This window comes from Sorex fumeus, unplaced genomic scaffold, assembly GCF_029834395.1.
Source record: "Sorex fumeus unplaced genomic scaffold, SorFum_2.1 ptg000044l, whole genome shotgun sequence".
NCBI classification, from domain to species: Eukaryota; Metazoa; Chordata; class Mammalia; order Eulipotyphla; family Soricidae; genus Sorex; species Sorex fumeus.
This window is the reverse complement of record NW_026606101.1, coordinates 49,879,808-49,950,002: the sequence shown is the minus strand read 5'-3', so window position 1 is coordinate 49,950,002 and position 70,195 is coordinate 49,879,808. Positions and strand designations below refer to the sequence as shown.

The window sequence follows — 70,195 nt, the reverse complement described above, 5'->3', positions numbered from 1 at the left end:
GCGCGCGTGCGCTTCAATTTCCTGGCCATCTGCATAATTTTTGTAATGAAAAAAATTTTTTTTGTTTTTGGGTCACACCCAGGAGTGCTCTGCGCTCAGGGATCACTCCTGGTAGGGCTCAGGGGACCATATGAGGTTCCAGAGATAGGACACGGGACAACTGTGTGCAAGGCAAGTGCCCTATCTGCTATACTATCACTCTGGCTCTGTAAGAAAATTCCAAACAGACCCTTGACTTTTGAAAATGATCAGTTATAAGCTAACTTCAGACATTTCAAATCATTTGTCATTTACAGACAAAAATGTTGATTTCTGGTATTATATTTGTTAATTCTCTAACGTCTATTTGATCCTTTTTATTTATTTGGGGTGTGGGTCACAGCTGATTGTGCTCAGGGCTTACTCCTCACTCTGAGCTTACACTCTTGGTGGGTTCAAGGGACCATATGGGGTGCCAGGAATTGAAACCTGGGTGGGCCACTTTCAAGGCAAGCACCTTTCCTGCCCCACAAGGCAGGTCTTCGAGGTCAGTGTCTTTTTCTGACTATGGCCCTTCTACCTTTATTCTTTCCTGTGCCTCCCCTTACTCTACTGGCTGACCCCCTGCCTCATACAATGGTCCCCCTTGTGTTATTTTTACTGGTGGCCTTCTTGGAATATTCTGGGGGCCTTGGAATATACTGTGAGGTAGGGGTGTGGCAGATGGCCCCTGGTTGAGAAGTGCTGCTCTAAACCTCTGTGTCCCTCCTTTGGCCCCTGCCTCGGACTTTCCCCCCTGGGTCTCTCACACAGTGCTCAGTGGGGTCCTGGGATGACTCCTGGTGACATCTAAATTGGTAGCTTGGGACCAGCAGTGCTGGGAGCCACAAGGGCCAATCCAGGGGTGCTTGGGAGCTCATGCGGCATCAGAAACTAAAGCCAGGGCTCCTGCACGCAAAGCAAGCCCTCCATGTCAACCATCTCCTTGGCCTTGTCTTAGACTTTTTTTTTTTCCATAGGGAGAAACAGATAGCTGGAGTTGTTTTGAGTTGAGATTATTTTGTTGTCAGAAGTATCAGATAATGAGCATAAAATGTTTATCTCTGGACTGGAGCTATAGTTCCAGGGTAGGGTGATTGCCTTGCACATGGCTGACCTGAGTTCGATCCTCGGCATCCCATATGGTCCCCCGAGCACCGCCAGGAGTAATTCCTGAGTACAGTCAGGAGTAACCCCTGTGCAACGCCAGGTGTGACCCAAAAAAGAAAAAAAATGTTTACCTCTGTATCTCCAGTAGCTTCTGCTCCAGCATGTTGGGGGATAAGGAATTTAAATCTCAGTTAATCAGAGAGTTGGGTGAACTCTGTCTGGCCTTGTCTACTAAAGGGACTAAAGCCAGGGCTCCAGGTCCAGGCAAAAGGGGGAAACATTTAGGGCCAGAGAGACAGCACAGCCTGTTATGCTCTTGCCTTGTATGTGCCTGACCTGGGTTTGATCTCCGGAATCCCATATGGTCCCCTGAGCCCAGAGCCAGGAGTAATCCCTGAGCATCGCTGGGAATGCATTCCCCCCACCCCCAGCCTGCAAACCCTAAAGTAAGGTGAGTGGAACATCTGTGTTTAATTCTGTCATCAATAAGTGGGAGCTGTCCTTCCTTATCCTGTGGTCGATGACATGTGTGAGGTTCTCTGTCTTGTCCCTAGGGCAGGGGAGAAGAAGGAAGAGTGAGTCTTTAAAAAAAGTTACTTTTTTTTTTTTTTTGCTTTTTGGGTCACACCCAGCGATGCACAGGGGTTACTCCTGGCTCTGCACTCAGGAATTACCCCTGGCAGTGTTCAGGGGACCATATGGGTTGCTGGGAATTGAACCCGGGTCAGCCACGTGCATGGCAAATGCCCTCCCCGCTGTGCTATCTCTCCAGCCTCAATGTTGCTGTCTCTGAGGGGGGAGTCCCACCCAGCCATGCTCAGGGTTGGCTCCTGGTTCTGTGCTCAGGGATCACTTCTAGCAGGGCTTGGGGAGCCATCTGCGGTGGGGGAGGACTGAGCCTGGGTGGGCTGCATGCAAGGCTAATGCCCTACCCACTCTTCTGTCACTCTCGCACCATTTTTATTTCCCTCTTCCCTTCGATGCTGTTGGTGTTGCCGTGATTAGGTGTTGGCTCTGCCAGGTGGTGATGCCCACACACCCAGAAGGTGGTACTGGAACCACAAACGGGGGAGCCTCTCGGCAGAGAGATGACGCTGGAGATCAGCTTGAGGCTGATCCTACCGCAGGGCCTTTGCTCTACCATTGGGCGATGTCCTGAGGCCTGGATTAGTCTTATCCAAGTCATGCAGGAAAGTGCTCAGGCTTACTCTTGGCTCTGTGCTCAGGGTTCACTCCTGTAGTGAGCAGAGGACCATATGGAGTGATGGGGATGGACTAGGGTCAGCTCTGTGCTAAGCAAGTGCCTACCCACTGTGCTATCTCTCCAGTTCCTACACCTGCCTTTTATTATTTGTTTCTGATTCCTGGTGGTGCTCAGCACTTACTCGTGGCTCTGCTCTCAGGGATCACTCCTGGCAGGGGGACCACATGGGATGCGGGGGATCGAACCTGGGCCAGCCATGTGGAAGGCTAATGCTTGACCTGCTGTACTATTTCTCTGGCCTCCTATGCGGACTTTTAAATAATGAATTTCGTTGTCTCCTCCTCAGCGTGGCTTAATTCTCCCCACAGGGGGCTGGGGTGCAGCTTGGCTTTCTGCCTCTGGTACCTGCAGCATGCTGTTAGAGTGAATGCATACAAAGGCCTCTCAAATCTACTCGTGTGGTGAGAAATTTTCAGAGAGTATAAACTAGTTAAATAGCTGGCGATTTAATATGAAGACAAGTGTGATAAAAATAATGTCTATCCTTGCTAAGTGAAATGAGTCAGAAAGAGATGGCTAGAATGACTGCACTTATTTGTGGAATATAAAATAACATAATGTCAGACTGACACCCAAGGACAGTAGAGACAGGGCTAGGAATATTGCCCCATACCTGGAAACCTGCCTCATGAGCTGGGGGAGAAGGCAGCTGGGATAGAGAAGGGATCACTAAGTCAAGGATGGTTGGAGGGATTGGTCCGGATGGGAGATGTGTGCTGAAAGTAGATAAAGGATCAATCGTGATGGCCTCTCAGTATCTGTATTGCAAACCATAATGCCCAAAAGTAGAAAGACAGTATGGGGGAAATTGTCTGTCATAGAGGCAGTGGGCGGACTGGGAAGGGGGGACGGATACTGGGGATATTGGTGGTGGAAAATGTGCACTGCTGGAGGGATGGGTATTCGATCATTGTATGACTGAAACTCAAACATGAAAGCTTTGTAACTGCTGTATCTCACGGTGATTCAATACCAAAAAAATAATGTCTATCCTAAAGCTTTAGGGCATTGTTTCATAACTAAAGACACATGTAAACTCGCACTCTTAAGAGCAGCAAAGTGCTCGCTTCGGCAGCATATATACTAAAATTGGAACTATACAGAGAAGATTAGCATGGCCCCTGTGCAAGGATGACATGGAAATTCATGAAGCGTTCCATAGTTTTCTGTACCTGGAGTGATAGCACAGCGGGTAGGGCGTTTGCCTTGCACGCAGCCAACATGGCCGACCCGAGTTCGATTCCTCCGCCCCTCTCGGAGAGCCCGGCAAGCTACCGAGAGTATTCGATATGCCAGACACAGTAACAACAAAGTCTCCAATGGAGACGTTACTGGGCCCGCTCGAGCAAATCGACGATCAACGGGAGGGCCTTCACTAATAAAAATAAAAAAAAAAACTTACCTCTTATCACAGCAGAAAAGAGCAGCAAATTAATCTGTAATACCAGCTGTCATTTTACTGCAACTTTTAATTTTCTTCCTTCTCAACTCTACATTATTACTATTATTATTATTATTATTATTAGTAGTAGTAGTAGTAGCAGCAGTAGAGAGATGAGACAGCAGTGCAGGTGCTTCTCCCAGTCCCGTGGTGGTCCCTGGTTCTTCCTGGTGGTCCGAGGGGGAACCATGTGGGGCTGGAGATTGATACAAAGTCAACGGGGTGCAAGGCAAGCACTGTAACCCCTGCACCATCTCTCTGACCCCACTTGTTCTATTTTTTGGGAGATGGGCTGGCCGTAACTGGGGTGTTCAGAACTTTACTCCTGGTTCTGTGCTCCAGGGTCACTCCTGGTGGTGCTCAGGGGACTGTATGCAATGCCAAGAATAGAACCTGGCTCAGCAGCATGCAAGGCAGTCCCTTAGCCTCTGCACTCTCTCCAGCCTCCACTTTTTTTTATCTTTTTGGGTCACACCTGGTGATGCACAGGGGTTACTCCTGGCTTTGTACTCAGGAATTACTCTTGGGGATGTTCAGGGGAACATATGGGATGCTGGGAATTGAACCCGGGTCGCCCGCGTGCAAGGCAAACGCCCTACCTGCTGTGCTATCCCTCCAGCCCCTCCACTTGTTCGTTCTTAAATGAGGTAGGATTCACAGATGAGTAAAATAGATTTTGTGATCAAAACCACTTTAAAGACACCATTCTAAGCCATTTGTGTGCATTGTAAATGTCTCAGAATCCTTAAATGTAGTCTATTTTTATGTTTCATCCATGCCTCCCCATTTGAAAACAACAGAATGATATCCCAGGGCACAACTCATCGTCTCATTTATCTCTCAGCAGGAACACATGTCCCTTTCTCTGAACTTCCTGGAACATCCTGTCAATCTGAGACTCATTCTCTATCCCATGATCCTGTTTCATTTCCTTTGCAACCATTATCAGTGTACGAGTTCATCTCATTTAGTTTGTTACCTTAGAAAATCAGTCTCTCCATGTCTGTCTCATTCACTTCCATCTCCCTACACTTAGAAAAAATAATCTAGTACATTAGTAAGCACAGTAGCATTGTGCTGTAGCACTGTCCTCCCATTGTTCATTGGTTTTCTCGAGAGGGTACCAGTAATGTCTCACAACAAATTGTGAGGCTTGTTACTGTGTTTGGCATATCGAATACGTCACGGGGAGCTTGCCAGGCTTTGCCATGCAGGAGAGATACTCTCGGTAGCTTGCTGGGCTCTCCAAGACGGGCAGAGGAATCAAACTCGGGTGAGCCAGGTTGGCCGTGTGCAAGGCAAATGCCCTACCCACTGTGCTATCGCTCCAGCCCAAGCACAATAAAAATTGGATAAATAAATGATACTTTGTCCCTCCCTTCTTTCTTCCTTTCTTCCCTTCCTTGCTTCTTTCTCCCCTCCCTCCCTTCTTCCACCTTCCCCTTTCTTCCCTTCCTGCTTTCCCTTCCTTTTTTCCCCTCTCCTTTGCACTCTCCATCCATCCTCCCTCCCTCCGCTCCCTTCCTTCTTTCCTTCTTCCATTATGTCCTTCTCCCTCCCTCCCTCCCTGCCTCCCTGCCTCCCTCCCTCCTCCCTCCCTCTCTCTTCCCTTCCTTCCTTCCTTCCTTCCTTCTTTCCTCCCTCCCTCCCTCCCTCCCTCCCTCCCTCCCTCCCTCCCTCCCTCCTTCCTTCCTTCCTTCCTTCCTTCCTTCCTTCCTTCCTTCCTCTCTCCTTCCCTCCCCCATTCTTGGTGGGGTTCAGGGGACCATATACAGTGCTAGGGATCAAACCTGAGTCAAGCAATGTGCAAGGCAAGTGTCTTACCTCTTTCCCTGTTTCTCTGGCCCTACTAATTTAATAATCTAATTCTACAACCTTTTTTTTTTGCCACATCTGTTGATGCTCAGGGGTTCCTCCTGGGTCTGCACTCTGCACTCTGCACTCAGGAATTACTTCTGGCAATGATCAGGGGACCATAGGGGTACCTGGGATTGAATCTGGGTTGCTGTATGCAGGGCAAGTGCCCTCCCTGTGTGTTGTACTATCTCTATGGTCACCACAATTTTAGAACACTTTTATCATTTCTCCATTCCCAGTTTACTTATCTGCTCCCCCCACTAAGTCCTAGACAATCACTAATTGGCTTTATGTTTCTACAGACTAGCATAGTTCTGGGTGCTTCATCTGAATGGGATTCTACCAAACATGGTCATTCATGACCGATCTTCTGCTTAGTATATATTTTGTTACCAAACCCAAGTTGTGCAGGTGCTTGCTTGTTGAAAGCCAGTTACTCAAAAGACAAGGATTGGCGTGAAAAATGATTTTTTGTCAGCAACTTGAGAAGGTGGTAGACTTCTTAGTTCCTCAAAAGCCTATCCTCCCTTCATGCTGAAGTTCACATAGGACTATTGTGGAGAAAGTAAGTTAGAATAAATTTGTGTCATGGGTTGGGGGATAAAAGGCATCCAACTGACATCAGTGGTTAGCGAATCCTGGGGGAACTATGTTCCATCCTTTATAAAACTGAGATACTGTAGTTGAAACAACATCTGCCTCTGGGATCTGCACAATAACCAAGAATCTTTCCATTGGGCCTGACTTTCCCTTCACCCATAGCTGGGCCTGTTTTAGAATGAAGCACATGGTACATGAGAACAACGTTTAGGTTTGGGAGACCAGGCGAAGGTCAAGAGGGAGTGAGAGGTTATAAGTATCAGGTGAGAGGAAGTAAAAAGATTTCTGGGAACAAATGAGGAGGAAGATATAAGGTACCAGAACATATGGGACATAACCAAAGTGTGTTAAGTGTGTTCACAGCAATGCAAGTGTTCATCAGGAATAAAGGGCCCACGAAAACAAGCTAATTGAACAGGTTAAGCAGCTAGAAAAGCAACAAAACAAACTAAACCAAGCAGAAGAAGGAAATGAAATTAGAACAGGAATCAATGAAATAAAAACTAAAAAAAGAACTCAAAGGGTCAACAAAACCAAGAGTTGATTCTTTATTTTTTCTATTTTTTTGCTTTTTGGGTCACACCTGGCGATGCACAGGGGTTACTCCTGGCTCTGCATTCAGGAATCACCCCTGGCGATGCTCAGGGGACCATATGGCATTCTGGGAATCCAACCCAGGTTGGCCGCGTACAAGGCAAATGCCCTACCCACTGTGCTATTGCTCCAGCCCCAAGAGTTGATTCTTTTAAAAAAAAAAGAAAGAAAAATAAACAAGATTGAGTCTCCTGCCTCCGTGCCTGGCACCTGGATGTCCTCACCAGGGTCCCTTGGAGGAGGGCGGGTTGAGTTTCCCTCCCCACCCCAAGCAGAGCCCCAACAGCTGAAGACCTCTGGTTCCAGCCACAGCCATGCTTAAGACCACTCTCCACAAGTTCGAATGAGCCTCATGCATGAAGGAGCTGGCAGAGGAACCCAGGTGTGTGGGACCCGGGGCGTAGATCTCCAAGCCTGCTCCTATTGGGACTGGGCCTCCTCTACCCAGATCCCCCATCTTCCAGTATGTAGGTATTACACCCACCAACTGCCCTACCCCCCGCCCTGCCCCGCGCCGTGTAATCCCATCAACAGCCAAGACTCAGAGACTATAAAATCCAGCCCCATTTGCGGCTGCGCGATATCTTATTTTCTAGTTCTTACTCTGGAGAACCTGGCAGGCTACCAAAAGTATCCTGCCCACACGGCAGAGTCTGGCAAACTCTCCGTGGTGTGTTTAATATGCCAAAACCCAGCAACAATGATGGGTCTCATTCTCCTGACCCTGAAAGAGCCTCGAATGTGGCACTCTCTAAAATCTCAGGGCTAGGACGAAGGAGACATTACTGGTGCCTGCTCGAGGAAATCGATGAACAACAGGATGACAGTGATACAGTGAAACAAGATTGACAAATCATTAGTAACACTCACAAAGAAAGAGAGAAAACACTAGTCATGCAAATCAGAAGCAAGAGGGGAGATATTACAACAGATACCACAGAAATTCAAGGGATCATCAGCGATTACTTTGAAAAACTGCAGAACTTAGGCGAAATGGATAAATTTTTGGTTTCCTGTAAACTTCCACAGTTGAATCAAGAAGAAACAGAGCACCTGAACAGTGCACCCATTCTCTCTCTATTCACATTTCTCTAAATAAAATATTTTTTCTTAAAAAAATGATCACGATCACGATCATGATCATCCTGTTGTTCATCAATTGCCTCGAGCAGGCACCAGTAACGTCTCCTTCGTCCTAGCCCTGAGAAATGCTCTTTCGGGGTTAGTAGAATGAGACCCATCATTGTTACTGGTATTTGGCATATTGAGTACGCCACGGGGAGTTTGCCAGACTCTGCTGTGTGGGCAGGATGCATTCATAGCCTGCCGGGTTGTACAAAGTAAGAATGGGATAATAAGATGTCACGGAGCTGGGTTTTATAGTCTCTGGTCTTGGCTGTTGATGGGATTACCTGGCACCAGAGGCAGTTGGTGGGTGTGACGCCTGCCTACTGGAATTCGGAGGATCTCAGGGTGGAGGATGCTCAGCCCCGATCCAAGCAGGCTTGGAGATCTCAGCCCCCTATACCCGCATGCCTGGGTTCCTCTGCCGGTTCCTTCATGCATGAAGCTTGTCCAGACGTGTGGAAAGTGGTCTCAGCATGGCTGTGGCTGGTTCTGGAGATCTTCAGCTGCCGGGGCTCTGCTTGAGGCTGGGAGGGAAATCAACCCGCCCCCTCCAAGGGGCCCCAGTAGGACAGCCAGGTGTGGAGGCAGGAGACTCTGTGCTGTTCTCTTTCGGGAGCTGGGTTTTATAGTCTCTGATCTTGGCCGTTGATGGGATTACCTGGTGCTGGGGGCAGTTGGTGGGTGTGACGCCTGCCTACCGGAAGATGGGGGATCTGGGTGGAGGATGCTCAGCCCCGATCCAAGCAGGCTTGGAGATCTCAGCCCCGGGACCCGCAAAAAAAGTATGTATGTGAGAAACTATGTATGGAGCCTCTAATACTTGCTTATTTACATTTTCAAGGTTCATTCATTCTGTTGCATTTACCAGTGATGGTTCATTCCTTTTTATTATATATATATATGTCACTGTCACTATCCTCCCATTGTTCATCGATTTGCTCGAGCGGGTCAAGCAACATTGTGAGACCTGTTACTGTGTTTGGCATATCGAATACATCACATCACGGGTAGCTTGCCAGGCTTTGCCGTGAGGACACACAGCCAAGTCTACTCTCGGTAGCTAGCCAGACTCTCCGAGAGGGGCAAAGGAATCGAACTTGGGTCGGCGTGTCGGCTGTGTGCAAGGCAAACGCCCTACTTGCTGTGCTATCGCTCCGGTCCATATATATGTATATATATGTATACATATATGTATTTCACTTATCAGCGTAACAGATGATAGACATGTAGATTATCTCACTTTTTAACTATTATGGATAACGTTGCTATAACATTTGAGTGCAAGTTTTTGTATGTCTCTTTGGGGGGGGGGCGCACACTCAATGGTGCTCAGGAATTACTTCTGGCTCTGAGATCAGAGATTATTCCTGGTGGTGCTCAGGGAACCCTAAGCAGTGCTGAGGATCAAACTGGGGTCAGCCATATGCAATACAAATGTGGTTTGAGTTATCTCTCTGGCCCTGACGTATTTAAAACATTTCCGGTGGGTATATATGGAAATAAAATTGCCTGGTCTGTATGATGACTGTAGGATGAGCATTTGAAGAGCTGTCAAAATGGTTTCCAAAGTGCCTGCACCAGTTTGCTTTCTTTTATGGGCCTATTTCTTGCAGAGGATTTTATGAGTTTATTATGAACACTTGAGTCATCAGAGTACCATATGAATGAGAGTGTAATGATTCTGCCTGGACCCACCACGGGTTAAATACAGCTTCACAAATATCTTCCCCATGGCGCCCATTTTGCTGTGATTCTGCTTAAACATAACCCCTGAGATGCATTGTGACGAGTCAGTCCCAGCAAGCCTCATGTCCCTCTGTCTATTTATGGATTAGTCATCCAAGGCATTGAAATCGAACACTGCCTTCTTACACAAAGGTTTCCTGGCATCCAGCTCAAGACTTTCCATTCTGACTGTATATTAGAATCCATACACTAAACATACCAAAACTTGGGTCTATGCCAAAGGATCTGATTTAATTGATCTGTTTTTTTTTCTGTCTTTTTTGGGGGTCACAACCAGCAACGCTCAGGAGTTACTCCTGGCTCTGCACTCAGGAATTACTCCTCGTGGGGCTTCAGGGACCGTATGGGATGCCAGGGATCGAACCCGGGTGAGCCGCATGCAAGGCAAACGCCCTACTTGCTGTGCTATCATTCTGGCCCCATGATTTAATTGATTTGGGATGAGGTCTAAACATCAGATGAGGGCTGGCAGGAACGGGGAAATTTCCTAAGTAGGGCCCAGAGGGTTCTGGGGACCCTCCCGGTGATTTTCTGCCAAGCATGCCAATGATTGAATGTGAGAACCCAAGGATGTAGTGCTTCTCTAGCCCTGTGTTGCTGGCAAATAAACTGAGTCACCCCAGTGGTAGTTGGAATTTTCCAGTGATATTCAGGGGACCATATGCAGTGCCAGGTTTTGAAAAGATTTAGCTCCAGCAAGGCATGCATCCTACTCCTGCACTATCTCTCTGGCCCTGGCAGAGATTAAAAAAAATTCCAGAAATTTTTCAGGTGGTGTGTGTGTGTGTGTGTGTGTGTGTGTGTGTGTGTGGTGGTAGTGGGGACTGGCCTGACATGTTAGGGCGTGCACTTACGCATGTACCACTGAACCACATCCCTGGCCCACCTCAGATTTTTGCTTCTGTTTTGGAGCCACGCCCAGCTGTGCTCAGCATTTATTTCTGGCTCCTCACTCAGGCATCACCCTGAAAGTGCTGGGGGGATCATATGTGGTGCTGGGAATTGAATCTGGGTCACCCCTGTGCAAGGCAAGCAGCTTACCTATTGTGCTCTCTCCCCAGCCCTCCCCAGATGATTTTAGTGTATAGAACTTCCCCCCCACCCCTCAGGAGTTCCTCTTGGCCTTGCATTGAGGAGTCACTCCTGGCAGCGCTCAGGAGGCCATATGTGATGCTGGGGATTGAGCCTGGGTTGGCTGTGTGCCAGGCCAGTGGCTTACCCACTATACTATCTCTCTAGCACCCCTAATGTTTTTCTTTAATGTCATGCAACAAAACTTAAAAACATGTTTAATTAAAATTATTTTACTCGTATATCTATTTCTCTAGCTAGGCCCCAGCTCTTTGAGGAAACTGCTTATGGTTGGTTCATTCTCAAATTTTTCATATACTGTTTGCATATACTATCATCATCTGTGCTTAAGAAACTCTTGCTAGGGACTGGAGAGGGGGCTTGGGGGTTGGAGCACACACTTTTTATGCATGAGGCTCAGGATTGAACCCTGGCCCCACTTGGTCCCCCCAAAACCTCTAGGAGAGGTCCAGGAGTAGTGACCAGCTCTGCTGGGTGTGGCCTAAAAAGCCAAAAAAAGACCTGTTCAATGCATGCTTGAAGCCATCCCTAAAAAGAAAAAACAAACTGAAATTGCTATATATCTCACTAGAATTTCATGACCGTTGGTAGTTGCATTGCTTTTAAACGTGCTCTCCGTCTCCACCTGGGTGATATGGGGAAAACCCATCGGAGGATCCTGGCCGCAGTTACCAAGAGGCTGCTCCTGGCAACTCGCCTAAACACCCAGTGCCTTCCCCCAGGCCCCGGGTGTCGTAGCAACACTGTTTCTCTTATCTTCTTCAGTGTCAGTCTCCAAGCTTTGGGGACAGAGCTGCTTGTCGGCTTGGGTACCTGCCGTGTCCTCACAAAGCAATGCAGTATTTGTGAAAGAATGAACAAACTGGGTAATCTGATTTCAAAAGAGAACTTTAATTCCCCTCCTCCACACTAGTAACAGGAGTTGCTTTGGGGGCAAATATTTGTAGTCATTCATTATGGGAAGTCTTCCTTTCCCATTGTTACAATCAGATGTCTGACATGATTATGTGCATTTCGAGTTCATGACGTTCTGGAATTCCAGTTTTTTGACTGAGTGAGTCAGGGCCATCCTGAACACTTGTGTGGGGCTTGGGGGTGGGTGTCGGGGGTCGGGGGTTGTGTCTGCAGGCACAGGCCTGGGAAACCTGAGCACTGAGGTTCCCTTAGAACTGTTCCTCTAGGTGCTCCAGAGCACGAGGACCGTGATGATGGAGGTGGCCAGGAAGAGCAGGTAGAGGCGGAAGAGGAAGGTGTCCATCACATGGCCGAACCACACCCACAAGTCAACCAGCTGGGCTCTCGTCCACCCTGACCCTTCAGTGAGCTCTGTCTCCCTGGGTCTCTGCTCCTTCGCCCCTCTCTCCTCCAACTCCATCAGGCCTGTTGAGAGGACAGAGACTCAGTGTGAAGAAGGAGAAGTGGGCGGCTGGACAAGCCAGGCATGCGCATAGACAGCACCTGGGCAGAGCCGACTCCCCGTACCAGGCAGCTGGGTGGGAGGGAGGTGGGGGTCCACTTTCTTCTTCCAGAACATGGCGGGGCAGCCTTTCCAGGGGCTGGTGCAGTAGAGGAGCAGAGAATGGAGCCATGGCGGCATGGGTGGTGGCTGGGTGGTGGCCACGTGCAGCAGGTAGGTGATGAAGATGGTCTCCAGCAGGCTGACCACCATCAGGGACAGGCACAGGGAGAAGTAGATGTCTGGGGAGGTGGGGGGTGAACAGTAGGTCTGAGGGGAACGGATCTGGAAGCACCACCAGCCCGCCTTCTGCTTGTCTCGTACCCAGACCCATTCTACGATGACTGCCTTCTCCCATGAGCCTTCTCGACCTCCTGCTCCATTCCCCGTTCTCCTGCCTGCCCAATTTCTTTCCTCCAGTTGTTGCTTTCTTTCCTTTTTTTGTTTTGTTTTATTTTTGCTTTTTGGGTCGCACCTGCGATGCACAGGGGTTACTCCTGGCTCTGCACTCAGGAATTACTCCTGGCAGTGCTCAGGGGATCATATGGGATGCCGGGAATCGAACCCGGATCGGCCACATGCAAGGCAAATGCCCTACCCGTTGTGCTATTGCTCCAGCCCCTTGTTTTATTTTTGGATTATATCTGGAGGTGCTCAGGGGTTATTCCTGGCTCTTCACTTAGCGATCACTCCTGGTGGTGCTCTGGGGACCATATGGGATGCTGGAATCAAACCTGGGTTGGCCGCATGCTAGGCAGACGCCCTATCCACTGTACTGTCACTCTGGTCACCCCCCTCTTTTCCTTTTCAAGAGTGCCTACTGATGAGGGGGTTGCCACTGGAGGGAAGGAGTTTGTTCATCATGAGCAGGAAGACGTTGTAGCCCAGCAGGAGGGTGATCTTGAAGGGCGCCCGGTTCTCATTCTCAGCTGGCAGGTAGAAGCTGAGGGCGTCAATGGCCATCAAAAAGCCACTGGGTACCAGAAGGTTGATGACATAGAGTCCGGGTCTGCGCCTGATGGCCACCTGGTGGGAGGAAAGGGCAGAGAACCAGGTGGAGCTGAAACCGAAGGTTCGGTCTCTTCCATCCTGGGGGGCTCACCCCATGGGATTCTTTCAGGGGTTGGATGAGGACTAACATTTATAGGACTAAAAAATTTCCCCAAGTCCACCAGAGACAGAACTTAGATGGGAGCTGGAAGGTGCAGAAAGTAGGGTTATTTAGGCAGGGGAGGGGATGGAGTTCAAGAGAGAAGATTGTGATGGTTGGGTGGGGTGCAGAGGAGGTTGGTCCTGGGGCAAGAAGAGGAAGGTGCTAGGATGGAGATGGGCTGGGGTGGAGGGGGACCAGACCGCCATGCCACACTCTCTGGGCTCACATATAACACGATCTGGTCAAACAGGCTGGAGCCCACAGACATCTTCGGTGTGGCCTTGTCGATGCCCAGAAGCTCCCACTCCCCTTGTGTGCGGATGATGTCCTTGGATGTGTCTGCTATCTCCCACACATTCTTGTCCAGGTCCAGCAACATGTTTTCCACTGGAGGGGAGACACCCATCCATTCAACACTCATGCACACAACACCTACACTGAGCAGAGCTCAGAGCCACAAATGACATAATCCTTTTAACGACCATATTTTACAACATAAGTGATGTAGATTTTAGGTCAAAATTATTTTTATTTTATGTATTTATTTTTTGCTTTTTGGGCCACACCCAGCGATGCATAGGGGTTACTCCTGGCTCTGCACTCAGGAATGAATCCTGGCGGTGCTCAGGGGACCATATGGGATGCTGGGACTCGAACCTGGGTCAGCCGTGTGCAAGGCAAATGCCCTACTGCTGTGCTATCACTTGAGCTCCTCAAAATTATTATTATTATTTTTAATTTTTATTAGTGAAACACCATGGGTACAGTTGTAGACTTACAATTTTTTGTGCTTCAGTTTCAGTTATACAATGATTGAGTACCCATCTCAAAATTATTTTTAAGGCAACATAATTTACAGTTATTCATGATTGAGTTTCAAACATACTATGTTCCATCACCAGTGTCAACTTCTTCTACCAATGTCCCCAGTTTCCTTCCCACTATAGGTCAAACATTTTTCTGCAAAAAGTATTGGGTGTGGTATTCTAGGGAAAAAGGGAGCTCAGATAGAGAAAGGAGCACCAAATAAAGGGTGTTGAGAGGATCCTCCCAGGATGGGAGAAGCATGCTGAAAGTAGACTATGATTTGCCACTCAATGCCTCTTTTGCAAACCACAACACCCAAAAGGAGAGAGAGAACAAAAGGGAATACCCTGCCACAGAGGCAGGGTGGGATGGGGGTATGGGGGGCCGGTGGGAGGGATACTGGGACCCGTGGTGCTGGAAAATGGGCACTGGTGGAAGGATGGGTGTTTGATCATTGTACAATTGAAACCCAAGCACAAAAATTTGTAAATCTACAACTGTACCTTATGGTGTTTCACTAACAAAAATTTTTAAAAAATGTAAATTATGGAGAATGGGCACTGGTGGAGGGATGGGTACTGGATCATTGTATAACTGAAAGCCAAGCACAAAAATTTGTCAGTCTACAACTGTACCTCATGGTGTTTCACTAATAAAAATTAAAAAAAAAGTATTGGATGTGGGGGCTGGAGTGATAGCACAGTGGGTAGGGCGTTTGCCTTGCACATGGCCGACCCGGGTTTGATTCCCAGCATCCCATATGGTCCCCTGAGCACAGCCAGGAGTAATTCCTAAGTGCAGGAGTAACCCCTGTGCATTGCCAGGTGTGACCCAAAAAGCCGAGAAAAAAAAAGTTAAATTGTTTCCCACTTCTACCCCTCTTCCACCGCAGCCTCCCCCACCCATCCACCCCAATTAAATATCCACAGTTTCTTTGTGTACTTCTTTGTTGTTATGTTTTTGCATTTTACCCAGTGGTGTTCAGGAGCTATTTCTGGCTCTGTGCTCAGGCATGACCCCTGGAGGTGCTGGGGGAACATATGTGGTGTCCAGGTTACACACTGGGGGCTGCAGAATGCAAGACAAGCCCCTTAACCCCTCTCTCCAGCCCTGGCGGCGATGGGTGCTAAGGAGTGATTTGGACCTCCCCACTTGAGCTCTCTCCTGGTCCTCTGTGTGCATTTTTTTTCCTTTTTGTGTCACACCCAGCGATGCCTAGGAGCTACTCCTGGCCCTGCACTCAGGAATCACTCCTGGCGATGCTCGGGGACCGTATGGGATGCTGGGAAGAGAAACCGGGTTGGTTCTGTGCAAGGCAAACGCCCCACCCGTTGTGCTATCACTCCAGCGCCCTCTGTGTGCATTTTTCTCCTGCCCCAGTGGTTGATCCCATTTGTGCCAACTCCCCACCCCCACCGCCACTTGCCCGTGTAGAGGAAGGAGCTGAAGGTGAGGGTGCAGTTCTGCTGGTCGAAGGGGAAGTAGAAGATGTTCAGGCTACAGATGCTGGTCAGCCGCACTGGTTTGCGATACACAATGCGGCCGTTGTGAGCCACGTAGGCAGAGAGGCCGTCGGGTGTCTGATCCACATCCGTGCTAAGAGACAGAAGCTCTGTGTTTCTCCTCAGCTTCCGCTTCTCTCTTGGGGATATGCAGGGCTGCCTCGTGCTCATTGGGGCCACCCCCCACCCCGCCACCTCACCCTCCCCTCCGGGAGGGAAGTCAGTGACCTCACAGAATGGGGTGCCCTGGCCTGCTCCTGTGGAAGTCTCCCCTCCAGCCTTCCTCAGCCCGGTACCCACGATTCCACAATGAAGATGTCGGGCAGCCACAGATTCTCAGCTGTCACCGAGAGCTTATTGATGCCACCACAGTCTTCTGGGTCCCAGCTGATGTAGGGGTGAATCCAGGCCTAGAGCAGAGGACACAGAGCAACGGTTATGGCTGAAACCTGGGCAGAGTCGTGATGTATGAGCAACTCTTCAGTCCCCTATAAACAAAGAGAGCTGTGTGTCTTTTTGAACAGAAATACATGTGTTCTGGACCTACGATAAAACTTCAGGACAGCGTAATAGGAAAAGCAATCACCTCCCTTTTGGAATAACTCCCATTAAGCCCATATTCTAAACTCAGTCTTATTGTCAGCCTGTGTTTTTGCGTTTGGGCCACACCTGGTGGTGCTTAGAGGTAACTCTTGGCTCTGCACTCAGGGATCACTCCTCGTGGGCTCAGCTCAGGGGACTATATCAGGTACCAGGGATCAAACTTGGGTTGGCAGCATGCAAGGCAAGTGCCCGGTCCACTGTACTATCGCTCCAGCACCCCCCATCCCAATGTCAGTAGTTTTTTTTATACATCATTTTAAGAAAAGGTATTTGTTTTATTTACCCGGAAGCATTGCTCATTGTTTATTGCTGTGTGTGGTGTTTTTTGACCCATTTCCGTCAGAGGATTGATGTCTGATTGCTCTTGTCATCCTGGTGATAACACCCCTTTCTCTAGCTAATCAAGGCCTGCTGGCCTTTCACTTTGCACACTGGGAGCATCTCCAGTATAGTGCTGACACTTTTGAGTTCCGAAGCTTACTCTTTTCTATATTTTTTATCTATATCTTTTGTTCTTTTCTATATATTTTTTAATCTATATATTTTGCTTTGGGGGGGCCACGCCCTACGGTACTCAGGGTCTCTGCCTGGCTCTGTGTTTAGCAGTGACTCCTGGCACGGCTTAGGGGCGATGTATGTTGCCAAGGATTTGAACCAGTGTTGGTGGGATGCTAGGCAGATGCCTTAGCTCCTGTACTCTCTCCAATCTCTAGCTCTGTCTTTCAGAGTTGACTGGCAGTCAGAGAGCTAGTTGCTTGTTACCTGCATTGACACTTTCTGGTTGGATTTGTCTATTCCATTGGGCACTATTTCAAGTAATGCTTTTTTTTTCACTCCCCAAACAACCCCAGAAAACAAGGGAAGGGAAAATCGGAAAGAAGAAAACTGAATTCACATACCATCTTTAACCACAGAAAGGACGTCAGCAGCTGGAGTTGTGCATCCTAACGAAAACCAAACAAATTTTTATAAAAATCAGACAATTGTTAATATTTAAAAATCAGGACTTAGTCTATTTCCTGTCTTTATTTCCCAAGTGGCCCCATGTGGCAGTGGAACTTTTCATCACATGTCCCCAGAGAAAGGTAATTCAGAAGTGCAGGTTGCATGTGAAATGAAGGGTAAAAATAGTCTGGGGCCCCATTGGGATGATATTATTTTGTGAAATATTCCCATAAAGGCAAAACTCAAGGATGACTATGGCCTACAGAAATGTTGCCGCAGCATTTCTTGTATAGAACATCTAGTTTGTAAAAAAAAAATCCATTCAGGGAACTCATGGCTGGACCAGTGTCTTGTTATGGTGAATTTTTGTTCTCTGCTGGGAGCTGATGGGAAGAATGTTGGCACTCACCACATCCAGGATGGCAGACATGGTGAAGGAGATGTTGACGTGAATGGGGATGCTGTAGTTGGTGACCGGAGGAAAGTCTTTCTGACTAAAGATAACCTCAAAGCTGGCAGGGTCCACCCCAGACATGTCAAAGCCGGAGCAGTTGATGGTGAAAGTATTTGTCCTTCCTGTGGAAAGCAGAGATGCTGGGAGGCAGGAACAGGACTTGTGTGTTTCCGAACTGAGAGGACAAATAGAACCGGGGCCTGAGACACTCTCTTCAGAGAAAGAAAATAGAAACCAGGGCCCCAGGCCGTTGAACCCCCTCCTTCCTGTTTCAAGACCCCCTTCTCTTCAGGGCTGCCGAGGAAGGCTGGCCAGGTAGGCAAATGGTGGAAAGGATGTGGTAAGTAGAGTCGGGGCTCAGCCCTTTCTTCCTGGCCTTCTGCTCCCTTCTAATGTCTATCCAAATTCATATGCAAACAGTCATGCCAGGGCGCCCTGTCTTTCCCCTCTCCAAACCCCTAAGTTTTGACCTTCACCTGACCATCCTTCTTTCTTGCTCTGTCATGTTTCATCTTCAGAATCTCCACTGACTAAAATTTCCCTGTAAGGTGTTTGCCTTCATTTCCCCGCCCTGCTTTCCCTTTTCCTGAAAGGAAAAGTTTAGGGGGAAGGAAATGTAGGTGTATGGTACTCAAATACGAGAGAACTTCACCAACAACCCCCTGAGCTGTCCAGAAAGCACAGGGGAAATACATGGCATTGGGGTGAAGTGGCAACAGATTCTGCACTCTCATTTTTTAAACTTTTGGGTCATACCCGACGATGCACAGGGGTTACTCCTGGCCTCTACACTCAGGAATTACTCCTGGCTGTGCTCAAGGGGACCATATGGGATTCTGGGAATCGAACCCGGGTTGGCTGCGTGCAAGGCAAATGCCCTACTCGCTATGCTATCGCTCCAGCCCCTGCACTCTCATTTTGATCAGTGGTGTAACAAGATTAAAAAATAATAATTTAAGGGGCCAGAACGATAATCCAGCAGGACGTGCCTTGAATGAGGCTGACCCGGGTTCCAGCCCCAGCATCCCATTAGGTCATCCAAGACCACCAGGAGTGATTCATAAGCACAGAGCCAGGAGCAAGCCTTGAGCATCACCAGGTGTAGCCCCCAAATGACGACAACAACAAATGAATAAAAAAGTGTAAATATAGAAGGACTCAAAGGATACTGCATTTGATGTGGATTTATTGACTACCTCGTGGGGCTACATAATGAAAAGTAAAAACCTTCTTGCTTTTCCCACATCCCCCTCAACCCCATGGGACTCTGGACGTCCCAGAAAGTTCTTTCCCACAGCTGTTCTGTCTCCCGCTTCAGGTTTGTTCCGAAGGTGCTCGTGGGAAATGGGAGAAGAGGGTCCCTCTCCACATCAGTTCTATTACCAGCTCCTCCCCAGGGAGGTGGGAAAGGGATTGTGTCACAGGTTCCAAGTTAGCCCTCTCAGAGCTACTCTGTCTTGGCAGAAAGAAGAACTTGGGCATCCTAGAAGGTTGGCATTGGAAGGCAGGTAAGAGAGAAGGGCAGAGAGTCTGTGCAGGCAAATGAGAGAGGGGCTGCGTTTGTCATCTGCTCCCACGGGAGGCCCAAACAGCGACTTCGGAGAAAGGAAATGTTTAATCCAGCTGTTTTACATGCTCTGTAGCTCATAGAGAAAGAGTTTCTGGATTTTGCCTGGAACATCAACCCTCAGGTCTCCCGACATTTGTCCCCTCTTACCTTGGAGCAGAAGGCTGACAGCAAGGCCCAGAAGTAACTCCCCCCAAGTTGGCCGCCCCCCTTCCATCTTCCTCTTCTGGATTCCTCTCTGGGCACTCGCCAAGAACCCCCAAGCTGTTGAGCTTAAAGGAGTGCAGAGCACACCAGGGTTCCTGGATTTGAATACTGGTCATGACAGGTGACCACTCCCTGGTGACAGGCTGTGGCCAGAGAAGGCAGCGGGGGTAGTGTGCTCTGCTTTGTGGGGGCCTGGGGCAGGTATGCTTTCCGGGGTGTAGGCAGCGAGGAAGCTCGGTCAGGATAAGGGAGAGGTAGCTTGTTTGGTGGCACTCTCTAGACGAATAGTTTAAAGATCTGAGTTCCCAAAAACCGGGGCCAGGAGGACTGGTTCAGAGTTGAAAGCTTGCCACAAGTGTGTGGGGAGTGGAGGGCAGTTGGTATAGAGAAAGGACCACTGTAACGTAATATTTGGGAATGGTCACTCTGGACAAGAACTGAGTGCTGGAAGTAGGTAAGGGAATATAAATGATAACCTTTTAGTACCTGTATTGCAAACCATCATGTCTGAGCGAGCAAGCGAGCGAGAGAGAGAAAGAAAGAGAGAGAGAGGCAGAGGGAGAGGGAGAGAGAGAAAGAAGCACAGTGCTGGGGAAGGTGGCAGGTGGGTACTGTGGACATTGATGGTGGGAAAGGTACACTGGTGAAGGGACAGGTGTTGAAACATTGTCTGACTGAAATCCAAAACCCAATCATGGATAACTGTGTATCTCATGGTGATTTAATTAAAAAAAATGAATTCCATGCATCTTTCAAGAATACTGGGGAACTTGGCTACTGATAACTAACTGAATTACCTGTCTGTTCCAGAGAAAATACATAAAACCCTAGGAAAGAGATGATCCAGCTCTCTCGTGATGGGGATACCTACTAATTTTGCAAGAGAAGACAAGTCTTTGTTTTTCTGTAGCTCTAGAAATGCACCCTTTTTCCTGTTGTAAGGTAGGGATTGCTGTCAGTTTTGAGGTGAGAAGTTTGATTGACCCAATATATTTTTTGCTTACTTTTTAATTTTTTTGGTTTTTTTTTTGGGGGGGTCACATTGGTGATGCTTAGGGGTTACTCCTGACTCTGCACAGAGGAATCACTCCGGGTGGTGCTGTGGGGACCATATAGGATGCTGGGGATCGAACCTTAGTCAGCAGTGTGCAAGGAAAACACCCTCCCTGCTGTACTATCACTCTGGCCCTGACCTAATATCCTTAAAAGTGCCACATTTGTGACATCTTTCTACCTTGCCAGGTCACAAATTCAAGGTTCCTAGGATGAGGATGTGCTTATTCACAGAGGTTTGTCAAAACCTCTCATTTGCACACTTGTAAATGTGAACTTTATTGTAGACAGTTATGGATCACAAAAGCATTGAAGATAAGAGCAAAAAAATTCCCTACTACAACAACAACAAAAAAATCAAGGCTTTCTTTTTGTGAGAGAAACCTGATAAATGGAGCTCTGACCCCACAGGGAGAACCTAGTAGACGTCTGCATTGACCCATGATTGGTCTTGCCTCCTCATAAGACTCCCTCTGTCTAGACTCCGCCCCCCCCCCCGACACAATCAAATTCTTTTTCTGTGTTTTGGGGTCATACTCAGTGATGCTCAGGGCTTACACCTGGCTCTGAGCTCATGGATCACTCAAGGGGCTTGGGGTTTATATGTGGTCCCAGGGATCAAACCCAGATTTGCCCCATTGCAAGGCAAGTGCCCTACTTACTGTACTATCACTCCATCCCCTGAGTCAAATATTTTTTTTTTATTGTCCTAAAACAGAACTCTCCTTCTTGCCCTGTGCCACCAGGGAATGTGAGTGAACAACAATAACAAAATCATTCAAGGCCAATCAAGGAACAAGGGCTGATGAGAAGTGTATTAGGCTCTTTCTGTGGTGCCAGAGATTGACCGTCAGATTTTTATCACTGAGGAATACATGTCCCATGTCCTTGGAGCCTGAGTTTCTTGCTGCATTGCAAAAAATGTAGCTACATCTTCCCAATCAACATGGCCAGAGAATGCCAGCACAGTCCTTATGACCAGTTGACTGAGGGAAACAATGTGGGTCAGGATTACAGCTGATTCTGTACAAAGTACTGCCACCACCCACGGTTGTGATACTGAGACTCCCTTTGAGACTGTGGTGAGGAAAACCTCCCAGGGGACAGGACTGTGAGCTCTGTACCTCGTTATTTTTTCCTTCTAAATTTTTTTCTACTATTATTATTATTAGTAGTATTATTTTGTTTTTTTTTGTTATTTTTTGTTTTCCATTACTATTATGATTACTATTATTTTGGGCTAGAGCGATAGCATAGCGAGTAGGGCATTTGCCTTGCAGGCGGCTGACCCAGGTTTGATTCCTCCGTCCCTCTTGGAGAGCCCGGCAGGCTCCTGAGGATATCCCGCCCCCACGGCAGAACCAGCCAAACTCCCTGTGGCGTATTTGATATGCCAAAAACAGTAGCAACAAGTCTCACAATGGAGACATTACTGGTGCCCGCTCGAGCAAATCGATGAACAGCGGGAGGACAGTGCTGCAGTGCTACTATTATTTTGGTCACTGAGGTTTATAGTACTATCAACAACAGGGTTTTATATATACATCATTCCAACACGACAGCACCCACAGAGTATCTGTTTCCTTCCACCATTGTCTCAGGACCCACTGAATCTCCCCACCACAGTAAACTCAGTTCTGTAGATTAGTTCACAGATTCTGTTGCTTTGGGTCACTTGTTATTCCACTACTAGTCTTCTTTATATCCCACACATGAGGGAGACCATTCTATATCTCTCGCTCCTTCTGCCTGACTTCACTCAGCATGATACTCTCCGTTTCAGCCACATAGCATGATTTCATCTTCTGGTTAAACACTGAAAAAAACACTGTCCTCCTGTTATTCATCGATTTGCTCGAGTGGGCCCAGTAATGTCTCCATTTTGAGGCTTGTCGTTACTGTGTGTGGCAAATTGAATATATATAGGCTTTCTTTGCCGTGGGGATGAGATACTCTCGGTAGCTTGCTGGGCTCTCCTAGACGGGCAGAGGAATTGAACCCAGCTCGGCCGGGCTGGCTGCGTGCAAGGCAAATGCCCTACCGCTGTGCTATTGCTCCAGCCCATCTTCTGGTTACTTATTTATTTTTCTAGAAGGAAAGGGAAGAAGATTGCCAGTAGGTATTATCCTATTCATGTACAGTGGTTAGTGGTTTGGTGGGATGTTTAGGGAAGTTGTAAATAATATAACTGAAAGACTCAGGCTGTAGCTCTGTGGAGAGTACCCACCAGCATCTATGCACCTGGACATTGAAACAACAGCAGCAAAGAGAAGGGATGAGAGTAAAACACAACCAGAAAGTTTGTATTAAGAATATCTAGGAGAGGGGCCGGAATGATAGTACAGCAGTTAGGGCACTTGCCTTACATGCACCCAACCCAGGTTCAATCTCTGGCATCCCATATGGTTCCCTGCAATCTGCCAGGAGTAATCCCTGAGCACAGAGCCAGAAGTAAGCCCAGAGCACCACTGCGTGTGACCCCAAAACCAACCAAACAACAAAACAAACAAAGAATATTTAAGAATAGCATTGATCTCAGAGAGACTCAGCAGGTAAGCCAACACAGGCCCAAATTTCTGGAGTCTTTTCAGGATGGAGTGGACCGAGACCCTGAGGTCCAGCATTCCACTCACATCCAACTTGTGCCTGCATATAAATGGTCCAGCTGAGATGCCATGCTGCTGAATGATCCCACCCCACAGCTCCTGGAGCAAAATCTCCAAAGTTCACAGTACTGACGGTCCAGTAGGAGCACAGAAAGCTAGATGGTAAAGTTGCGTATAAGTCCACTAAGTTCAATCAGCAAAGACATAAAATAATTTTATTTATATTGCTTGTTACAACAGATATCTCATAATGGTGTTGCTAAAATCACTGAGTATTTACTGAGCTGTTCAGAGCTAGTTGAACAGCTAATTGAACAACAGTTGTATTATTGTCTTTGCTGATTGAGGTTGACTGCAAGGCAAGTGCTTTAACCCCTGTACTATCTCTCTGGCCTCAGGTTTCTATCAATGTTCAGTTTTCCTATAAACTTCCTCTGAGTATCTCTCAAAGTCTTTTTTTCCTACAGACTTCTCTGAACACAAGACATTAAAATAATTCTATAAATGACAACAGACTTTAGAATGTCAACACTTAGAGATACTATTATAACACAATTGACAAATATTTGCTTAATTTTGTGACATATCACTTAATCACTTAACTTCCCGTTAGTCGTCGATTTGCTCGAGCGGGCGCCAGTAACGTCTCCATTTGTCCCTGTCACGTGCTAGTGTAGCCCAATGGCGTCTGTTCGCTCTGGGAACATGAAGAGCCTCAAACCGATCGTTCATGATCTTGACGAAGAAGTCTGACCATCTGGTAGGTGGGTGGCCACGCGGTCTTTTGACATCCCGTGGAATCCAGTTGGTAACAGCTCTAGTCCAGCGGTCGTCTTTAAATCTCATTACGTGACCAACCCATCTGATTTTCGACACCTTGGCAAATGAGATAGCGTCCCTGATTCTTGATCGTCGACGGATGTCAGAACTCCGGATTCGTTCTCTCATTTGAGTGAAACGTGATATTCCAAGCATAGCTCTTTCTATTCTTCTTTGGGAGACCTGAATAGCGTTCTCATCTTGTTTGCGTAGGGCCCAGGTCTCTGAGGCATATGTTAATGCAGGAAGAACAGTGGAATCAAAGAGATGTGCCCGGAGCCGGAGGTTCTTCTTCCTCTTAGCTATTGCTTCGACGTTCTTGAAGGCGTTCCAAGCCGCTCTCTTCCTCCTGCGCAGCTCGGGTGCCAGGTCATTTGTCATGTTGACCTCTCGACCTAGGTACGCATAGCTGTTGCATTCGGAGATGGTCATTCTCAATGGTCATTGAGAGCGAATGGGGCATCAGGAACGAGGCTGTTTCTCATAAACACTGTCTTTGTAAGATTCAGCTGTAGTCCTACCTTTCCACACTCACGGTCAAAGTCGGCCAGCATTTGTGCCGCTTGGCTGATTTTTGGTGTTATTATAACAATGTCATCAGCAAAGCGGAGGTGGTGTAGTTGCCGACCATCTATCTTCACTCCCATTCCTTCCCATTCCAGTCGTCGCATGATGTTCTCGAGGGTGGCACTGAAGAGTTTTGGTGAAATGGTATCACCCTGCCGAACCCCTCTCCTGACATCAACGATCACTTCTTTGTAGAATGGTGAGATCCTGGTAGTGAATCCGCAATACAGCTCACAGAGGATCTTGATGTATTGGGCTTGGATGCCCTGATTGGCTAGGGCTTCAATGACCGCTTCTGTCTCAACAGAATCAAAGGCCTTCTTTAAATCAATGAACGTTAAACAGAGCGGCATCTTGAACTCCCGAGAAACCTCAATGAGCTTGGTTATCGTGTGGATATGGTCGATGGTGCTGAATCCTTTGCGGAACCCGGCTTGCTCGCATGGTTGTCCTTCATCTAGTGTTCTGCCAATCCTATTTAGGATGACTCGAGTGAACAACTTGTAGATGACAGACAATAGGCAGATCGGGCGATAGTTGCCAATGTCATGGATGTCTTCCTTCTTGAACAGTAGTACGGTTCTGCTGGTTTTCCACTGGGACGGAACCTTGCCGGTAGCAAGTGAAGAGACGAGCCAGTGTATTGATGAGTACTGATGGCAGGTTCTTCAGGTGTTCAGGTCTGACCTTGTCTGGGCCGGGTGCTGTTTGTTTCTTTATCGATGAAATGGCGTGTCAGATTTCGGAAGGGAGAACGTTGGGAACGACATATCCATCCTGTGGAATTTGGTATGTCGGCAAGTGGACATGGCTATCGAAGAGATTTGAGTAGAAGTCATGGATAATCTTCTCCATTGCCGTTCTGGAGGATGTGATGGATCCATCAGGACGTCGGAGGGCAGTCATCTTGGTCTTGTAGTTGGCGAAGGACAGGCGGGCGTAACGAATACTTTTCCCAGCTTCTGCCGCATCTACCAGTACTTCTGCTCTTCTCTCTTTGAGGTCTTCCTTGATCGCATCTCTGCACTGCTTTGCGAGCTCGGACATTAGCTTGTGGTTGCCTGAGGCATGTGCCAAACCACACTGGCGAATTAGCTCAAGAGTTTTCGAAGACAGGCGATTTTTTGTGGCTATCTCTCTCTTGGCGTTCCTAGCACATTCATGGAGGTGCTGAACCAGTTGATCGTATTCCTCGTCAATGTTGTCAACAATGGCATCTTCCCATGTTGCTGCAATAGTGCCAAAGAGTTCCCAGTTGGTGGTCGTTCTCTTTTTGAACTTTGCAGCCCTTTCTCCCCGCTCTGTGAAGTAGAATTTTGCACGGAGACGGTGGTCCAATCCCGTTCGAAATTTTGGGACAACAGCGACATCGGTCAGGCAAAACTGTCGATTGAATATGATGTGGTCTATTTCGTTGTGGAATTGTCCACCGGGAGACTCCCATGTCCATCATTTAGATTTTGCCTTCTGGAACTGTGAGTTACCATGGATGGTCTTGGTCGACATGATGAACTCAGACAGTCTCTCATCCTGTTCATTCCATTCTAGGCCATGGGTCCCAATGTGAATTATATTGTGACATATAATTTTCTAAAATACTTAGAACTAACTGCAACATATTAGAGATGTCAGGATTTAAGAGTAAATTTAGGATTCTCACATTATTATTCACATATGTGTTAAGAAGGTTAAAAATTTCTTATTGTATGACAGTTCTTCCCATGAAGCTTTCACATAGCAAATTAGGTCTGTTTTATCTGCATTTCTCTTTCTATAAAGGGAGGAAATAATATGGAATTCCTTTACTCTTTCAAGACCTTCAATATTTTATTTCTATTTTTATTTATTTATTTATTTATTTTATTTTTTAATTATTTTATTATTTTATTATTTTATTTATTTATTTATTTATTTATGTTTTTGGGCCACACCCAGCAGTGCTCAGGGCTTACTCCTGGCTCTGTTCTCAGGGATCATTCCTGGTGGTCAAATCAAGTCCCAGGGGACCAAGGATAGAATTCAATTTGTGCGTGCTAGACGAGTACCCTATCTGCTATACTATGATTCTGGTCCAAATATTTTCTTTCTCTTTAACTAGCCAAGATTTTTTCTTAGAATTTTGATTTCTGGGAAATTTAATCTCATGGGCAGTAACTGATTTAAAGCACCTATACAGATTATCATGAACCAATCCTCAATTGCCCATTTAAACAAAGTAGCGAATGGGGCAAGTGTTTAAAGTCAGAGAGCAAAGCTCAGGGCTACATATAAGCAGGTCTTGGGTTCCACTCCTTTGAGTCACAGCCACAAAACGGAGGGGGCGGGGGATGCCCTTTATAACTCATTTATGATAAAAAAAATTTTGTGCTGTTTTCTAGAAAAAATAAAGTAACAAAGATTTCAAAACTACGATATAACAACTAAAAATCATGACTAGATATTCTTAGAGATCTAATGATAAAACTGGCATGGAACAAATTTTTTAATTTAATTTAATTTTGTTTTGTTTTGTTTTGTTTTGGTCCACACCCTGCAATGCTCAGAGCTTACACCTGGATCAGTGCTCAGGGTTTGCTCCTGGTTGGCTTGAGGGATCATATGGGGTGCCGGGGAAAAAAATCTCAGGTGGATTGCATGCAAGGCAAGTGTCCTACCTGCTGTGCTCTTGCAAACAAAGTTATTTTAAAAACATATATCCATATATGAGGCAGGCCAATCAAATAATTTACAGTCTTAAAAAGTTCACCATAATTTTATGATGCTTTTGTCCTTTTATCAAAGGAAAATTAAGATTTTATTTTACTCAAATCAAATTTAAGATTTGCATAATAATGCAACTGGGCCACACAAAATTTCTTTCTCTATAGCCCAATTCTCAAACTTTACACATTCATTTTATATTCACTCTGTCATAAAACTTTTGTCCATTCCATTTAGCTAGTTTTACTTTTCTCCCCAACTTTTATTTTTATTTCCAATTTTTAAAATACAGTATTTCAGAGCATCAAGAACACCCAAATGAGGAGAGCAGACATGAGTATGAATCAGAGGCGTATATTACCTCTGCATCATGAATGTTTTAATCTGTACTAGAACATTCTCATCAGCATTCAAATATGCCATAATTAAACCTTTTTAAAAGGGGAGAGAGAATCAAAAATAAGAACAAAACTCAAGAATGCCATAACTTCTGTTTTTGTCTTTTGTTTTTTTGGTGCCATACATAGCAGCACTTAGAGGTTACTCCTGACTCTACACTCAGGAACCACTCATGGCAGTGCTTGGGGGACCTTATGGGATGATGGCAATGGAGCCTGGGTTGGCCCCACCCAAGGCAAACATCCTACCCATTGTACTATCTCTCTGCTCTTGTATGCTGTTCTTCTTCCAAGTTCAACAATCTCTCTGGTCTCTCTCATTCCTCTTGTCTTTCATCTGTCCCATTTCTCTGATACTCCTTGTATAATTCCTATAGTTCTCTGTTGTGAAAGAGCCCAGCAAAAGGAAGAAACAAAGACAAACATGGAGGAACAAGTAAAAACCCCAGTTTATCCATGGGATCAGAGGACCATCTGTGGTGTCAGGGATTGAGCCTGGGTTGGCCACGTCCAAGGCAAACACCCTACCTGCTGTACTACTGCTCCAGCCACAGAGATCTTGGTTACACTCTTATAGGGGTGAGCACTGCAGTTGCAGAGGGGAGCATGTAACGTGGAGCATGCAGGTTGTGTGGGACAAAGTGAGTGATGCATTACACAAGCACGTCAGGGAGAGACTCTACATCAATTTGTTAAAAAGCAGGACCCAGATCAGGCTTTCCCTGATTGTGGCAATGAGCAAAAGAAAAAAAAAAAGGGTGGACAGGAACCCGATTTCCCTTCACAGGAAATCAACCTTTCTTCCCATTGGATCCGGACTTCCTTTCTTGATTCATACCAGCGTTTCTCAACCTGGCTCCCACCAAAGGACGATTTCCCGGGTGGCTGCAAATAATGGTACACTCACCAGACTTTTGGCTATCTTGCCAATTATGTTGCAGATCACTTGAGTGGTGGGGTGAGGGAGATAGGCCAAGAAAAAAATTACTTCCACCTCTCTTGCTTAACCCACTTCGGTCACCTGGAGAAATTCCTGGGTAGGTCAGGACTGTTAAAAAGTCGGCTACCAGCAGCTCCAAACAATGGTGCTTTTAACCATTTTCATTTTAAGACAGAATTCCTTCTTTTCTTCTATAAATATTTCTCTATCTTTCATCTTTGTTAAAACACATAGCTATAGTGGAGTTCATGCCCAATTCAATAAGCCTAATCAATGGCTGAATAAACAGCAATACTCCTGTATTAAAAAATAAACAAACAAACAAACAAAAACACATACCTAATAATTTGTATAGGTATAAACTAGATTTTAAAAATACCCAAACAATTTCCAAAATTTAGTTGAATGCAACTTAGGTAATGTGCTTGTCTTACATGTGGCTAATGTGGGTTTGATCCCCGACATCACACATGGTCCCCAAAAGTGATCCCTAAGTGCAGAGCCTGGAGTAAGCTTTGAGCACTACTTGATGTGGCCCTGAAAACTATTGAGAGAGAGAGAGAGAGAGAGAGAGAGACAGACAGACAGACAGACAGACAGACAGACACAGACACAGACACAGACACAGACACAGACACAGACACAGACACAGAAGAAAAATTCCTGCCATAGAGGCAGACTGGGGGCTTGGGGGTAGCAGGAGGATACGGGGAACATTGGTGGTGGAAAATGTACGCTAGTGGAGTGTTGGAACATTGTATGACTAAAACACCCAATCATGAAAGCTTTGTAACAGTATCTCAGAATGATTCAATAAGAAATAAAATTTTAAAATTTTAAATACTTTCTTTATTGTTTTGTTTTGTTTTGGGGTCACAAAGCATTACTCAGGGCTTACTACTGGCCCTGTGCTCAGGGGTCACTTCTGGAGGACTTGTACACTACCTTGTACCTACTCTGCTATCTCTCTGGTCCCCAAATAGCAGAACTCTCTTTGATTTAATTTCAATAGCTTTCAAACTCTAACGCAAGAGATTTCTCCTTAGTGTTTTCGAAATCAAGCCTCCTCTTCCTCTTCCTCCTCCTCCTCCTCCTCCTCCTCTTCCTCCTCTTTTTTCATTTGTTTCTGGACCACACCTAGTAACGCTCATGGTTTACTCCTGGCTCTGCACTCAGGAATCACTTCTGGTGGACTCGGTGGATCATAAGAAATACCAGGGACCGAACCTGGGTAAGCTGTGTGCAAGGGAAGCACTTACTTGCTGTACCATTCCTTTGGCCCTTCAAGTCTTCATTTGCAAGACAGTCTAATTCCTAGTTGAACCTGGATCTTAGCCCTCTAGCTAATCTATATTTTTTTTTTCTTTTTTTTTCCCCCTTTATTTTATTTTATTTTTTTTAAAGTTGTAGATTTACAATTTTTTGTGCTTTGGTTTCAATTATACAATGATCAGATACCCATCCCTCCACCAGTGCCCATTTTCCACCACCATGGATAATATCCCTCCCACCCCCATCCCCCCATCCCCCCGTCTCTGTGGCAGGGCAATCCCCTGTGTTCTCTCTCTCCTTTTGGGTGTTGTGGTCTGCAAAAGAGGCATTGAGTGGCAAACATGTTCAGTCCATAGTCTACTTTCGACATGCATCTCCCCTCCTGGGAGGATCCTCCAAACATCCTTTATTTGGTGCTCCCTTCTCTATCTGAATAGCCCTTTCCTCTAGGATACCCGGCTGGCCTCTAAGTTATGGAGTAATCCTCCTGGTGCTGATCTCAGCTATTCTTGGGTATTAATCTCATACTTTGTTACTTTATATCCCCCAGATGAATGCAATCTTTCTATGTCTATCCCTCTCTTTCTGACTCATTTCGCTTAGCATGATACTTTCCATATTGTACCACTTGTATGTAAATTTCATGACTTCATCTTTTCTAAGAGCTACATAGTACTCCATTGTGTAGATGTACCAAAGTTTCTTTAACCAGTCATCTGTTCTTGGGCATTCAGGTTTCTTCCAGTTTCTGGCTATTGTAAAGAGGGCTGCAATGAACAAACAAGTGCAGATGTCACTTCGACTATACATTTTTGCCTCTCTGGGATATATTCCCAGGAGTGGTATTGCTGGGTCAAATGGGAGCTCAATTTCTAATTTTTTGAGAATCGTCCATACTGTTTTCCAGAAGGGCTGAACCAGTGGACATTCCCACCAACAGTGAAGGAGTGTCCCTTTCTCGCCACATCCACGCCAGCATCGGTTGCTTTTGTTCTTTTGAATTTGGGCCAGTCTCTGAGGTGTGAGATGGTATCTCATTGTGGTTTTGATCTGCATCTCCCTGATGATTAATGATGTAGAGCATTTTCTCATGTGCTTTTTTGCCATTCGGATTTCTTCTTTGAGAAAGTTTCTGTTCATTTCATTGCCCCATTTTTGGATGGGGTTGGATGTTTTCTTCTTGTGGAGTTTAACCAGTATTTTGTATATCCTGGATATCAACCCCTTGTCAGATGTGTATTCGGTGAATATCCTTTCCCATTCTGTAGACTGTAGACCAATGGAACAGGGTTGAATACACTGACATCTCTCCTCAATCATATGCTCATCTAATCTTTGATAAAGGTGCAAGTAATGTGAAGTGGAGTAAGGAAAGCCTCTTTAATAAATTGTGTTGGCATCACTGGACGGCTACATGCAAAAAAATAGGCTCAGAACTCTGCCTAACACCATGTACAAAAGTAAGATCAAAATGGATTAAAGACCTCAACATCAGACCAGAAACCATAAGGTACATTGAAGATAAAGTTGGCAAAACCCTCCATGACATTGAAGCTAATGGTATCTTCAAAGATGCCACGCCACTGGCCGAGCAAGTGAAAACAGAGATAGATAAATGGGACTATCTTAAACTAAGAAGCTTCTGCACCTCCAAAGAAATAGTGGCTAATCTATATTTTAATTTTGTATTGATTTTTTTGGTTTTGGGGTCACACCCAGAGGTGTTCAGGAATCACTGCTGGCAGTGCTTGGGGGAACTACATGTGGCGTGGAGAGGAAACACTGGTCACTCCACCTGAGTGCCAGGTAATCGCCCTTCCCCACTGTACTATGTCTCTGGCCTCCCAAAAGTATTTTTTTTTTTTAAGATTTTTGGGTCACACCTGGCAATGCTCAGGAGTTACTCCAGGTTCTGCACTCAGGAGTCTCTCCTGGAGGTGCTTGGGGAACCATATGGGATGTCGGGGATCAAACCCAGCTCAGCTATGTGCAAGGCAAACACCTTACCCCACTGTGCTATCGCTCTGCTCCCAGAAAAGGTTTTTTACAGAGAACAAGAATAGCAAAATAACTTCTTTAGTAAGAGTGCATTCCAAACCAGTTGGTATTGTCTTATCTATAAACTTAAACAAAGGATTAGGCTTTGGGGAAAATGATACCTGGAGAACAACTGTACTTAGATTTAGACTTTGGCACAAGAATAGTTATCCTTGTCTAACACTGATCTTGACCCAGTTTCACTATCTTGTTGCTAGCAAAGAAACCTAATATCTAGAGTACTCCAATGTTTGTAGATTCTCTAGTTCTAGAGCATTCTCATTCAGATCTCTTCAATATTTTTCTAAGTCATGCTTTCTTTTCTCTACAAAACTATCATCACACTTGCTTTGAATCATACAATTCACACATTTTATCCTCCACTTAATGTATTTTCCATCTCTGTATCTCCTCTGTTGCTATATAAAATACTCAGTCTTTTCTTATATATTACCAATTCTTTTTTATCTAATTTACTATAACCCATCCACTGAAATCATAAAAATTTCAATAATTATAGTTTTTAATTTAATAAAATATTATATTTGTATATTTGTTTTTGGAGAGGTTAATTTTTGTTTTGGGGGGGCTACATCTGGTGGTACTCAGAGGCTGCTGACAATAGCCAAAAAAGCAAACCCTGGGACTCTGACTGGAGAACTGGGTAACCAACGAAAGAGGAGCACTAAAAGTGACCTAAGGACAGGGGTCTTTGGCACTCTAGTGGAGGTGGAATACAATGACTTTGTATACCCAAAGCACAAACATTAGCACTATTATAACCATGTCAACTCAACTGCAGTTTTAAAAGATCACAATAGGAAATTGATAGTTAAACACCAAATTAGACAATCTAGAGAAAAAATGGGTAAACTCCTAGAAATATATATAGCGCAGCGGTAGGGCATTTGCCTTGCATGCAGCTGGCCCAGCCGAGCCGGGTTCGATTCGTCCACCCGTCTCAGAGAGCCTGGCAAGCTATTGAGAGTATCTTGCTCGCACGGCAAAGCCTGGCAAGCTACTTGTGACGTATTCAATATGCCAAACACAGTAACAACAAGTCTCAAAATGGAGACGTTACTAGGCCCGCTCGAGCAAATTGATGAACAACTGGGGGACAGGTTTCAACTCTAACTCAAGGCAGTCTATTTCCTAGAATTCCTAGTTGAACTTGGATTTTGACCTGCAAAGTAAGCGCTACAGATAATCTCTCTATTTTTTATTTTTTGGTTTAGGGGCCACACCCAGCAGTGCTTAGTCATAAGGAAATAGAAATAGGTCAATTACTAGTACGCAGATTGAATGAATTATCAAAATCTAACCCATGGGTCCAAATTTCCAGTTATAAGATCAACACAGTTATAAGATTTAACTACAGCATAGTTATTAAAGTGAATAATGGTGCACGTATGCTTTAGTGTTGCTAAGAGAGTGAGTCCCAAATGTTTTCACCCAAAAAAGGAAACAGAAACTATATAATGGGATGGAGGTAGTCACTAATACCATGATGGTAATAATTTTGCAATTAATTAATTCTAAAACCAGCATATTGTACACCTTGGGCTGGAGCGATAGCACAGCGGGTAGGGCGTTTGCCTTGCAAGCAGCCAACATGGCCAACCCAAGTTCTCTGTCAGAGAGCCTGGAAGCCACCAAGAGTATCTCGCCCTCACAGTAAAGCCTGGGAAGCTACCTGTGATATATTTGATATGCCAAACACAGTAACAATGGTCACAATGGAGCTGTTACTGGGCCTGCTAGAGCAAATCGATGAACAATGGGAGGACAGTGACAGTGACAGAACATCATTCTTGTTTTTTTTTTTTTTTTTTTTTGCTTTTTGGGTCACACCTGGCAACGCACAGGGGTTACTCCTGGTTCTGCGCTCAGGAATTACCCCTGGCAGTGCTCAGGGGACCATATGGGATGCTAGGAATCAAACCCGGGTTGGCTGCTTGCAAGGCAAACGCCCTACCTGCTGTGCTATTGCTCCAGCCCCAAGAACATCATTCTTTTTTTTAAAATTTTTTTTTTATTAGTGAAACACCATGAGGTACAGTTGTAGATTTACAAGTTTTTGTGCTTGGGTTTCGATTATACAATGATCAGATACCCATCCCTCCACCAGTGCCCATTTTCCACCACCATGGATAATATCCCCCCCACCCCCATCCCCCCGTCCCCCCCTGCCTCTGTGGCAGGGCAATCCCCTGATGAACATCATTCTTAATGGTGGAAGTTTGCAAGCTTTTACTCGAAGATTAGCAACAAGGCAAGGATGCTCATACTTGCCACTTTTATTCAACATAGTACGGGAGGTCCTACTCAGAGTAGACAGGATAAATAAATAAAGGTACTTAGATCGAAAAATAAAGCACCTGTGCTTTTGCATGACATACTATTATACATAGAAGACCCTAAAGACCCCACAAAACAAAGCTGTTACAGCTAATCAATAAATTAACGAACATTTATATAAGTAAAATTATGGGATAACAATCAAAAGATAGGAGCTGGAGTGACAGTCCAGCAGGTAGGGCATTTGCCTTGCATGTGGCCTTCCCAGGTTTGATCCTTGGGATCTTGAGCCTGACAGGAGTGATCCCAGAGTGCAGAGTCAGGAGGAAACCCAGAGCACCACCAGGTGTGGCCCACAAACAAACAAACTTAAAATACATGGGCTGGAAAGATAGTACAATGATTCTGGTGCTTGCTTTGCATGCAGGTGACCTGGGTTCAATCTCTGGAACCTCATACGGTCACCTGAGCATCGCCAGGAGTGATCCCTAAGCACAGAGTCAGGAGGAAGCCCTCAGCACCCCCAAAGAGCCCCCACTCTCCAAAACTATAGAGAGGAGGGCTGAGGATGTGACTCAGGGGCAGAGCATGTGTCAGACTGTGATTTCTGCCCGTGGCACCCTCCCCACCCCACATTGTTGAGTTTGGTCACTGCATTGCTGTTGTGATCTGCAAGTGTGACCTCCAGTGCATGGCCAGTCAGCACATGTGACAGCTGTGCAAGAACCACTCAGTACTAGAGGGGACGTTTGCGGCCACACCTAGCATGCCGGGGCCATACTGACCACTTGTGCTATCTCCTCCCACCCCCCACCCTGCCCAAATCCCACCCTCACTTAAAATGTTTTGCTTCATTTTTGGAACATATAGCACAGCGGGTAGGGCGTTCGCCTTACAAGCAGCCAACATGGCCAACCCGAGTTCGATTCTTCCACCCCTCTTGGAGAGCCCGGCAAGCTACCGAGAGTATTTGATATGCCAGACACAGTAACAACAAAGTCTCCAATGGAGACGTTACTGGGCCCGCTCGAGCATTTTACAACACCAAACTACCTGAAACCTTAACCTATTTTTTTTTAAAAAAGCAAACAATACTGTCAATTATAGTGGCCTTGTCACAGAAAATCTAAAGTCACATCCCTCTGAAGAGGGGAAAAAAATGGACAAGATGGACAAGTTGACCTCTAAAAGAAACCCCACAAATAAGGAATTGAAAAAGGAAAGAGAAATGACACAAATATGGTCTTAACAAACTGAAATTCCTCAGAGATGTGACCAACACTCTTAGTTAGTGGCAAAAGTTGAGGATGAGTTTCTGTGTGAGAAATATGTTTAAGTAATGGAAAGGCAGAGAGCCTGGCAGCAGAAAAGCCTTTGGCCATGTATGACACCACAGAAAACTCCAGAGTTAAATTGACTTGTAAAACTGAGCAGCTGATTTTCTAGTTAGAGGTGGAAAAATAAAATAAAATATGTGAGCGAGAAAGGCAGGTAGTTGGGGGTTTGGCCCACCATGAGTTTCAGGAGGTAATAAAACCAAGATGTGACCTAAAGCAGTGACTGCTGCCAGTTCCAAAATAGTCAAAGATGTGAAAACTGGACGCTCTTTAGAAAGGCAGGACTTAGGGTATGATAAAACCTCTGAAAGATACCAACACCAGCCTAGAGAGGTCTGGAATCCCTCAAGAGAGAAGGAACCTCAGTGGGAGCATAAGGTTCTAATAAGAATAAGAAAAAAAAAAAAGAGTCAGAGAGATAGTACCAGGGGTAGAGCTCTTTGCTTACATGTGGCCAATCCAGATTTGACCCCTGGAACCAAATATGCCTCCCCAAGCCCACTAGGGCTTGAGTGCAGAACCAGGAATAAGCCCTGAGTACTGCTGGGTGAGGCCCCCAGATTAAATCCTGCACCCCCCACCCCCCTGCAAAAAATTATCAAGAGCAAGAAAAGGAAATAAAACAACTCTTATTTACGTAGAAAGTCCCAATCCAGGGCAGTTTGAGAAAAACTTAAACACAGCTTGCAAAAGCAGCAGCAAAGTGCCCATTCTGGGGTCACCCACATCTAACTTGGGATATGTCTGCCTTCTTCTTTTTATTTTGTGGGGTTCCCTCTCCTCTCTGATTTCCTAAGCAAGCCTATTTTACTTCCCTGGAAATGTTTAGATCTGTCTTCCCTAGAAATATTTTCGCTGGAAATTTTTATGTCTGTCTTCTCTAGAAATATTTTTCCAAGACAAAAGCCTGGACCCAAGTGAAGGTCGGGACTGACTCTTTTGCTGTGCTGTACCCCTAACACCAGGCTAGGATGAAGCTATTCCAACTAGGCCTAATGAAATATTGATTCTTGTGTGTGTGTGTGTGTGGGGGGGGGGTGTTGGCATTTACTCACTGAATCATGAAGACAAATCCTAGGTGAAGCACATGTGAGGCTTTATACACTGCCATGAAAACGGGTGGACACTGGACCTGTCCTGCAGGAGAGGAGAGATGGAGTGCAACTGAATACAGGAAATGCCTTCACCCAGTTGAAAAATAGTTAAGAGCTTTATCCTTGGGACCTGTCCTTACCCTTTCCATGTCCCTCTTTCCTCTGGGTCCAGTCCCCACGGCTAGAATCTTCCCCAGGGGAATGCTCAGGAAGTGAAGGTTCAGGGTTTCCGGCCCCACCTCCGTCAACACGATTCAGCTCCCCACTGGATTCAGCTCTCCACTGACAGTGCCGTTTTCCATCTTCCAAGGGGGCAACAGTTTCAGGGGTCATCCACCCTCCTCCTCCTTAGCTACCAGAGCCAAGCCCAGGATGTTCCCAGGCTTCTGACCCACTAGCCAGCACAGATACAGATCAGATCCCTTGGGGAAACTGAGGAAAACCTCAACTACAGAGTTTTTGTCCTCTTGGAGCTCAAGGCCTGACAAGGAGAATGATCTGTTTCCCCCCACCCAGAGTTTCTCCTAAGCCCCTTCTTTTTGTCTTTTTAAAGTTCCTAATTAGGCATAATCAAATCACTGACATTGGCAATTGAATTCAGTTTCCAGCCCCTCTTTCATCCCCAAAATTCGAGGGGTGAGACGTGGCTATAACCATTCTCATTGGCTCCCCTGATATCCAGTCCTGATCCTAAGGTGAGTTTCAAAAATTACTTTATTAGCATAAGAAGAGACAACTTAAATGCACTCAACATTTACGAATGCCAAGGTTTGGGGAACTGAGTCAGGAATAAAGACCACACAGGAGAAACACCTATTTTATTTAAACATTTAAAAAACTTTTGAAGAATAACAATTTTATCGTATTATTTTAAAAATTGTGTCACTGTTGATGAGGCACGTGGGGCTTCACGGGATGGGGGTGGAACCGGCCCTTTCCTGCCCATTCCAAGGAGACCCCGAGTCACCGCCCACGAACAGCCTCTGTGGCTCCTGATCAAGCTGCTAAATGGCCATGATCCCATAGACTCAGAAACAAATCTCAGAATCCAGCAGGTTTTGGCAGAAATCCCTCCAAATTTAAGTATTAAAGTTTTGGAATTTCAAAATCGACATCATATGTTATCCATAACTAGCAATAGAAAACAAATTGTCTACTGTTGCCTTTTTGGCAGATCTGAGTGTTGGGGTAAAGTGCCAAATAACAATGGTGGGTCAGGTGTCAAAATATTAAATGTAATCAGAGTAGAGAGAGAGTAATGTGGAGGTCATCTGCCCCACTGGTAGGGGGAGGTTGTTGGATGGGGGTATACTCGGGGCTTTGGGGATGGAGAATAGGCACTGGTGAAGGTACAGGTGTTTCATTGTATGACCGAGACTTAAACCTGAAAGCTTTGTAACTGCTCTCACGGTGATTCCATAAATAAAATTATAAAACGAAAAAAAAAGTAAGGTGGAGTTCATGCTCAATTCAATCAGCCTAATCAGGGGCTAAATAAATAGCAGTACTCCTAAAAAAAATTGTGTCACTGTGAAATGACAAAGTTACTCATGATTTCATGATTGAGTTTCAGGCATACAATGTTTCAACACCAATCCCTTCACCAGGGTCCACTTTCTCCTACCAGTGTCTCCCACCCACCCACCGCCCCCATTTGCCTCCCACCCACCAGTCTGCTTTTACTAGGTGCTTTTTAAAATTAATTATTTATTTATCTTTTGCTTTTTGGGTCACACCTGGCAATGCACAGGGGTTATTCCTGGTTCTGCACTCAGGAATCACCCTTGGCAGTGCTCAGGGGACCATATGGGATGCTGGGAATCAAACCCGGGTCAGCCGCATGCAAGGCAACTGCCCTACCCTCTATGCTATTGCTCCAGCCCCCTAGGTGCTTTTTTTAAAAATAATTTTTTTTGCACTGTGGATAGGGTTTCATGCATACCACTTTACCACCTTTCAGCACCACCTCCTCCTACCCATTGAAAGCTTCCTTCTACCATAAATGTTCTTTCCCTTTCCGGTCTCCCAACCCCCTCCAGTGGCATGCTTCCTATGGAGTACCACTTCTCACATTCTTTGTTTCCATTGTCTTTGGGGATTCATTATTTTACCATCATGTTTCTTCACATCCAGTATATGAGAGAGACCATTCTGTGTCAGTCTCTCCCTCTAACTTTACTCAACATGATACTCTCCAGGTTCCTCCACGGAGCAGCAAATTTCATGACTTTATCTTTTTTATGGCCACGTAATATTCCATTGTATAAATGTACCATCATTTCTCTACCCAGTCATCTATTCTTGGACACTTGGGTTGTTTCCAGATTTTGGCTATTGTGGATAATGCTGTGAGGAACATAGTGGTGCAAATGTCTTTTCTCCATTTGAAACACACTTATGTTAATAACAACACAGTATATTATTTTTATGTTATTTTATTTTATAGGGCCAAGTTTGGTGGTGCTCAGGGCTTACTTGTGGCTCTGTGTGGAGAATTGCTCCTGGCAGGCTGCAGGGGACCATATGTGATGTTAGCAATTGAACCTGGGTTGGCCTTGTGAAGGCAACTAACCTGACTGCTGTACTATTTCTCTAGTCTCCATCATATATTATTGATGGCAGAGAACATTTTGGGGTATGGGCAAAGTTAAAGGAAAACTGAGATAAAATGGTTGATGAAGGAAACATTCTGCCCTTGTAAATATCTTATAGCATTTTTCAAATGAGATTTTGCCTTTTGTTCTTTTGAAACTGAAAATATCTAAATTGCTTAAAATCAAATCAGATTACACAGTTTAGAGCAATGTGTCAAAGCTTTTAAAAGAGGCCTCTCAGCCACACATGCTAGGGGAAAAGGCAGCTCAGACAGAGAAGGAAGCACCAAATAAAGGGTGTTGGGAGGATCCTCCCAGGATGGGAGATGCATGCTGAAAGTAGACTATAGACTGAACATGATTACCATTCAATGCAAACCACAGCACCCAACAGGAGAGAGAGAACAAAAGGGAATGCCCTGCCACAGAGGCAGGGTGGGGTCGGGGGGAGGGGATGGAGGTGGGAGGGATACTGGGATCATTGGTGGTGGAGAATGGGCACTGGTGGAGGGATGGGTACTCGAACATTGTATAATTGAAACCCAAGCACAAAAATTTGTAAGTCTACAACTGTACCTCATGGTGTTTCACTAATAAAAATTAAAAAATAAAGAGGCCTCTCCATCTCTTTTACATGGATCTATCATGAAATTATGGAGGAATTAGATCTTCCTGGAAAGTCATTTCTGGTACCCAACTAGGAGAGCTTCCTCTGACCAGACTTCCACTGTCAGGGAATCAGAAGTCACTGTGGCAAAACAAAACAAAACAAAACAAAACAAAACACAGTATCATGGGAATGAGAACTCTCGTCTGGGAGGAACCAGAACATGGTCTAAAGTTGCTGTGAACCTGCTTGGTGGGGCTGTGTTGGAGTTTGGAGAACATGAAAGATATGGCAGACGCTGGGGGTAAGGCTCGAGAAGGAGCCCTAAGACCAGGAGAAGGCCCAAAGCGAGAGATGAACGTGGCAGTCTGCCTAGGTGTTCCAGAGGATGAGGATTGTTATGATGGAGGTGGCCAAGAAGAGCAGGTAGAGGCGGAAGAGAAGAGTATCCATCAGGTGGCTGAACAGTACCCACTGGTCGACCAGATAGCTTTTGTGAGCCTCATCTTCTTGTTGGGCTTTCGCTGACCCTGGACTCCTGTTCAGCTCTGCCCCTCTGGGCCTGGCTTCCTTCCCCACCAATTCCATAGGCTCCTTCACACCTGCAGAGACAAAGACTGAGTCACAGATGCCAGGTTCTCCAGGGACAGAGGGAAGGAGGCAGGATCTTCCTTACCAGGCAGATGAGAGGGAGGGAGACCCTGGCTCCCCTTCTGGGGTGCAGTGGGGCAGCCTTTCCAGGGGCTGGTGCAGTAGAGGAGCAGAGAGTAGAGCCATGACGGCATGGATGGGGGCTGGGTGGTGGCCACGTGCAGTAGGTGGGTAATGAAGATGGTCTCCAGCAGGCTGACCACCATCAGGGACAGGCACAGGGAGAAGTAGACACCTGAAAGCAAAGGAGAGTACAAACAATGCAGGACCTATTCTTCCTTGCATGTTTTTAAGTCTTGCCCGAACCCCTCTCCACCCCCTGTTGATCTCATCTCAGAAGCCTCTGTCCTTCTTAGATGGAGAGGCAGCCAATTCCCCTGGTTCCCTTCCCTGTCCCCTAAAGCTTTTCTAGAATGCAGGAGGGGCCATACTGATGAGGGGGGTGCCACTATTAGGCAGTAAGTCATTCATCATGAGCAGGAAGACATTGTAGCCCAGCAGGAGAGTGATCTTGAAGGGTGCCCGGTTCTCATTCTCGGCCGGCAGGTAGAAGCTGAGGGCATCGATGACAACCAAAAAGCTACTGGGCACCAGAAGGTTGATGATGTAGAGTCCGGGTCTGCGCCTGATGGCCACCTGGTGGGGGAAGAGGGCAGAGAAAGTGGCAAAGACTAACGTCAGAGGGTTCTACTTAGACAATCAACACTCTAGGTCTCGCCTGTGTGTTGTTAGTTGGACTAGGGATCAATTACTTTATGCAACAGGCATTAAGTCAATGGACCTCCTGCTCTCTACTGAAGAGCCTAATTGTGGTACTAGTCCAAGTTGGGAAGATCATGTGGATTTTAGACAAAGAGGTCCATCATTTCCATGACTGCCCCATTCTGAGCAGGGCACCTACAGCTGCCCGGAAACACATCCTCTTTGCAGGGGAGAGAGGGCAGAGGTAAGAGGCAGCTTCTTAGGGGTTTCCTTGATCAGAAATATTAGGGGAGAGCATGGAGTGAGGAGCTGGTGTTGAACTGCGGAGGCTTTATGAGAATGATGGGTTTCCTTCACCAAGAGGAAATTCACAGAGCGATTGGTGTCAGAAGCCAAGCAGGGACCCCTGGGCTCACATAGAACATGATCTTGTCATACAGGCTGCTGCCCACCGACATCTTCTGGGTGGCCATGCTGATGCCCAGGAGCTCCCACTCTCCTTGGGTCTGGATGACGTTCCGAGATGTGTCTGAGATCTCCCACACCTTCTTGTTCATGCCCAGCAGCAAGCTATCCACTGCAAGGGAGCAGGTAGTTCAGTTCAGGGGGGATCCCCAATGTTCTGCCTGCCAAATTCCATTCCTCCCCCCCTGCATTTCAGTAACACGTTTTCCTTTCTGTCTTTTAGAAATGGGGGCTGCCGGTGCTGGAGAGTTAATACAGGGGCTTGTCTTTCGTATGGTCAATCCCAGTTAGAATCACAAATATGTCTGGTCCCCTGAGCACATCCAGGAGTCACTCGTAAGTACAGAGCCTGTAATAGCCCCTGGGCACTATGGACTATCTTCCCAGTCAACAAATGTAGGGCCTCCCGGTTCTCTGAGAAATGGGGTCTCAGGGCCTGCATTTCCTGTATGTGGACAGCAACACTGATTGTTTCCTCATTGAGGCAGGAGTGAATTGGTTAGGGGACTCTTTTTTATTTTTATTTTTTGTCTTTTGGGTCACATCCAGCAATTGCTCAGGGGTTACTTCTGGCTCTGCACTCAGGAATCACTCCTGGCAGTGCTCAGAGGATCACATGGAATGCTGGGGATTGAACCCAGGTTGGCTGCATGCAAGGCAAATGCCCACTTCAGCCCTGATTAGGGACTCCTAGGGGCAATACGTTTGGAGTATTTCTCACTTCCTTCTGAATTCCCAATTGTCTTCTGGGGTTCTAGTGAAAACAGACTCAAGTGGCTCAACATGCTTACAAGAACACACATGTTATAGTTGAAGTGACATCTGCACTTGTTTGTTCATTGCAGCACTCTTTACAATAGCCAGAATATGGAAAAAACCTGAGTGCCCAAGAACAGATGACTGGTTAAAGAAACTTTGGTACATCTACACAATGGAGTACTATGTAGCTGTTAGAAAAGATGAAGTCATGAATTTTACATACAAGTGGTACCACATGGAAAGTATCATGCTAAGCGAAATGAGTAAGAAAGAGAGGGATAGACATAAAAAGATTGCATTCATCTGGGGGACATAAAGTAACAAAATAGGAGATTAATACCCAAGAATAGCTGAGATCAGTACCAGGAGAATTACTCCATGACTTGGAGGCCAACTGGGCATTCTAGGGGAAAGGGCAGCTCAGATAGAGAAGGGAGCACCAAATAAAGGGTGTTTGGAGGATCCTCCCAGGAGGGGAGATGCATGCTGAAAGTAGACTATGGACTGAACATAATTGCCACTCAATGCCTCTTTTGCAGACCACAACACCCAAAAGGAGAGAGAAAACAAAAGGGAATGCCCTGCCACAGAGGCAGGGTGGGATGGAGGGGATGGGTGTGGGAAGGATACTGGGATCCATGGTGGTGGAGAATGGGCACTGGTGGAGGGATGGGTATTTGATCATTGTATAATCGAAACCCAAGCACAAAAATTTGTAAATAAAAAAAAAGTGACTGTATTAAAAAAAAAAAAGATAGCTAACAAAAAGCAAATATCTACATAGTCAGTATCAAAGTTCAGGTTAAAACTAAACAAAAAAGTCAAATTAATAAAGCCAAATTGCAAAATCGTGAAAAAAAAAAAAGAACACACGTCTGTTATCTGCCACAGGACACTGGGTGGCATCCATTCCGTGGAGTTACTGACCTTGGGGGCGAGCTATGAATGTTTCAAGGCCTGAACTAGGGATGATAGGTCAGCAACAGCTCAGAGCAATGGGTCTCCTCAGGTGCAGGGGGTCTTCCAAGAGGCTAAGCCTTAGGTTGCTGTTTTAGTTTAGTTTAGTTTTGGTGGGCTTTGGTCCATGCCTGGATGTACCCAGGGATCACTCCTGATGGTGCTTGGGAACCACATTTGGTGCAAGTAATTGAATCTGCATTAGCTGCGTGCAAGGCAAGCACATTAACGACTGTACTAAGTCTCATGTTTGTTTCATTTCTTTTATTCACTAAATTATTATTTTTTTACATGTCAGGGGCAATGCTAATCTCTGTATCATTACAATGTTAGTGTATGCACTGCCATAGCAGGCACTGGTTTGCTTGAAAGAATTAAAGTAGTAAGGTTTTTTTTGTTTATTTGTGGTGTCAGGAATTGAAGCCAGGGCCTTACCCATGCAAAGCAACCACGTACTCAACCACTGAGCTATATCCTTTGCCCCTAAGATAATAGCTCCTCGTCCTGCACGTCAGCCTCTCTGGGGAGATTGCAAAATCAAACTGGGGGTCCTGGAGAGATAGTACAGGGATTAAGGCACTTGCCTTCTGGGTGACACTGGTTCAATCTCTGGCACTGAGTATGGTCTTTGAGAGCGGAGCTGGGGGGAAGTTGGCCCTCGTGAGCACCACAACTAAGATGTGTGAGTACTAGAGTCAGTAAAGTGATCCCTAGCAGCATATGTGAAAAGCAACACAACTGAGTGTGACCCCGCAAGTACTACAACTTAAGTGCAGTCCCTGGGAAGCACTGAGGCCAAGTGTGTGCACACCATAACCAAATGTGTGGGCTCCACTCATCACCACACAAAAAAGGGAACGGAGAGGGGAGACCTAAATGTTGAAACCTAAAACAGGAAACTTTATGGGCTGGAGTATGGCGGGTAGGGCTCATGCCTTGCTTGCAGCTGACCTGGGTTCATTGTCCAGGACCCTGTCTGGTCCCTGAGCCCCTCCCAAAGTCAACATTGAGTGCAGAGCCAGGAGTAAACCTTGAACACAGCAGGGTGTAGCCCCCAAGCCGGGGGGGGGGGGGGCGGGGAAACAAAACCAAAATAAAAATCCCCAAACAAAAATACCCGAGTGGGTATCCAGAATTGCAAAGTACTGGTCTCTTTCCACTCATCTACTCACCTTTGTCCTTTTGTGGTGGTCATAGCTGTGGCTGCCGTGATTGAGGGTCACAGCATCCCTGCCATGGGACTCACACACTCAGGCACAGTGCTGGGCTTATGTTCTTTTTTTTGTGGGACTTGCACGCGGGTTGGTGGGAGGAGATATTTTCTGGCTATCATCTTATTATTATTTTCAGTTGCTGTGCTGGCCAGGGGGTCACACCCTTTAGTTGTGGTGCTCACACACACCTGAAGTGTGGCCGGAAATAATTTGTGGCCATAAGGCCAGGGGAAATCTCCAGCTGTGAAGCCTCTAGGCTCAAACAACAGAGATGCCTGTCTCGTGCTTAACACGTGTGTCGGCACAGGGACTATCCTGGAGGCCTGACACTCGTGAGGCAGGTGCTGTCAGCCACCAAATCATCCTTGGGGTACAAGAAGCACCGACCTCCCCCCTTTGCCAGTTATACCTGTTTCCCAAATCTTACAGACGCATCTGAGGTCGACACACCCACCTGTGTAGAGGAAGGAGCTGAAGGTGAAGGAGCAGTTCTGCTGGTCGAAAGGGAAGTAGAAGATGTCCAGGTTGCAGATGCTGGTCACCCGCGCTGGCGTGTCGTACTTTATCCGACCTCTGCTGTTGACGTAGGCCCTGAGGCCAGAAGGGGCGGAGTGTATGTTCATGCTGCTGGGGACAGGGGAGCGGGGGTGCAGGGACCCGAATCAGCACCTGTCTTCCTTCCCAATCATCCCGTGCTGTGCTCCCCTCTGGGGCTCCTTCTCTCATGTCTCTGTCTCTCCCTGTGTCTTTGTGTCTTTGTCTCTGTGTCTCTGTCTCCGTGTCTCTGTCTCTCTTCTGCTTCTGTGTGTGTATGTGTGGAGAATCGTACATTGTAACCTGGCCCCTCTCTGAATCTCTCTGTGGTCCTGTCCCCTTGCCAAGCCTGGACTGTTCTGGGCTGGGGCCCTCATGCTCACTTGCCCTGCCTGCATACGCACGCTTCGACGATGAAGATGTCGGGGATCCACAGGTTTTCGGCCGATATGCTGAGTTTACTGATGCTGATGCACTCCTTTGGGTCCCAGCTGATAAAAGCGTTATCCCATACCTGCAGTCCGGTGATGAGAGCAGAGGTGAGTGAAGGGAGCTGGCTGTCAGCCGGTCCTTCCTGTTCTTCCCTAAAAGCCCTCACTCATGCTCCTGATAGCCACATCCTGCTCCCCACCTTCCTCCTGCCAGATATTGTAGGCAAGAGTGCCCATTGTTGCCTTGTTTCCTCAGGCAGGTGGGCCTTAAGATGGGCCTAAAGCACCCACAGACTGGGCACGGGATCAGGGGTGCGGGGACACTGCAATCAACCAAGTGGCCATTTCCACCATTTCTCATTTGCAACTTCCCCAGGGAGTTTGGAGTCCCTCGTGCCAGCCTACTTCTGGTGGGCGGGAAGGGGATCTCTGAATCTGCCTTACCAAGTTCATCCACAGAAACGACGTCAGGAGCTGGAGATGTGCATCCTGGGGAGACAAGTCGTCAGAGTTCTCAGTGCCAGAAGCTTCGGCCTGTGCCCGCCTCCCACTCTGCCGACATTAGTTAATCCACTGGGCATCGCTTCAGATGCTGGGGTATCTTTTGTTTCTTGCCCCTTTTGTCTAGGGATAATTCCAGGTGCTTTCTTATGGTTTTGGGGGCTGTACCTGGTAATGCTTAGGGATTACTCCTGGCTCTACACTCAGGAATTCCTAGTGGTGTTTAGGGGACCATATGGAATACCAGGGATCAAACCCAGCATCTGGCACATGGTGTGTCCATGTGCCCAGCAAAAACCCTACCCACTGTACTATTGCTCTGCCCCCTGGGGCAATTCAACTTTGGTTAGTTTTTTTTCTTTTGTTTGTTTTTTGCTTCCTAGGTCACACCCAGCTATGCTCAGGAGTTACCCCGGTTCTCCACTCAGGAATTACTCCTAGTGGTGCTCCGGGGACCACATGGGATGCTGGGGATCGAACCTGGGTCAATTGCGTGCAAGGCAAACACCCTACCTGCTATATCTCTCCAGCCCAGACAATTCGGGTTTTAATGGGCATAGAACATTCCAGGAAGGACAAGACTCAAAAATGAACCCTTTTTGGGGGGTGGGGTATTCTCAGGGCTTTCTTTTGGTTCTGTGCTCAGGTATCACACCTGACAGTGCTCAGGGGACTGCAGGGTGCTAGGGATTCAACCAGGGCTGCTGACTGCAAAATAAGTGCCTTAACCACTGCGCTATCTCACTGGTGTGAATCCTTCTTGGAGAAAAAAAAAAAGAAAAGCTCACTTTACCATTCTTCTCTGTCTCCCTTCTCCTAGGTGAGCCTTCTCATGAGCACAAAAACCCTTTAGAGTCCCCACTGCTTTCTGGAGGCCAGGTCAGTGGCACAGTGTTGACAGGACAGAGGATTCTTGGTCCCCACCAGCAATGGTGCAAAGTGGACCCAGGACTTACCACTTCTAGTATGGCAGACAGGGTGAAAGAGATGTTGACCCTGGTGGGGACACTGTGGTTGAGGACAGGACGAAAGGCCTTCCTGTCGAACACTGGCTGGAAGGCTGCAGGGTCTACTCCATGCTGGTCAAAGCCTGAGCAATTGATGGTGAAAGTGTCGCCTCGTTCTGCGGAGAGTGGAGGGTGTGTGAGCGGGGTATGGTGTGGGAGTTGGGGACTGTAGTTCCAGAGCTAGAGCCTTTCTGAGAGAGAGGGAGAGAGGAGAGAGAGAGAGAGAGAGAGAGAGAGAGAGAGAGAGAGAGAGAGAGAGAGAGAGAGAGAAAATAGAGCAACCTGGAAGGTACCACAAACCCCTCCATCTCCGGCCAAGATGCCCCAAGGCCAAAGCCCTTCCTACCCAGGCCCGGAGGAAGGGCAAGTCTGGTAGGCAAATGGGAGTGGATGGGGTGAGCTGAGTCAGTGCATCCCTCAGGTTCATCCTCATGCAAAACTCGCCCCAATCGATATGCAAACGGAGCCCTCGTGCATGCATGCGGTTGATGCAGTGCTTCAAAGGGTCCCTGGCATCCCCACCACATGCCTCCTGCTGGGGCCGTGACTCAATGTGACTTTCAGTCTTGTAGTTTGGGTCCCCTCGAAATCTGCTCTGAGTCCTTCTCTGCCTTGTTTGCACAGTCCAGAAGGGATCTCTCCAGATGAGCAGAGATGCCCATAGGTGCCCTTCCGAGGTGCTCTTCTGAGGTGGGGAGCACGTGCAGATGCTCTGAACGTGTGCGTACCTCCGTGCTCTCATTTCCTCTGCCCTCCTTTGAGCTTAGTGAGCCCAGAATGCAAGTCCAGGCCTCCTTTCAGCCCTGACATCACTGACCACCCATGGGCTACCAGTCATACAGCAAGGCAGATGCAGGGGAGATCTTTGGTCTCTAAGCAAACGCTACTGCCATTATTATCTGTGTGGGAGCCTTCTCAGCCAGCTTCTTGGCATCTCTCCATCTCTTTTCCCGCTTTTTCAGGGGTGAGCAGACGCAGCTGGGGGGAATCCCGGTTCTCTCATGGATCCAAGTCCCCTGTCCTGTCTACCTCAGGGTGCAGCCCACTCTCCTCAGGACTGTGCTGAGGCTTCAGGACGTCTTTGAAGCCATGGCTACTCTTCTCACCCAGGCCCAGTCCGGGGGAAAGAGACAGAGAGAGGAGTGAAGGACGATGCATGGAAGGCCAGTAGGAAGGAAGGATAGGAGAGGAGAGAAATGGGTTGGTGGGTCCCTGAGCAGGCAGGGGGATAGAGGGTGACGTGTCCTGGTCAGTGGCATCTCTGCCAACAGTAGGAAGGCAGAAACCCCGCATCGGGACAGACACACTTCACGTATTCATCCAGGACAAACCCAGAGCTTCAGGACTGTCTCTGACCATACAGCAAGGCAGATGCAGGGGAGATCTTGAGTCTCTAAGCAGACACTAGATCTTGCAGATCTAGTGCTCATCTGCTCGTCCGTGTCCCACACCCCCACTTACCTTGAAGCAGGAGGCTGACAGTGAGGCCCAGGAGGAGTCCCCTCCTGATGGGGCACGCCCCCTCCATCCTCTTCTTCAGGAGTCTCGTCTGGGGACTCACCAGGAGCCCCCAAACCCTCGGGCTTAAAGAAGCACAGACCACACCTCGGTTTTGAATACTGCCCAGGATGACGGCTGACCACTCCCTGGATAGAGAGTGACCGCGGTTGAGAGCCCTGGCTCAAATGTGCTCAGCTTTGCCCTGGGGCAGGGCTGCCTTCCAGCTCCAGGTGGAGGAAATCTGGCCGAGCCAGGGGAGAGGCATCCTGCTGGCAGAAGAGCACCGAGATCAACAACAAAAGCGTTGGCTTTCGTGAGAGACTGGAGGCTGAGAAGGAAGAGCACGGTTCTTCCGGGCCAGGGGACCTGCTCTTTAGTGACTTGATTAGGCAGTCATTCAGGGTCATTGAAATCCCAGATTTCAAAATTTGATTCATACCTTTATCTCCTATTGTTTGTTTCCGTCTCCTGACCCCCAAATCCTTACCTTAGGACTGAAGAGATAGTGCAGCAGGTGGGGTATTTACCTTGCAACCGCTGACCCAGGTTCGATCCCTGGCACCCCGTATGGTCCCCCTCAAGCTGGCTGGGAGTGATTCCTGAGTACGGAGCCAGGAGTAACCCCTGAGCACTTACAGGTGTGGCCGCAAACCAAAACAACAAAAAGTCCACAAAAAACCCTTACCTAGAAGCTCTCTTTCTAATCTGTGTCCCTATTTATTTTTCCCACCTCCAGCCCATGTTCTCCACACATATTTTACTTGATCCCTGGATTACATAGAAGGAAAATTAAGAAAACTTGGCAGATTTTTAAGGTCTTTGTGTTGCCACTAGTGTTTTATAGGATCATAATCAAATCCACTCAGTTGGCAGCTAGGCCGTGTGAACAATTCTTGGGTCAACGATCTATCCAAACACCCGTCCAAATGAGTGAACTGGAGTATTGTTATATTGTGGATCTTAGTTTCATTTCCAGAAAGAGTTGGAGAATCCCCCCGTGGCGTCTGATTGGGTAAAGGGTTAGGGCCTCGAATACAGGAGAAGCGTTGTCCAGAAGAACAAAGACCGTAACAGTGCTGAATAGAAAGTGCTGAGAAGGCAGGAGCGACTGAGGGGTCCAAAGGAGGGGCGTGCAGGGAGAGCAGGCCCGTCTTTGATCTGCGGCCAGCTCCATCCTCAGCCTGGGAGGGCTTTCCTTCCATTTTTCAGAACTTTGGTCCCCTGAGGCGGAGGAAGGGGAGAGGAGATGGGCACTTGCTCACTATACTGTGATGGAAGGAACCAGAGAGAGAAAAGGGCTGGTCAGGACCAGCGGGTTCATGAAAGATCCTGCTTAGACTCTGGAGTTCTTCCTCACTTTGTTTTGTTTTGTTCTTGGGGCCATACCTGGCAGTGCTCAGGGCTTCCTCCTGGTTCTGCACTCAGGAATCACTCTTGGAGGTGCTCAGGGCATCCTATGAGGTGCCTGGGATTGAATTGAGTTGAGCTGGGTCAGATATGTGCAAAGCAAGCATCCTACCTGCCGTACTGTCACTCCAGCCTCCATTCCTTGTGACCTGAAAGTGCTGGGCAGGGAAACAAGCTGACCAGTGGCTGCAGGAGGCATTATCAGCATGCTTGGGGGTATTAGCCAGAGGACTGGGCAACAAGCCAGGCTACTGGTTCTTTCCCATGCACCTGATCCTGATTTCAGGATTCCCTGAGCACTTGGCAGGAATGATCCCTAAGCACAGAGCCAGGAGTAGGTCCTGAGTTCCTCCACATCTGCACTAAACTGTGGCCCAAGCAGTCCCCCACCTGCCACTAAAAATTGCAAAGTTTACCAGCATGGGTCTCAGGCTTTTTCCTAAGAATCTTAAGAATTTCTCGGTGTACAAGGCATGCTGGACACCAAGGCCAGCTCTTGACTCTGAGGCACCATGCTGGCCTGGGATGCCGAGTAAGCAGGCAGGTGACCACTCAGTATCCTCCCGGGGCAGTCCTTCATCCCGGGTGCCACCTCTTCCCCGGGCATGTCTTCCATCTTCTCCTGACCAGGAGACACTCAGAAGCAGCTGCCAAGCATGCTTTTATGAAGCATCCAACCTGGGTGACCATTTTCAAGATTATCAGAGCTACTTTTCTTCTCCACCTGCTGGAATAATCTGGAGGACCTGTAAGACCCTCGTTTTCGCTCTGGGCACATGCCAGGGCTTTCACTATTATGCGGAATTGGGGAGATGTACAGAATTTTTAGCAGATTCTGTCAGTGTAGCCAGCGGGGGTCTTCCCCAGCCAGCTGCCTTTTGGACTTGTGAGCCTTCAGAACTTGGCCGTCTGTGGGATTTGGGGGCACACCAGCAGATCCCTTTAAAAGAGGGGCTTGGAACTGGGAGAGCAAACAGTGGTGAGGCCACATGCATAGCAGGCTCCTGCCCTGGGTTTGGTCCTCCTGAGCATCAAACCTAGAGTAACTAATAAGTAGTAATGTGTAAGAAAGAGGGTGAAGGTGAGGATGAGAAGGAGGAGGAAGAAGAAGAAGAAAAGGAGGATGAGGAAAGGAGGAGGGAGCCTGGGGTTCAGTCCTTAGTACTGGGACTTTTCCTTCATTATTTTAAAAATTTATTTATAGTCTCCTGAACACTGCCTGGGGTGACTCCCTCCCTGCTCTGCCTGTAAGTATGCTTACAACCCCCACAAAGAATGACAATCCCATACTTACTACTTGTCTTTTCTTTTTATTTCTCATTCAAAAAATGAGGGGGTAGAACCAGAAATTTCATAATTCTTCTGTCTATTGCCTCCCACCTAGAATTTGATTTTAAATTCCATATCTCAGTCTGCATGATAATTAGAAGTTCTTGGGTGTTCAATACCCATCCAATAAGGGGTTGATATCAAGGATATACAAAGCACTGGTTGAACTCCACAAGAAGAAAATCCAACCCCATCAATAAATGGGGTGATGAAATGAGCAGACACTTTCTCAAAGAAGAAATCCTAATGGCTAAAAGGCACATGAGAAAATGCTCTACATCACTAATCATCAGGGAGATGCAGATCAAAACAACAATGAGATATCATCTCACACCACAGAGACTGGGGCCCACATCCAAAAGAACAAAACTGGTATTGATGTGGGTGTGGGGAGAAAGGGACTCTCCTTCACTGCTGGTGGGAATGCTGACGGGTTCAGCCCCTTTGGAAAACAGTATGGACAATTCTCAAAAAAATTAGAAATTGAGCTCCCGTTTGACCCAGCAATACCACTCTGGGGAATATATCCTGGAGACGCAAAAAAGTATAGTCGAAATGACATCTGCACTTGTATGTTCATTGCTGCACTGTTCACAATAACCAAAATCTGGAAAAAATCCGAGTGTCCGAGAACAGATAACTGGTTAAAGAAACTTTGGTACATCTACACAATGGAATACTATGCAGCTGTTAGAAAAGGTGAAGTCATGAAATTTACATACAAGTGGTACTATATGGAAAATATCATGCTAAGTGAAATGAGTCAGAAAAAGATTGCAATAGAAAGATTACATTCATCTGTGGAATATAAAGTAACAAAGTAGGAGACTAACAACCAAGAATAGCCGAGATAAGCATCAGGAGGTTCACTCCATGGCATGGAAATCAGCCGCACATGCTGGGGGAAAAGGCAGCTCAGATAGAGAAGGGAGCACCAAGTAAAGGGTGTTGGGAGAATCCTCCCAGGTTGAGAGATGCATGCTGAAAGTAGACTATAGACTGAACATGATTGCCACTCAATGCCTCTTTTGCGAACCACAGCACCCAAAAGGAGAGAGAGAACAAAAGGGAATGCCCTGCCACAGAGGTGGGGTGGGATGGGGGGGGTTGGGAGGTGGGAGGAATACTGGGATCATTGGTGGTGGAGAATGGGCACTGGTGGAGGGATTGGTACTCGATCACTTTATGACTGAAACGCAAGCACAAAAATTCATAAGTCTACAACTGTACCTCATGGTGTTTAACTAATAAAAATTTTTAAAAAAGAAGCTCTTGGGTGTCTCAAATTTGACTTTTTTGTTTCTAGCTACTTATAAGTGATTCTTTTAAATCCATATCTTCAGGGGCTGAGATAGGGGCATGTGACTTGCCCGCGTTGCTCTGAATCCCGGTAATCCCGTGATCTGATAAGTACCACCGGGAGTGGCCTGGAGTTCCCTGGGCACTGCCGTATTGTGGCCTCTCTGATCCCATTGCTATAGGGCCCAGGCAGCTCTGCACATCAGCCCCAGCACTGAACCCCCAACCCAGTCTGCTGAGTATCACTAGAAATGCCCCCCCCCATGCCACAAAAGCATTTCCAAAATAATTTAAGCTGCACTTCTAGCTCCATTTCTGTCAGAAGACATTGACACTTGTAAGGGTGAGCCAGTTTTTCAAGGTTCCCCAACAGACAAGTAACTGAATCCCATAAGTACCCAGGATCCCGGGCTGGAGCCATAGCACAGCGGTAGTGCGTTTGCCTTGTGCGCAGCCAGCCCAGCTGAGCTGGGTTCTATTCCTCTGCCCCTCTTGGAGGGCCCAGCAAGTTACCGAGAGTATCTCGCCTGCATGACAAAGCCTGGCAAGTTACCTGTAATGTATTCGATATGCCAAACACAGTAACAACATGTCTCACGATGGAGACATTACTGGGCCCGCTTGAGCAAATTGATGAACAATGGGAGGACAGTGACAGTGACAGTGACCCAGGATCCCAATGTCTCTGTACTAAATCATTTCCTCCCATCATGTAGAAAGACCAGCGCTAATGAATGCTCAACAAAGAGATGGTTAAAAGAGAGAAAAGGACGGGCTTGAAATGAAGTCAGCTACTGCTCATCCTAGGCTGAGCCCCAGGGAAGAGAAAATAGAAGCAAAGATGATATGGAGATAAAAATCATTTTTCCTATGTGGCAGGTACACCCAGTGATGCTGGGGGTGCCACGCAGCACCTGGGGTAGAACCCAGACCTCACACAAGGAAAGGCTGCACTCTACCACTAGTGCCATAGTCTCTGCCTAAACTAACACATTTTGCTTTGATGTTTGTTGGGGGTGGGGAAACTCCCCAGTGCTGCTCAGGGAATGGGGGGGCCTTGCTCTGTGACATTCATCATGGTGGTGTGGGTCTGACAAGTTTGGGGCCAGGGGTTCTGGGGGTGCCGCACCTGGCAATGCTTGGGGAAGGGAGGCCACACTGTGCCAGCGATGTAATTCAGGGCCTTGTGTACACTAGGCATTTAAACTCTCTCCAGTCCAGTCATATATTTTATTTATTTATCTATTTATCTATTTTATTGAGTCACCATCAAATACAGTTACAAGCTTTCATGTTTGAGTTACAATCACACAATGATCAAACATCCATCCCTCCACCAGTGCAGATTCCACACCCCAATGTCCCCAGTATACCCCCACCTTTTCCCGCCCTCTCCCTGCCTGCATGGCAGACAATATTCCCCATGCTCTCTCTCTCTCTCTCTCCTTTTGGGCATTATGGTTTGCAATACAGAGAGGTTATCATGCTTGCTCCTTTATGTACTGTCAGCACGTATCTCCCATCCCTACCGATTTCTCCAACCATCATATTCTTCATTTTCTTAGTGATCCCTTCTCTATTCCAGCTGCCTTCTCCCCTGCCACCCTGACCCCCTCGCTCATGAGGCAGGCTTCCAGCTATGGAGCAATCTTCCTGGCCCTTGTCTCTACTGTCCTTGGGTGTCAGTCTTGTGTTATGTTATTTTATACTCCACAAAAGTCATATATTTTAAAGGCAAGTTCACAAAAACCTAGAGTGAAACTGCAGTATGGAGAAATAAAATGGTTTAGAGAAGAAGAAAGTGAACAAGAAGAATGTAAGAGCCAAAGGGTGGCACTACCTATAAAACAAACAAACAAGGTGGGGAGCAGGAAAGATAGGTAGGACCTGTCCCAGAGCTGGTTCTCCTGAAAAGGTTAGGCGTGGGGCCGGTAGTGGCTCGGTGGTAGGACAGTAGCCTTGCACATGTGAAGTCTTGGTTTGATCAGGACACAACAGAGTCCATCACTGACCTAGTAAAGCCTTGCAGGAATTTGCCTCCTAACCAGAGAAAAGCCATTCTCATGAAGCAATCAATTCTGGGTTCATCCCAGAAATCTGTTAGTGACAAACCAAAGGCCACCATCTAATTAACCGTAGAGGTTTATTGATTCTTTGGGAGTCCTCTAGTTTCAAAGGTTCTGTTTGGTGATCTGTTATGTGTGACATCACAGGCACAGGGTTTGCTTTCGGAGGACAGAGCATCACTGTGATTTTGTTAAGTCTCCCTTAATGGAAAGGTTCATCAATGCAAGCCGTGTGCCAAATATAGAACAAACAAAACCCCCAAACAGTGCCTGTTTCATATTTAAACAAAACTTAATGTTATGTGTAGGGAAAAGATGAAAAGGTTCTAATCAAAGAAATGCATGTTCTTTGATGAGGGGGGAAATCAAGAAAATGATACAATTTTGGGGCTAGAGCCATGGTCCCGTCTGTAGGGGGCTTGCTTTGCACAAAGCCAACCCAGGATTAAATCCCCAGCACTACACAGGGTCTCCTGAGCCCTGCCAGGAGCAAATAGGATAAAAAAGGCACATTCTAAAATGTATCATGATCCAAATGTTTGTGGATCTGTAGCGACTATTTAACAGGGTTGCTGTAAGGATTTCACATGATCATCTGCATAAAGCAGTGAGTCTGGGCTGCACGGTCGGCATGGAACACATGCGGTGCCCTGTTTGAACTACATGGTGCATTTGCTGCAGAAAGTGGAGGAGCAGTCCCAATCATTCATGTGTTTAGGTGGTTGTCAGGGTTCCAGTCTCGCAGCCACACTGTGTTTACACTTGATGACTTCTGAAGGGGAGTGAGTATGTCACGATTCTAGAAGCTGAGAGTCGGAGATCTCCCTGAGAAATTTATGTAGAGGATAAAACTGGAGAGATAATACAGGGATCAGGCTCATACTTTGCAGGCGGTCGACCCAGGTGCAGTCCCCAGCACCACACGGACCCCTGAGCAATTCTGGATGTAGCCCTGGAGACCCCTGAGCACACCAGCGTGGCCAGGTAGTCCTGAGAACTGTAGGGCTGAGCAGCGCAGGCCCTCACATTGAAACGCTGGTCCTGTTGGCCAAGAATCACTGGGAGTCTACTGCCTCCCCATGACATCTGAGCATTTCTTGGGCACAGCCTCCTCGGAATAAATATATAAATTCAAAGAAAGGAATAAAAAGAGCGGGTCCAGAGAGATGGAACAGGATGTAAAGCACTGGCTTTGTGGCCAGCCTTGACCATGGCTCTGGTTCAAATTCCCGACACCACCTATGAGCACAGAATTAGAAATCACCCCTGAATCCCATGCAGTGTGGACTAACCATCCCCTCCTCTCAAAAAAAAAAAAGAAGTAGAATAAAAAGAGAGCTGTGTCATATTCTAGCTGGGCTGGTGGGAAAGAGGCTGAGCAGAGTGGAATATTTTGTTCATCTCTCACACCCCAATATTTCCAGGTCCCAGCAGGAGACTGCATGGAACCAATGTCCCTGGGGACTCAGCCTCCAGCTGGAATGTCTGTGGCTGGCAGCCTAGCAAAGGTCTGAGTAGCAGGTGTTCTTGAGGGGAATGAAGGGGCAAGACCTCATGCTACCCTTGTGGCAGTGCATCCAGGGGACCTTGGCCATCTGTCTTCCTTTTAAGCATCCTCAGGGACCAGAGGGAGGTGGGTTGAGGTGGGGGAGAGCAGCGGAAATGAGGAGCTGGGGGAATATCATTCAGTGAGCTCCATGACCTGGGGTACTTTAGCATGAGATATGAAGTAGTAGAATAAACCAAAGGACAAGAAACAAAAGAGTTCCTGGAAATAAGATGATATTTGAGTTGTAAGTAAATTGCTCTCAAATCTGTGCTCTCAAACCAGGGGATTCCAACAATTCATGCAAGAGCTCTTGTCCCAGAGAGTCCATCCAGGCTCGACTGGTTTCAGGAAGCTGGTGGGAGAGGTGAGCAAAGATTTGCAAAGAATAAAGCCAGTGCTGGGGAAGGGAGATTCCCCATTCATATGGAGTGAGGGGCAGTGGTGGAGTATTTTTGTTTTCCCTAAGTCAAAAAGCACACGTCATTCTTCAGTGTGCTTTGCTTTTTCCCTTTGGCCTCTTCTTTTCTTCTCACAAGGAAGGCCAGACCAACTCTAACTGCACAGCAACCAGACCAGGTGAAGGTAATTTGGGACTATGTTAGCATCTTGAGTGCCTAATCCTGAATGAGTCATACGTCAGTTGGTGACAAAAGGTTTCACTCTTTCAGCAAGAGATACCTAATTACTGCTTCATTAATTTTTGAAGCTTAAATCCAGGATAACCGGATTTAGGAGGTTAATCCTTATGTATAATTCCCTATAATAGATTTTGTTATCTACTCTATTTTTCTCTCCACTTTTATATTCTTATTTGTTAGACTTTTATAAGAAAAGAAAGAAAGAAAGAAAGAAAAGGAGGTAGAAAGGACAGAATGAAGGAAGGAAGTCCTTAATTTGGTAATTGGAAGTTTCTACAGCACTTCTGCAAGATTTAATATTAAGGTCCTTGATACTGTCATATGATTCAGGGACGTATAGTGCTTTCTGCAAAGGGGTTTTCGTGGGGTCATTCAGTCAAGGGACACAGGCAGGTAGGGTTTTGGGGAAAGTGGTAGGAGCTGAGGTCAGGCAAGGAGCAGGCACCTAACTAGGAGGGATAGAAAAGCATCTGGACTCACGTGGAAACTAGATGGTTGCCAGAGCAATGAGGTTGAGATTTGGATAGGAAAAAGAGCGTGGTGGGTTTCTAGAGGCAAGAGGGGCTCCAGACTGGGGCTTTCAGATGGCCTCTGCCTAGGTGGTCCAGAGAATGGTGACTGTGATGACAGAGGTGATCATGAAGAGCAGGTAGAGGCGGAAGAGCAGGGTGTCCATCATGTGGCTGAAGAGCACCCACAGGTCGACCAGATGTCTCTTCCGAGCCTCATCTACCTGCTGGGCATTGGCTGACTCTGGACCTCCATTCACTTCCGCCCCTCTGGGCCCAGCCTCCTTTCCCACCAACTCCACAGGCTCCTTCACACCTGCAGAGACAGAGGCTGAGACGTGTGTGCCCAGTTTCCCAGGGATAGAGAGGTCAGGGAGGGGGACAGGAGCAGAGAAGTAGAGGTACTAGAAGAGAGGCAGGATCTTCCTTACCAGGCAGGTGAGAGGGCTGGAGACCCGGACCCCTGTTTCCCTTCTGGTGTGTAGTGGGGCAGCCTTTCCAGGGGCTGATGCAATAGAAGAGCAGAGAGTGGAGCCATGGCGGCATGGGTGGCGGCTGGGTGGTGGCCACATGCAGCAGGTAGGTGATGAAGATGGTCTCCAGCAGGCTGACGACCATCAGGGACAGGCACAGGGAGAAGTACACACCTGGTGAGAGTCGGGTGGGTGGGAACTGGAATGAGTCACTGCCTTAGACTTCCTGTTTCCTCCTCCCTGAGGCCCCCTTGCTAAGGATCTCTTTCACTTCAGTCTGATTCCTTGGGTCTCTCCTCCCCTCTCCCACCTCTCTTATTTTTATTCTCCCAGAGGAGTGAAAGACCATACTGATGAGGGGTGTGCCCGTGTCTGGCAGTAAGTCGTTCATCAAGAGCAGGAAGACGTTGTAACCCAACAGAAGGGTGATCTTGAAGGGCGCCCGGTTCTCGTTCTCGGCCGGCAGGTAGAAGCTGAGGGCGTCAATGGCCACCAGAAAGCCACTGGGGACTAGAAGGTTGAGAACATAGAGGCTAGGCCTGCGCCTGATGGCCACCTGGTGGGGAGGAGAGAAACGAGCAAGCAAGAAGGAAGCTGGAGTGGTCACATCAGTGAAGAGCAAGAGTTGAGCATTTCCTAGGTCACTTTTGGGAGGGCAGTGACCCCATAACCTTCCCACTCCTTTCTCTGCAGCAGAGTCATCTTAAATCACTGCTCACACTTTTCCAGGCTCTCATCTGCAACACTGCTACCAACGGGAAGTATCTCATGCCTTCCGGGCCTGAGTTCTCAACTTGGTCCCCTTATACATGTGTTCCTGATCACGTGCTCTTGGCAGAATGGTCACTGTCACTGTCACTGTCCTCCCATTGTTCATTGATTTGCTCGAGCGGGCCCAGTAACGTCTCCATCGTGAGACTCGTTGTTACTGTGTTTGGCATATCGAATACGTCACGGGGAGCTTGCCAGGCTTTGGCATGCAGGCGAGATACTCTCGGTAGCTTGCCTGGCTCTTCGAGAGGGGCGGAGGAATCGAACTCGGGTCAGCCGTGTCAGCCGCATGCAAGGAAAATGCCCTACCTGCTGTGCTATTGCACCAACCAGAATGGTAGGATCCTATTTTGTATTTTAACTTCTGCTTGCTTTCCTCATTGAGGAAAACCTGCCAGGAACTTTGCTGATGAACATTTTAAGACCCACATGAAAGGGAAAGCAGGACAATGACCAATCTTTGGGGGCTCAGCAGTGTTATCTGTGAGACGTGTTTTGTAGCATTTTAACCATTTCTATTTAAAAAGAAGCATAATGTGATGGAGAGATAGTACAGTGGGCAGGGCACTTGCTTTGACCATGGCTGGCTCGAATTTGACTTCCAGCATCCCACATGATGCCCGGAGCACCCCCCCCCCCCCGCAAGGAATGATCCCTGCACCTCCAGAGTTCTGCTATCCATAGGGGTGGGGTAGGGGTAGATGCACTGTCACAGACATCTGCTGCCCTGCAGCTTTGTTTCCTTCTGGGGGAGGATTCATTCCATCCATCCAATAGGAAAAGACTAGGGAACACCCCTGCCCTCATAGAGCCCACTTTCTAGGGAAGTGCTTGCTTTACAGGTCAACACCAGCCCTCGGCCTTTGAAGGTCACACCCAGGGCTCTGAGGCTCACATAGAAAACGATTTGGTCGTACTGGTGGTTGCCCACATTCATCTTCTCGGCTCTTTGGTGGATGCTCAGAAGTACCCATGCTCCCTTGCTCCGGATGAGGTTCTGGGATGTGCTGGAAATCTCTTGCACTTCTTTCTCCATGCCCAGGACCATGTGCTCCACTGCAAAGCAGACACAGACAAACTCAGTCTCCCCTCGTGCTTCCCAAAGGGTGGGACACTTGCCTCTGAGCTTCCACACCCCTTTCAGAGAATATCCCTTCCAGAACCTTTTCTCAGCCTCTCAACAGGCTCTCACCAGGCTCCCCGCTCACCCGTGTAGATGAAAGAGCTGAAGGTGAGGGTGCAGTTCTGCTCATCAAAGGGGAAGTAGAAGATGTCCAGGTTACAGATGCTGGTCACCCGCATTGGCTTGTCATATTTGATGCGACCGTCACTGTTGACGTAAGCCAGGAGGTCGTTCGGGGTCTGATCTATATCCATGCTGTGAGTGAGAAGAACAGGGAGGTGGCTGGAGGTGGAGGTATGGGCTCCCTCAGATGTGGCCTTCCACAGTGCCTCTGCTCCAGTCCTCCCCGTATCCATCAGCCCGTGTCCAGGAAGCTTGTATGCTCTTTGGTTCAGACAACAACTCTTCTTTCTTCTGGGGGGGAGGGTGGTACACTTACTGTGCTCAGAGATAACTCTTTTTTTGGGGGGGGGTCACACCTGGCGATGCACAGGGTTACTCCTGGCTCTGTACTCAGGAATTACTCCTGGTGGTGCTCGGGAGACCATATGGGATGCTGGGAATTGAACCTGGGTCGGCCATGTGCAAGGCAAACACCCTACCCACTGTGCTATTGCTCCAGCCCCAGGAATAATTCTTGACTCTGCACAAGGGATCACTCCTGGCAGGCTCAGGGGACCATATAAGATGCTGGTGATCAAACCTGGGTCAGCCACACACAAAGCAAGTGCCTTCTCCACTGTACTATGACTTTGGCTAATGCTGTACCAACAATTTCTTCCTTCCTTCCTTCCTTCCTTCCTTCCTTCCTTCCTTCCTTCCTTCCTTCTTTCCTTCCTCTCTTTCTGGCACAACCCCAAAGTGCTCAGGACTTACTCCTGAATCTGTGCTCAGGGATCACTCCTGGCATGCTTGGGGGACCATATGTGGTTCTGGAGACCAACCTAGTCTGCTGCGTGCAAAACCCTACCTGCTGACAGACATTCTTAGACTCCACTAAGGCAAGTCTGTGTGGTCCCAGAGGTTCCTTCTTGCCATTCCCCGGCCTTTCCTTTGTGCCTTTCCAGCCCTGATACTCACAACTCCTCGATGAAGATATCTGGCAGCCAGAGGTTCTCCGTTGCCAGGCTGAGCTTCCTGAGGCCCCCACAGTCCTCTGGCTTCCACCTGATGAATGGATTGTCCCAGATCTAAGGGGAACCATGGCATGGGGCAAACGCAGTGGAAGCTAGTGTTAGTCTTCTGACCCTTATACTCCTCCCCACCTTGCCCCAGTACACACACACTTCTTTGCTCCTCCACCTCCTCTCTGGTGACAGCGCTCACAAAGCACTGACAAAGCCCGGCTTGCTTTCACATCCCCTCAGTGCATTAAAAGGGGGAGCCCCGACTTGGCCCCGGTTCCCTGGGATTGAGTCACATAAGTATCGGCTTCCATAACTTGGCTTCCTCTTCCGCCTCTTGCCTCATCTCTGCCTGACCAACCAGAAAGCTTTGTGTTTCTTTCTTTGTTTTTGTTTTTTTTTCAGGGGTGGCGGGGTCACATCCAGAAATGTCAGGGGTTACTCCTGGCTCTGTGCTCAGAAATTACTCCTGGCGGTGCTGGGGGGACCATTTGGGGTGCTGGAGATTGAGCCTCAGTCGCCACATGCAAAGCAAATGCTCTCCCTGCGGTACTATGGCTCCGGCTCCAGCTCTGCGCTTCTGTTGTTGGTCTGGTGCGGGCAGAGTATGCTTAACTTTAACCTTTGCGGCTGCTAAGTTGGGCCCAGCATCGGGAAAAGGAAGCTGCCCTTGTTAAAGGGAAACTGAGTTTCTCATACCATGTTTAACCACAGGAATGATGTCATCAGTTGAAGCTGGGCATCCTGGAAAAACAATTTTTATAGATCATTAACTCCATAAAGTTGGGTCCAATATTACCACCTCTTATTCATTTCTAAGGCTATTTTTTGGTGCCTATTAATAGTGCTCAGAACCTATTCCTTTCTCTGTGCTCAGGAATCACTCCTGACAGGGCTCAGGGGACCATATGTGGTGCTGGGGATAGGAAACGGGCCACTTGCATGCATGGCAAGCACCCTACCACTGTACCATCTCTTTGGCCCTTTAGAATTTTTAATCATAGTTGGAAATTGTTAGAAAGCACTTTAATTAGAAAAAGTAGGTCAAATCATGTAAAATATATGAAAAATGTAAACAAAGGGCCAAAGAGATATTATTAGGGTTATAGTACTTGCGGTGCATGTGCTGACTCAGATTCGATCCTGAGCACTGAATATGCTCCCCCAAACACCAGTGGGAGCAACTCCCAAATGCAGAGCCAGGAATAGTCCCTGAGCACTGCTGGGTTATTCCCTAAACTCACCCTCCAGCCCCCCAACCCCCCCTCCAAGAAAATAAGCCAACAATAAGAAAGCTCAAAGTCTTTGTGGAATATTCCTAAGGGATTTTACTCCCAGTGATTGAAGCATCATCTCCCCGCTCCTAGAATGAGCCCTCTCTTTTGTTTTTCTTTTGATCTTTGGGCCACACCTGGCTGTGCTCAGGGTTTACTCCTGACTCTCTGCTCAGGGATCAGTCAGGGATCGAACCTGGGGTCTGCCACATGCCACCCAAGTGCCCTGCCTGCTCTACTATTTCTCTGTCTCCTAGCATGACTAGCATGAGCTTTTTTAATTTTTTGTGGGGGAGTCACACCCAGCGATGCTCAGGGGTTATTTCTGGCTCATGCACTCAGGAATTACTCTTGGCGATGCTCGGGGGACCCTATGGGATGCTGGGAATCGAACCCGGGTCAGCTGCGTGCAAGGCAAACTCCCTACCCACTGTGCTATCTATCTCTCCAGCCCTGCCAGCATAAGCTCTTAGTTTGATACAATCCAGTGGAGCACTCGCTGCTCCAGACAGCTACTGTGCTGGGCGGGACTCACCACTTTAAGGATGGCGGACAGGGTGAAGGAAATGTTGACCATTGTGGGGACACTGTGGTTGAGGGCAGGACGGAAGGCCTTCCTGTCGAACACCGGCTGGAAGGCTGCGGGGTCCACCCCATGCTGGTCAAAGCCCGAGCAGTTAATGGTGAAAGTGTCGCCTCGTCCTGTAGAGCGCAGAGGCCCTGTGAGGGGGGGTGGGGGGTTCTCCTGCCCAGATATGGGATCCAGGCCGATAGGTAAATGATAGAGGCTGGATGGAGAGGAGGGGCATCGAGGCCAGGCTCCATCCTCAATTCTTTGTTTCTGACCCCATGCAAAAACGACAAACAGGCATGCAAACCTGGCCCTGACCACTACATGGCAGTGCCCTACTGCATTCTGCACCCTCCCTGCAACCCTCCTGCCTCCCAGCCCTGCTCTTGCGTGGCTCATCTATGCCCTAGTGTTCCCTGGAGTGGGCCAGTGATGAGTGTCATTGCAGTTCTTGTCCTTAGTCCATGGACGAGGCCCCGGGATCCCTCCCGGGGCAGATGCTCCGGGAGGCGGGTCTGAAGGAAGGAGCTCATTTTTCCCATTTTATCATTTTCATGAGTCTCTCCTACCTCTCTGGTGTTGTGATTGTTGTGTTTTCTTTTTCTTTTTCATTTTTTGCAGTTGTCAATATTTTTGTTTTCTTTTGCTTTCCATTTAGGGTGACACCCGGCTGTGCTCAGGGATGACTCCTGGTTCTGTACTCAAGGATCACTCCCGGCAGTGCTCACAGTTCATAATTGGTGCCAGGTATCAAACCAGGACTGATCTTTTGCCAGCAAGGCCCTCGTGCTATTTCTCTGGCCTAGTGGTTATTGTCTTTTAAAACTCAGTAATGGGCTGGAGAGTTAGTACAGGGGATGAGACACTTGCCTTGCATTTAGATGTCTCTGGTCCCATCCCTGACACTGTGTGGTCCTCCAAGCACTAACTGGAGTGAATTCTGAGCAAAGAACCAGGAATAGTCCCTGAACAGCACCCAGTCCCCGACCCCCCACCATCCTTCAACCCCCCCCCGCCCAGTGGTTATTGACTGGAGTGGTAGAGGGATGTTTGGCTTGCTTGCAACTGACTCTGGCTTGATTCTCAGCACCACATATGGTTCTCTGAGCACCATCAGAAGTCACTCATAAGTACAGAGTCAGGAGTATCCCCTGAGCTCTGGTGGCTATGGTCCAACCACAACCAAAACAAAAGCCCCACAAATAAGGAAGCTCAGTAGTTGACATCCCAAAACTGCCATGGAGAGTTCCTTGATGCCCATCTTTGCCCTAACTCCTTTCTTGTTGCTCTTTGTGGAACAGAAATAAAATATTGGGAAGGGAGCATGTTCCTGGAGGGTCTGTTTGTGTCTACCTCAGAGGCTGTACGAGCCACCCTTGCTCTGAAAGCGGGAACTACTCTGACCTGGGGAAAACATACATCTCTTTGGCTAGAGATCTTTCCCACTATCTCCTGCCTTTGTGCCTCTTCCCTGTTTGTTTGCTTCCGAGGAGGAGAAAGAAACAACTGATACTCATCAAGTCCAGAGAAAGATCAGATTCCTGAAAGGAGAAGTCCCTGGGGACGGAAAAAGGCTTGCCGAAGCAGGCCACGGAGCAGTTGTGATAGTCAAGAGCCAATTGACTTTGAGTCCCAGGAGGAGGCGGGCAGCCGCCCTTGTCATCAGTTCCCAATTTTAGCAACAGCAACAGCCAGTCAATGAGTGTCCAGGAATCACAAGAATGAGCCTGGTTTGTTTCCCAGACCTCGTGCGGCCGCTTTGCTGCTCTCGACCCAGCTTACCTTGAAGGGGCAGGTGCAGAATGAGGTAGAGGAGGACTCCTCCGGGAAGCCAGCCTCCTTCCATCATCCTTGCTGGCTCTTCTCTGGGGATTTAGTGCTGATGCTGACTTTAAAAGCCCGCAGGACACACCTTGAGCAGCGACTTTGAATAATGCAGGTGTCAGGTGACCTGTCCCCTGGTGACCAGAGAAGGCTGGTGAGGACTCCCTCACTTTATGTCCTAATCGGGCCGGAATTCAGTCTCCAGACGTCATCTGGAAAATCCTTTGAAGAGGAAGCAACCCTATTTGGCCAAGGGAGCAGAGCTAACGGCCTCTTCTCCTTCAGAGTCACCTGGCAGAGAACACATACATGGTAGAAAGTCTCAGACATGTCACTGCTGCAAGTGACACTGAACCCCCATCATCCTGCCACACTCCCTCCCACTCCAAATCGGGACTCTCCTTTCCTTTTGGGGGGAGGTTGCTTGGGGCTCTCTCCCAGCAGTGCTCAGGGCTTATTCCTGGCAATCCGGGAGATGGCTTCAGCACTGCCCACATGCAAGCTGAGAGCCTAAGCCCGTGGACTGTTCCTCTGTTCCCTGGACTCTACTTTCTTATGATCTCCTTCAGATTTGGTGATTTCAGACATGATCTGACAAGTTTCTTCTTCTTCTTCTTCTTCTTCTTCTTCTTCTTCTTCTTCTTCTTCTTCTTCTTCTTCTTCTTCTTCTTCTTCTTCTTCTCCTCCTCCTCCTCCTCCTCCTCCTCCTCCTCTTCCTCTCCTCCTCCTCTTCTTCTTCTTTTCTTCTCCTCCTCCTCCTCCTCCTTCTCTCCTCCTCCTCCTCCTCTCCTTCTCCTCCTCCTCCTCCTCCTCTTCTTCTTCTTCTCCTTCTGAATTTTATTGAATCATCATGAGATACAGTTACAAAGCTTTCATGTTCGAGATTCAGCCATACAATGATTGAACACCCATCCTCCACTTCCCACCACCAATGTCCTCAGTAACCCCCCGCCCTCATCCCAGTCCTTACCCTGTCTCTATGGCAGACAGACAATTTCCCCAATACTCTCTCTCTTTACTTTTGGGCATTATGTTTTGCCTGAATTTTCCCATCACTATTCAAGCCTACCTGCCAGGGGCAGATGCTAGATAATTTATTTTCCATTGCTCATTTTGAATATCATGAGAGTTTGCGGACATGTGCTTCTGGGATCCTAGGTTGTAGATGGTTGGGTTCCAGAGACATCTCTATAGGGCACTAATCTACTTTGGGATTCAATTGGGAGTCTCTGGACTAGGGCTGTTGGTGCATCAAGATGGTGTTGGCGGAAGCTGGTGGGTATGACAGCTAGGCCACGGAGCAGAGAGCTGGAGAAGGACCGCCCAGCACTCTGCCACCATGTAGCCTGGAGATTTAGTCCTGGTACCCGCATACCTGGGCCTTACTTGCGGAAGCTCTTGGATGCCGGGTTCCATCTGGAGTAGGCGGGGAGACAACACCTGCTCCATCTGGGGTGCCCTGGTGAAATTAGCTCGGTATGGGGCCCAGAGGGATCTCCGGTGCTGTCATGCCATCTGAAACTGGTTGCTGCGTCTCTGGACCAAGGCTGTTGGTGCCAAGTCTTATCTTTTGCCCTTTGGAGGTTGTCAAAAGCAATGTGGACCCAAATCTGCTTAATGGAGCAGTGACTGGGAGGGTAGAGAGGGAGAGTGATTCTCATGCTGTTTGTACTAGAAGATGTTTCATAAAATCAGGACCTCTCCCTCTGTAATTGTTCTTGACCTGCTAGTGCTTTTGTGAGTGTTGGGGTTTTGTTAATTAGTTAGTTAGTTTGTTTGTTTTGGTGGGCAGGGGGGTGGGAGTTTGGAATATAACCAGCAGTGCTCAAGGGTTGTTCCTGGCGCTGTGATCGGGTTCATGCCTGACTGTGCCGGGCAACCATGTGTGGTACAGGAACTGAGTCCTGATCAGTCACGTGCAAAGCAAGGGCCTTATCTGCTGTACTGTCTCTCCAGCCCCTGCTAGTGTGTGTTTATTTGTTTGTTTTGTTTTGTTTTGATTTTTGCCCACACATGACTGTGCCCAGGGCTTACTTCTGGCTCTGAACTCAGAAGTCACTCCTGGTGGTGCTCAGGGGATCATATGGGACGCCAGAGATTGAACCTGGGTCGGCTATATGCAAGGCAAATGCCTCACCCACTGTACTATTTCCCCACTTGTGTTTTAAAGCAATTAGTTGTTAACATTTAAAAAAATGGAGAGATTGCACCAATAAACTTCAGTCTCTGAGTCACTGACTAATGTTGTGTCTGACCAGCTCTCACTTATATGACCTGTGACCTGTGCAGCTTATGGAGTACTTGGAGCTTGCCCTTCGAGTGTTGGGATTGATTTGCATCCGTGGCTCCAAAGCTGTCCCAGGAAGTCCTTGCAAAACATCCCAGCATGCCTCACTGGCTACAGGTCTCATCAGATAGATGCTCATGGGAAAAGCCGATCTTAGTGTGGCCTGGCTTTCCAGAGTCATCAACCAGAGAGAGTTGAGCCTGTTGTATTCCACAATTATTTCTGTTCAAGATATTTCTGTTAGGGAAGGCTAATTCTTGGCTGGAAGTGTATGACTTAAAAAAAAAACAAACTTGGCAACTGCATGGGTGTACTGCAGTGAGAGAGGGCTAAGACCAAACTACATCTGCCTCTCTTGGCCTCAGTTTCCTCATCTCAGTGTTTGGGAGGGTAGGGGCTTTAAATGAGGCTATGGATGTAGGGTGTCTTCCAATGAGTGCAGTGCCAAAGTGTTTGATACATTCAAACAGAGAAATCCTTCCTTGCTTGCTTGCTTCCTTCTTTCCTTCCTTCCTTCCTCCTTCTTCCTTGCTAGGACAGGCAAGGCCAAGGATCATCTAGCTTAGACAAACTCTCTTTTAGTTGGTTTTAGAGTCAAATGCGCAAAGAAGAAGCAGGGGAAGAAACAAGAACAACTCTCACTGTGGTGCCACGGATCAAACCTAGGATTTCCACATGCAAGCCACGCTCTCTACCCTCAGAGCTCTCTCTCTCTGTCCCTACAGAGATTTTTCCAATATTCCTGGACTCATGTTCATGGCAAAAAAATATATTGTCACCCACCTGGACACCTTACTTATCTCTTCTTCTGCTCAGAGGCACTTGAGAAGCTTTTGGAATGGCCAGCAGTGACCACCTGGCCTGTTTAGCAGGACAGATCCATCCTGGCTAGCCTCTGGTCTGGTTTTTATAGGAACCTGCTTCCTCCCCTCTCTGTCCTGACACCCCTTTTTCCTCCTCAGCACTGCGGGGGGAGGGGTCTCCCGGCCACCTCTTACCATTGGAGATGGCCGACAAGCCATATCCTTTTATTCATTTGAGCAAGAAATACTTCATTGTCATTTTAAAAGGATGAAAATCCCTATGATTTATCAAGAAATCATGATTTCTTTGTGGTGTTGGGGATTGAACCCAGGATCTCTTACTTGCAAGGCAGACACTTGACCACTGGACCACATTGCTACCCACTGTTACACTGTCACTGTCCTCCCATTGTTCATCGATTTGCTCGAGTGGGCCCAGTAACGTCTCCATCGTGAGACTCATTGTTACTGTGTTTGGCATATCGGATACGTCACGGGGAGCTTGCCAGGCTTTGCTGTGCGAGTGAGATACTCTCAGTAGCTTGCCAGGCTCTCTGAGAGGGGCAGAGGAATCAAACCTGGCTCTGCCAGGCTGGCTGCAGGCAAGGCAAACGCCCTACCACTGTGCTACCTCTCCAGCCCATTGTCACTCAATGCTTATTATTTTAGTAGCATTGATATAGGAGAAGACAGCTCAAGGAAACCATGGAAAGCACTGAGTTGTTAGAACCTTACATTTGAGTAGGGGAGTGATAGGAAGTGAAGCTGCAGTATTAGGTAGAACCAGGTTCCAGGAGGCTTTCTAAACCAAGTTCAAGTTTAGTCTAATTCTACAGTTCTGTGTTTCCCAAACTTAAATCCTGTCCAGCCCTCATTCATTTTCTCATTTTTTCCAATTTTTAAACACAGCCTATTCCTTTCCACTATTGCTTGTCCCTTCATTATGGTGGCTTTGCAATGATGGAGTCGCACACAGGGGCTCGGGTGCCCCTGGGTGTCACAGTAGGTTGGTAGGAGCCCCACACATCTGGCCGAGAGGGTTGTACTGCTTTAGTTGTGATGCTCGCACATATGTTTACTTGCACTCCTGAGTCAGATGCACTTACACGTTTGGGGGCTAGTACTCACATCTGTTTGCCAAAGCTTATCCCTCCTGGCTGAGATGTTCACTGGAGAGACTGTGTTCTCTAGGGCTCACACCTCTTTAGTTGGGGTGCTCAGATACTTCTGACTGTGATGTGGTTAGAAATCATGTGCAGAATGCAATACTATGCAGCTGCAAGGAATGATGAAACCATTCAACTTGCTGCGACATAGTTGGAACTGGAAGATAACAGGTTGAATGAAGTAAGTCCAAAGAAGAAAGACAAACTCGAGATGATCTTACTTATCTGTGGTATCTAAAATATTGAATGAGGAAATGTAGTAAAGAGAGGATATCTAGATCACCCTTGACCCCAGTGTTTAGAGAGAAGGACATAGGAAAAAAATCAAGGGTGGGGGGGAAGAAGAGAACTGGAAGTAATGGGCAAATAGACATTAGGGCTTCAGCTATACCGGTGATATGGGAGAGTGGTGTAGCCATATACCCAAAACACAGACTCAACAACACTAAAAATATGAGATCTAAGCTGCAACCACTGGAACTTTGCAATGTGCCTGTCAGGTTGACAAGCCAGGGATGGAGTGGGGAAGAATCTGGGTACACTGGTGGAGGGATTGGTGTTGAATTATTGTATATCTAAAACTCGACTATCAATCACTTTGTAAATCACAGTTATTTAATTTAAAAAAATAAATAAGGACAAGAAATCATGTGTGGAGTCAGGGGCCACAGTCAGCAGAGGGACAGAAATCCTGTTTGGTACATGTGGTGGCACCAAGGACTCGAGCTATGCCCTGTGCTAGCAGGGTGGGTGCTTTAGCCCAGAGCCAGCTCCAGGCTCCTCAGAGAGCTCTGAAGGCAAACCTGATTCTGACTTAAATGATATGTCTGTTTATAAAAGTGTGTCAAGTCCTTATGTGTATCACTCTTATAAAACCCTACAATTAAATGTAAAAATGACATACATATAAGACTACAGAATTTTACAACATTCATTTCATGGGGTAAATAGAATTGTTTTGCTCACATTAGATAATTGTTATTTCTCCCCATTTTTAACACACAGTTGGGCTGGAGCGATAGCACAGCAGTAGGGCGTTTGCCTTGCGAGAAGCCAGCCCAGCCGAGCCGGGTTCAGTTACTCTGCCCCTCTTGGAGAGCACGGCGAGCTACCCATAATATCTCGCCCCCTCGGCAAAGCCTAGCAAGCTACCTGTGACATATTTGATATGCCAAACACAGTAACAAAGAATCTCATGATGAAGAGTTACTGGGCCCGCTCGAGCAAATCGATGAACAACAGGAGGATAGCTTTAACACACAGTTAAATTTAATTTTTTAAAAAATGGTTTGTGATACCATGGAATCTCAGGGATTTGGCCTTCCCTCTCTACGTGTGTAACTGATGTCGCTCCCACCCCACTGGAGAGACCCCTCGGCTCCATCCACCCACCTC

At 47.4% G+C, this 70,195-nt stretch overlaps 3 protein-coding genes and 1 non-coding gene across 4 annotated transcripts; 1 reads left to right on the top strand and 3 right to left on the bottom strand.

Annotated features, from left to right (window-relative positions):
- Positions 1-3,451: 3,451 nt before the first annotated feature.
- LOC130030798 (U6 spliceosomal RNA) lies at positions 3,452-3,558 on the top strand. The gene has a single exon (XR_008793482.1). It is a non-coding gene; the product is annotated as a U6 spliceosomal RNA (small nuclear RNA).
- An 8,469-nt stretch (positions 3,559-12,027) lies between these two features.
- Positions 12,028-19,554, bottom strand: LOC130030597 (5-hydroxytryptamine receptor 3C-like). Its single transcript, XM_056121930.1, has 9 exons — positions 19,488-19,554; positions 17,726-17,892; positions 17,271-17,315; positions 16,069-16,178; positions 15,693-15,862; positions 13,686-13,846; positions 13,128-13,332; positions 12,333-12,548; positions 12,028-12,230 (listed from the first exon to the last, which is right to left on the bottom strand). Exons 1-9 carry the CDS (start codon positions 19,552-19,554, stop codon positions 12,028-12,030), a joined length of 1,344 nt encoding a protein of 447 aa, XP_055977905.1.
- A 20,684-nt stretch (positions 19,555-40,238) lies between these two features.
- LOC130030594 (5-hydroxytryptamine receptor 3C-like) lies at positions 40,239-48,615 on the bottom strand. Its single transcript, XM_056121925.1, has 9 exons — positions 48,549-48,615; positions 47,037-47,203; positions 46,024-46,068; positions 45,553-45,662; positions 45,069-45,238; positions 41,636-41,796; positions 40,949-41,153; positions 40,543-40,752; positions 40,239-40,468 (listed from the first exon to the last, which is right to left on the bottom strand). Exons 1-9 carry the CDS (start codon positions 48,613-48,615, stop codon positions 40,239-40,241), a joined length of 1,365 nt encoding a protein of 454 aa, XP_055977900.1.
- Positions 48,616-57,441: 8,826 nt separating this feature from the next.
- Positions 57,442-64,569, bottom strand: LOC130030665 (5-hydroxytryptamine receptor 3C-like). Its single transcript, XM_056122031.1, has 9 exons — positions 64,503-64,569; positions 62,685-62,869; positions 61,575-61,619; positions 60,832-60,941; positions 59,837-60,006; positions 59,524-59,684; positions 58,209-58,413; positions 57,816-58,031; positions 57,442-57,700 (listed from the first exon to the last, which is right to left on the bottom strand). Exons 1-9 carry the CDS (start codon positions 64,567-64,569, stop codon positions 57,471-57,473), a joined length of 1,389 nt encoding a protein of 462 aa, XP_055978006.1. The 3' UTR covers positions 57,442-57,470.
- Between the last annotated feature and the right edge of the window lie 5,626 nt (positions 64,570-70,195).

Excerpts from the sequence above, each read along its gene's own strand:
- LOC130030597 (XM_056121930.1), bottom strand. The coding sequence starts at position 19,554 with ATGGAAGGGGGGCGGCCAACTTGGGGGGAGTTACTTCTGGGCCTTGCT. Across the intron at positions 17,316-17,725 it reads TGTCTGCCATCCTGGATGTG|GATGCACAACTCCAGCTGCT; the intron begins GTGAGTGCCAAC and ends GGTTTTCGTTAG. Across the intron at positions 13,333-13,685 it reads TTGACCAGATCGTGTTATAT|GTGGCCATCAGGCGCAGACC; the intron begins GTGAGCCCAGAG and ends TCCTCCCACCAG.
- LOC130030594 (XM_056121925.1), bottom strand. The coding sequence starts at position 48,615 with ATGGAGGGGGCGTGCCCCATCAGGAGGGGACTCCTCCTGGGCCTCACT. Across the intron at positions 45,663-46,023 it reads CGTTTCTGTGGATGAACTTG|GTATGGGATAACGCTTTTAT; the intron begins GTAAGGCAGATT and ends ACCGGACTGCAG. Across the intron at positions 40,753-40,948 it reads TAGTGGCACCCCCCTCATCA|GTGTCTACTTCTCCCTGTGC; the intron begins GTATGGCCCCTC and ends CTTTGCTTTCAG.
- LOC130030665 (XM_056122031.1), bottom strand. The coding sequence starts at position 64,569 with ATGATGGAAGGAGGCTGGCTTCCCGGAGGAGTCCTCCTCTACCTCATT. Across the intron at positions 62,870-64,502 it reads TCTGCACCTGCCCCTTCAAG|GGCCTCTGCGCTCTACAGGA; the intron begins GTAAGCTGGGTC and ends CCCCCCTCACAG. Across the intron at positions 59,685-59,836 it reads CAGCTCTTTCATCTACACGG|TGGAGCACATGGTCCTGGGC; the intron begins GTGAGCGGGGAG and ends TCTGCTTTGCAG.